Consider the following 51433-nt stretch of genomic DNA (forward strand, 5'->3'; position numbering starts at 1 on the left):
CTTGGAAAGCAAAGTTGATATCAGTTATTAGAAGAGATAAAAACATCTCCTATTTGTGCATGAGTGTGACTGCCCAAGGTGATATCAGAAGCTTCTTCCTTCTAGATGTGCATTTAGAAAAATGTGCACACAGACCGTCTCTGGAAGGACAAATCAGAAATGACTAAAAATGGTTAGGGGAACAGAGAGGATGCTTGGGGTCAGAGGGGCTTTCTCTAACTGTTAAGTCTTTGGGTTCTTTTCTGTTACCGTTTGTAGGTTGCACAGTGGCTCAGAGAGTAGACTTGGAGCCAGGCTGCCCGGTTTGTAGCCCTGCTTGACCTGTGTGATCCGAGGTGAGTTATTTCACCTCTCTACGCTTTTGTGTGCCTCTTTCCTCATTGGGTTGTTTGTGAGGTGCAAACAACTCACTATCTGTGCATATGTGAAGCATTTAGGACAATGCCTGGCACAAAGTAATGGCTATGTAAGTGACTGCTATTATTATTATTATTGCCATTAACTTAAAAATTAGATATAATCTTGAAAAAAGGCAGTCACCTGTGGATTTCTTTTCACAGAAGATGAGAAGGGATGGCAGGGACTGAAACCTGCTGGACCACTAAATAAAATTTCAGCTGTTGCTTGTAGCCCCTGTAACCTAATCTTTCATTAGAACTATTTGCAGTTAAGAAAATATGAATCTGTAATCATTTTTGGTCTTCCTCCTTGGCAGAGGTGAGGGTGGGTGAGGTTGGCAAGAAGAATATGGATAATCCAGCCTTGACTATTGAAGTCTGATTAACCAAAGCTAGGTGTGACCGAGATGATTGTTATCTCAGAGCTTTGGAACCAGAACGCTGGTGGAGAAAAGGCAGCTCTCCTGGTTCCTTGGGCCTGCATCTTGCATGCTCTGAAGGGAACTCAGCTTTTGTTTAGGTGAAGCCCTATAAACCTACACATGTACCATGCCGTGTTCCTGGGCCCATAATGCCTGTCCTGAAGTCCTTGTAGGAAGGTGCTTAGCTGTCCATAGAAAGAACAGAGCCCCTAATCAATGGAGTGAGCTGCGTTCCCAGAGCATTTGGCTTACTGGTCTCTCCTGTGAAGGTACTTGGTACTCATCAGGGGAACTCACAGTGTCCTAAATATTGTGCTATAAGCTACCTGAGGTTTATGTGGCTGTGTTAAGTCCCCAGTGATGGTATTTTGCTTTAGGAGCAAGAGCCAGGGCTTGGAGCCTTCAGCATTATGCCCACAGCCTACCAGACTCTCAACAGGAAGGCAAAGGTTGCAGGGCAGAGGACCCTAGAATCTGGATCTAGGCTGCAATGGGACAGCTAACTAGAGTTTTCTGAATCCATGAGGTTAAAGAAGAATCCAGCTTGAATCTAGTGAGACTGAATTATTTGGGGATGCAGAACTGGAGATGAGGTTCTTTCTAAAAGAGATGCTACAGAAAACAGGGTGGTTGCATTTATTCCTGTCACCAAGGAAAGATTTCACATGACATAGTTTAGGTAGAAAGATTTCACATGACGTAGTTTAGGTAGAGACTGACATGGATGTGTTTGGAAGTGTCAGCACCCAACAGGATAAGGTAATCAGCCCTGTCCAAGAGAGCTTTCTGATGACAATGATCCATATCTGCACTAGCTACATGTGGCTACCAAGTGCTTGAATTATGGCCAGTGCAGTCTAAGAACAGAATTTTTAATTGTATTTAATTTAAATAGATTTAAATATACATAGCCACATATATTTACATGGTGTCTGATGATAACTGTATCATACAGCACAGTTATAGACAACTGACTTTTCTCTATAGTACTTTGGGAAGAGAAAGAGCAAGTAATATTTTGTGGAGCTGTGTTTCAGACATGATGCTATATGCTTTCTCTCACAGAATAATCTTGTTTAATCTCCACAAGTCTGAGGACTAAACTGGGTGCCAGAGAGAATTAAGTAACTTGTCGAGGTTGCATCAGTAACAAGGGAGCAGGGAAGAGATTCAAGCTCAGGTATGGCCCACCCAAGTGCTGCTTGTACATTCCACAACTGGGGAGACTCTGATTTACTTAAGGGTTTCGATTACAGTGGCAAAGTGAATTAAGGGCCAGGAAATGTGGCTTTGTGGTTAGGTAAGTTGAGATTATTTCACTTCAAGAGAAGAATACTGAAGAAGTCACTCGATCTTTAGAACTATATTCAAAGATCATTTCCTTTTTTTTTTCTTTTTCTTGAGATGGAGTCTTACACTGTCGCCCGGGCTGGAGTGCAGTGGCGTGATCGTGGCTCACCTCCCAGGTTCAAGTGATTCTCCTGCCTCAGCCTCCCGAGTAGCTGGGATTCCAGGCACCCACAACCGCACCACTAATTTTTTGTATTTTCAGTAGAGATGGGGTTTCACTATGTTGGCCAGGCTGGTCTCGAACTCCTGACCTCAGGTAATCTGCCTGCCTCGGCCTCCCAAAGTGCCGGGATTACAGGCGTGAGCCATCACGCCTGGCCTCAAAGATCATTTCTTAGAGAAGAACAGCTGGCTGTCTCTGTCCCCATTAATGAAAGCTTCATTTTATTCTGGTTTACGTGGGGGCTATGGAAGAATGTGATAAAGTCTTGGTTCTGACATGGGCATTTCTCTTCACATCTCAGGGAGCCTGGTTGGACTTCAGGCCCCTGTGAGGCTGACTCTGTAGTCCTGGAGAAACTCAACAGCCAGGAACTTAGGACCATTTGTGTGTGGCATTTGGGCTAACCAGATTGGTGGCTTCTAAAGAAGATAGAAAGCATCACGTTTCCTGTATTTAAATTATTTGGTGATCTCAATACTGGTTGTTAGCCAAAGTACACAATGGAGACAGCCTATTTGCTCTACTACTTTTGATGTAGAAATATTACTAAGCTTGAGCTGATTAATAGAACTGTTACACATTTCTGTGCTCCCCTTACTGGTGGCATGAAACAATTCTTTTAAAACCTGCCATGTGTTCACATTTAAAACTAAAAGTAATTTAGATTACATGGATTTGAGAAGCCCATGTTGACACGTAATTGCCAACAGATGGGCTTTCAAATGTAATGAAGTGAAAATGGTCAGTACCCCATGTGTTGGATTTTGCAATTTTCCGAAGTAAGCCGTCATTTTTGGCATGTCATGCTAGTTAAGAACACAATGTATTTATAGCTCAATTATACATTTTCTAATGAATTTGGCATGGCATTTTGTTTTTCCATCAGTCACTTAAGACAGGACATTTGCCATTCCAAGAATGAATTAACACTCTTCTAAGTGATCTATAAACTGAGATGTAAAATAAATTACAAATTGGGACTGTTTTAGTTTTTCAAGCAAAGGGTATTTAAATAAAGCTTGAAATCATAAACCTTATTTCCTGTTTGAGAAGATGGTGTATTCATTACAGAGTGAAATAAAGGATTTTAATGTTGTTTTTTTTTTCCGGCAATAATAGTTAGAATCTTATGTTCTTCAAAGAAAATTTCAAAGAAAATTCGTAACACTTGTTAATATTTGTATGCCATGAACTTTCTGGAGTGATTGATTTATGCAATTCTGTTTATGACACTGGGATTCATCAGTGAAATTTGCATAGAGTATGTTATCAAGGCAAACCAAAACCAACTCTTCATACCACAGGGGAAGGCGTCTTCCCACATGTGGCAGCCTAGATAACAGGACAGTGTGTTAGAAAGCCCTCATTCTATTTTCCCCTCTTCACCATTATTTCTACAGGGTGCACAGCAGGTCATGTGTATAATAGAGAAAACAGAAGTACTGATAAATCACCTGGCTAATAAATAGACAACCCAATCACCTAGATGACTTAGAATACGTGAATACATACAGACAGAGGTTGGTTGATTCCTTGGAATGTTCTTATGACAGTGCTGATTTGTGTGTGTGGTTAGTTGTTAAAATTTGGTGCTCCTGCAGGGAGGATGATTGGTGCAGGCTTCTATTCAGCCATCCTGCCCCTAGTTCTTTGGAATGTAATGTGCAGTGGGTGGATCTTCAAGTCCAGAAGCAGAAAAGCTGGATTTGTGGGCGTTCAGAAGAGTCAGCAAGTTGTGAGAGCAGCAAGGGGCAGACTGGTCTGGGCAGAAGGTGTGGGCTGAGTGAATGAATTGTAGGGAAGGCCAAACAGAACAGCAGGGAACCTGACTGGAATCATGCCAGTGGCTACTTGGCAGTAAAGGAAAAAGGTGGAAAACCTTGAAGCCCAGCAATGGGCATTTGCTCTTAGAGGCTTCTCTAAAGTCCCTGCACACCTAGCTTTGGAAAGAGCCTACTGTGCACAGGGTGAGTTGGGTTGGATTATTTTTTTGAAACAAATGCCGCTGTAAACATGTTTTTCTCTTCACTGGTAAATATCAGAATTATGATGAGGCTTTAGGATAAGGAGATACTATTGTTGGCTAAAATGAAATTCTATCTTTTGATTCTTAAAGAACTAAGAAGGATGGTACAGGGCAAAGAGCTCTGGTCTGAGAGTCAGAAGGCATGGGGTCTAGTCCCAGCTCAACCACTCAAACTGGCTCAGTCTCTTCTGTGTAAAGTGCTGGGTGTGGGATGAATTACATGGCAATCAGAGGGAACTGCCAGTTTGAAACACTGTAGTTTTATTCTCTTTTACCTGTGCCTACCCGGTGCAGAGAACCTTGCTAAGTCGTCCTTTCTTTGGACACATCTCACTAACATCTTCCCACCTTCTGAAAGAAGACTTGTGCCTTCTTACTATCATGCAGATATCATGCCTGGCCTTATTACCAGATATTTTAAGTTAAAAAAAAATCCAAACCACCAAAGATCAGAGTTTAATTGATATGCTTATTGCTCTGAGCTAAATGAAACAAATGAATGTCTGGAATTTGGTAAATGAGATGACTCCTATTTTGAATTGTAAGTAAACTGATGTGGCAGTCAGGGTAGTCTAGGAGATGCTGCAATAACAAACAATGTCTACATCTCAGGACCTAAGATAAAAAAGGTTTATTTGTTGCTCTCATCACAAGTCCATTATGGCTTGGCTGGGGGTTTTACCATAGCATTGTCAGTGTTCTTATTCCACAGGGCAGGCTGGTGGAGCAGCTGCTTCTGGAACATTTCTTGTTGCTACAACTGAGGAAAAAGAGAACCGGGTGAATTATGCTTAGGCTCTTAGAGTTTCTGTTCAGGAGTGATACCTATTACTTCTGCTCACCTTTTATTGACAAAAGCATGTCGTAGGCGGTGCTTAACTTCTTCAGGGGGTGGGAAAGTACAATATCATCATGTTCTCCAGGAGGCGGAGAGCTGGAAGTATGTGGAACACCACAAATGCTTACCACAACAGTGAGTGCTGGGCGAGACCCAACCTCATCATGAGCAGAGTCTTTCATATATTGTGTTAGTTTGCTGAGCTGCCATAACTGAATACCACAGACTGGCAGATCAGACAGCATTTATTTTCTCCCAATTCTGGAGGCTACAAGTCCAGTGTCATGGTATAGGCAGGGCTGGTTTCTTCTGAGACCTCTCCCCTTGGCTTCCCCTTCTCTGTGTGTCTTCACATGATCTTCCCTCTGTGTGTGCCTGTGTCCTTGTCTCCTTATAAGGACACCAGTCATGTTGGACTACAGCCCACTCCAATGACCTTACTTTAACGAATTACCTCATTAAAGAGTCTGTTTCCAAATGCTGTAATATTCTGAGGTGCTGGGGGTTAGGGCTTCAATATATGTATGAATTTTGGGGGGACACAATTGAGCCCATAACAGATATCATGTTAACATTAGAACTGGGGCTGTAACAATGGTAATTGTTAATAGCAATTAGTAATTAGCAAAACTTTTTGATACATATTATCCCTGTCCCTATACTTGGTACGAAAAAGCTCAATAATTTTTTTTTTTTTGTTTTCTTTTATAGGGTCTTGCTCTGTCACCCAGACTGGAGTGCAGTGGTGCGATCTTGGCTCACTGCACCCTTCACCTCCTGGGCTCAGGTGATCTTCCCCATCAGCCTCCTGAGTAGCTGGGACTACAGGCATGTGCCACCATGCCTGGCTAATTTTTGTGTTTTTAGTAGAGATGGGGTTTCGCCATGTTGCCCAGGCTGATCTTGAACTCCTAGCTCAAGCAATCCACCTGCCTTAGCCTCCCAAAGTGCTGGGATTCCACACGTGAGCCAGCACGCCAGGCCACAAGATCTATTTGTGCAAATAAATTATTTCTTGCTACAACATTCATGACAGCTCTAAGATGCTGTGATTAGAGTTTAAAAATTGTAGATTTAATTGCAGACCTATAGAAAGTTTTCCTAATACACCTCATACCTTAAACTATCTTTAAACACATTAGATACTACAGAATCCAGAAGACTGACTTGACTTTTTACTGGTTTTAATATTTCTCCTGTGATATGTGTTAGAAAACCATAGACTTGTTATTTTTACTGAGTATTTCCCTGCTATTAGACATGATTGGCTGGGCATGGTGGTTCGTGCCTATAATCACAGCACTTTGGGAGGCGGAGGCAGGCGAATCACCTGAGGTCAGGAGTTTGAGACCAGCCTGGCCAACATGGTGAAACCCTGCCTCTACTAAAAATACAAAAGTTAGCCAGGCATGGTGGCAAATGCCTGTAATCCCAGCTACTTGGGAGATTGAGGCAGGAGAATCACTTGAACCCGGGAGGCGGAGGTTGCAGTGAGCCGAGATCATGCCAGTGCACTCCAGCCTGGGTGACAGAGTGAGACTCCATTTCAAAGTAAAAAAAAAAAAAAAAAAAAAAAGATATGATCTAGGCTGGTGGTTCTGAGACTTGAGCATGAATCAGCATCCCCAGGAGGGTTTGTTGAAACAGACTACTGTTCAACGACTGTTTCAACCCCCAGAGATTCTCATTCTGTACGTCTGGGATGGACCCAAGATTCTGCATTTCTGATATATACCCAGGTGGTGCTGATGCTGCCAGTCAGACCAGACTGCAAGAAGCACTGGTTTAGGAAGTTGCAGGTGAGGTGATGGAAAAACCATCTTTCTGTATTTCCTCATCTCTGGGGCTTCAGGTCCTGGAAGGCAGCCAGGCTAATGTGGGTACATCACTGATACCTTCCAGTCACAGGGAGACAGGGAGTCAGAATTATTAGAATAGTGAATGAGGCACTGTGTAACCAGGACCAGCTCTTTTGTATTTCTTAATCCTTACACAAACCATATAGTATTACCCACTCTGTGTAAGGCCTACTTCCTCTTGAACCATTCTTCAGTCATTTTGTTTCTGTTTTTAGAACAGAGGGGCTGGTACAATATGCTTTTTAACAGTTAGGCCAATTGCACCAAAGTCTTGAGAAAAAAACACTTACCCAGTCATTTTCTGTTTCCAACTGTGCTGCTTTTCATACACACAACTTTCTGGAGCCCAGTGCTAACTGTGACCACTTTTGCTTTGGGAGTCCCAGAGCTCCTTGTCAAGACTCAGCCCCGTGGCCTGCACTCACCTCTCTTCCTGATGGCCTTAGCCTCCTGATTGAGACTGCACACTCAGACCATGCTGTTAGGACTGAGGGATTTTTAGTCCCCCAAGTACCAATGAGAGCTGGAGAAGTGACAAGTGGATGTGTCCAGAGAAGGAGGCCAAGGCAGACCGTGCTCTCTGTTTCCACAATATCCCTTCTCCATTTCTCCCTTACTGTGATGGTCTGAGTTTTGTGTTCCCCCCAAATTAACATATTTCAGTCCTAACACTCAAAGTGATGGATTAGGAGGTAGGGCCTTTGAGGGGTGATTAGTGGCTGTATGAAAGAGGCCCGAGAGTGGTACCTCATCTTTTCCATCACACAAGGACACAGCAAAAAGGCACTGTGAACCATGAAGTGGGTCCTCACCAGAACTTGAATCTGCTGGCACCTTGATCTTGGATTTCCAGCCACCAGAACCGTGAGTGATAAATTTCTGTTGTATAAGCCACCCAAGTCTATGGTATTCTGTTACAGCAGCCCAGATGGACTAAGACACTTACTGATCAGACCCAAGGGTCGTGTAGGGTGGTGATGTGCTCAGCTAAATACTGTGCCAGTGCCACTGTAGCTAGGGGCAGCTGTGTGACCTGCTACTGGCTCATGCATGCAAGAGTTCTGTGTGGAGCTTCTGAGAAAACCTTTAAAAGGAGGTCTGGCTCAGCTGGGGTGCTCTTACTGTCCTCTGCCCTTCACCCTTCCCCTTATTCCTTCCTGGAATGCAGATGCTAGGCTTGGAGGTGCAGCAGCCAGGGTGCTACAATGCAGGCTCCATACTGAGCAAGTTGGAGCAGGAGGAGAGCAGGAGCCTGCCTCTCCAGTGGCAACCCCAGCAGCTGCTGAACTCCAGACTTCCTCTCATGTGAGAAAAACCCCCTACTAGACTCTGCCTGTTAGATTTTCTGTTACTTGCAAGGGCTCTGCCTCCATCAGCACAGAGTCTGAGAAAGAAGAGAAGTGACTGGGAAGTGACATGTGAGTGTCCCACCACTGATGACAGTGATGAGAATCAGCAGACTAGCAGCCACGCGAACAAACATTTCCTGAGCACTGACTCCAGATCAGGCACGATGCCAAGCCCTCGACGTGGCATTTTACAGATGAGGAATCTAAGGTTCAGAGGGTTTTAGTAACATGCCCAAGTCGCACAGCCAGGAAGGGTAGAGCTGGGATTCACACCCAGGCCCGTCCAACCTCCCTGGCCCTCATCAGGTCTCTTGACCTCTCTAGCTCTGGTCCCCAGGCCTCTGTCTTTGGTGTCTAGAGTCAGGCCTTAGGCACCTGTCCACTTTCAAGGCCCTGGCTCTCATGGCTTGTATCCCCACCAACCTCCCCAATCCCTTCCCTGCAAACACAGCTGCTTCTCCAGCGCTGGGCTGGGGTTGGAGCCCCCTCTTCTCCTGCTGTGCCCACCCTCTCCTGTCTGGTGACTCCTGCAGGATGGGGCTCCTCTGCCTTCTATTCCCTGTGTTCTCCTCCTTTGCCTTCCTTATCAGAATGAGAACAGGCATGGCGCCTCTTCTTAGAGTTTTGATTTTTCAGAGTTGCAAATACATCTGCTCTTCACATTGTATCTTTATCATTTTGATTGATGTCAGTTTCTAGAACACCTGAGCACTGGAAACAAGTACCAGAGGAAAACAACATACATTATAAAGAAAAATATGTATAGTATTGATAAATGATAGAATCTCAGAGTTGAAAGGAATCTTGGGGCACCATTCAGCCTCACCCTTTCCCCTGAGGCCAAAAACTCAAAAGGTGAACTGGGTGGGTAGCGGGGTCAGAGTGCTTGCATGGGAACTGAGGCCTGAGCATTTTGTACAGAAAGAATAAATCCCACATCTCCCACACCACGTGTTCAAGCACTTTCAAATGTATCAAGACACTGTTGTGATAGATAGAATATGGATTCCTTTAAAAGCATCCCTGAATGTAGAGGTTTTGATCATGATGCATTTTCTGGTGTACGTGTGTGTTTAAGATGTCTTCATACTCAGAGTTATGAGCTCCTTCTCAGGAAGACCTGGTACGTGCTGCTCACTCATCCACGAAAGCTCCTTGGGAGCCTCAGAACCGGCCTTATCTTGCATCCAGCTCTGCCTCTAGGTCACTTCTACAGTTGCCCTGGTCCTGGGTAGTGTGACTGAGAATAAGCCCCTCCAATCTTTGGAAATCAGAGTCTGTGTCCTGGTCCAAATGTGTCCTGGCACCTCTTTCTCATTCTCATCTTGACCTATGGTGATCAGCTTCTCCTGGTCTGCCAGAGAGTATCCTGGATTTAAAACTAAAAGTTCTGGGTCTGGAAACTCCCTCAGTCCCAGGAAAACTGGAATGGTTGGCCACCACTGTCTACTCTCTTTCAGGCTGAACAATGCTATTTCCTAAAATGTTTATAGTAGACAAGGTTTCTACATCCCACCATCCTGGTACCCCTCTGGGCTCATGCTCCAGTTTGACAGCGTCACTCTGAACATGCTGCATCTTAAGCTGAAGGAGATCCTCCGTATTGAGGTTGTGGGTCTGTCGATCAAGGTATTCAACTTTTAACTAACTGCTCCACAACACTGGCTTATAATGCATGTGTGACCAGTTAAAACCACAGGGCGTCTCCATTAACTTCTGTCAGGTCAGGTTTCCCACCTCCACCCTGTACTTGGCAGTTGGTCTTTTGACCTAATGGCAGTTTATTTTAAATTTAGTTTAATTTATTGGCTTGGGCCTAGTCAATGTCCCTTTTCAGGTGATGTGAAATGTGAGCCCCTGGCCCATCTTGGTCATCTTGCCCAGGTTTGTGGCTTCTGCTCATTTGGTAAACACACCTTCTGTGCCCCCATCCAAAGTGTCAGTACAAATGTTTGGCACAGATCCCTGGGGCACATCACCTGAGACATCCATTGAGATTCACATCAAGCTGTCAGTTGATAATCTCTATTTTCTTGTTCAGCTACCAGGGAGAATAGATCTAATTGTATTTTGGCCCTTAGGGGTAACCCCAGAGGCTTTGGGCACATGCTGATGAAAAATCAAAATCCCTTAGGAGCTGAAGCATATTCCAGAAAGGCTAGGATGCCACCAGGTCAACACCACTCTGAATAAGCACAGGTAATTGAGGCATTGACCCTATAATTATGTGGGTGGTTTACTCCCAGCAAAGGCCTAATCCTCAGTTGGCTCCTCTTTGCCACTCACAGGTCTCCGAGTCACTTCCTTTCACCAGCCATTTTTAGTAAACTCCGGGGGAGTTCGGATCAATTTGCTTAATATTTCAAGATTTTATTCCATCACATAAAGAAATAGATTAGTGGAATGTACCTTCAAGTATAATCTCTTAGAATTTGTGTATTAACTTTTTTGTCCCTGCACCTGTGACCTTTTTAAAAAATTGAGTTAATACCTACAGAGAAATGCCCAGATCTTAAATATGCAGTTCCATGAGTTTAAGCAATTGTATAATCCATGCCATCAGCACCCTAGTCAAGATACAGGTCCCATCCATCACCCCAGAAATGCTTCAGTGCCTCCTTCCAGTCGGTTTCCCCCTCACTTTTCATGTGGCCTAAGACTGTACCACTCTAACAGGTCTTAGACCCATGCAAATATAACTAAAGGTGATTAGAAAGAAATATCCCATAAAAATAAAATAAGAACAATATACATGTTTTGAAAATAACTGCAGTTTAGCATTTTCCATCTCTGTCTATGGCACAGGTAACCAAGTGTTTACTACATTGTTTTCTCACATTTTCTATTGCATAATTTTCTTTGAATAGTTCAGTGTCATACCAATTAAAATGTTTACTCTGTGTTGCAACTTGTAGTATCTTGAAAAACGTATATGTAAAACTGAACTTAAAAGGAGGGACACTCTGCTGGAATGTGAGAGTCATTAGGTGTATAACAACCAATGTCATCATTCCTGGCTGGTAGAATTGTCTGATGAGGCCTGCAGCCAGCAGAGGTGCTCACAGGTGCAGGAGTGCATACTGGCTGGCCTTTACCTGGTGGTTTGTGTTGGCTGCTGTTTGTGGAGACCTGCATTTGTAAGAGCATCCCTGACTGCTGTGGCTGACACACCTGCAAGTGTCTGTGGAATGTAATTAGTGCAGCCCAGCCTTGCAAAAAAGAAAGTCTTCTCTTGTTGCAGGAGATGAACTGGACTGACCCATTCATGATTGGTGGATAGAAGATATCCACCTATATTTTTGTAGTTTGCAAAGAGCGTTCAACATTCACTAATATGATGGTGACCTTCTGGGAAGGATGGAAAATTCTGGGAAATTCTTTAAGTCTGATAGCAAATTATGTTTTAGCTGTCCTGTCTTAAGTTCAGCTTTGGTGTTTGTGATGGTTAATTTTATGTGTCAACTTGATGGAGCTAAGGGATGCCCAGCTCACTGGTAAAATATACTTCTGGGTGTGCCTATGAGGGTGTTTCTGAAGGAGATTAGCATTTGAGTTGGTGGGCTGACTGGAGAAGAGTGCCCTCAACAATGTGAGTGGGCATCATCCAATCTGTTGGGGGCCCAAGTAAAACAGAAAGACAGAGGGAGGGCAAATTTGCTGTCTGAGCTGGGACATCCACCTTCTGCTGTCAAACACCAGCTCTCCTGGTTCTTGGGGAACTTGGACTGGAAGAAACCACACTGGGTTTCCTGGATCTCCAGCTTGCAGATGGCAGATCTGGAGACTTCTCAGCCTCTGTAATCCATGAGCCAATCCCTCATAATAAATCTCTTTCTATATATCTCTATATATCCTCTTGGCCTGTTTCTCTGGAGAATCCTAACTAATATGACATTTTGCCTAACTATGGTAAGGTGCTACTCAGAGCCCTGCAAAGCAATGAAGAAATAGTAGTAGTAACAGCAATAATAAAAACCACCATGACAATAATAGCAACCATTTGCTATTGCTCACCATGCTGGCAGCTGTGCTGAGGAGCTTGTATAGATCATCACAATTAATTCCCACAGCAGTACCATTTATAGATCAAGTAATTGAAGTAGAACAGGTGAAGTAACTTTCCTAAAGGGGTAAACCACATTAAAAGTAGAATTTGTACCAGCTGTACCTGTCAGTGTCCCAGGAGAAAATGGCTGGTATATTTAAATTGAGCGATTGGAGGCAAGTATGATAAATAAATAATGGAGTTTTCACATGTATGAGGAACTGCACCTAGATGTGTTCCTTGGTCTGTCTGTCTTTCTGGATCATTCCGTGCTATGATGTCCTTCTAATATCTCTAGCTTTCATAATAAGTTATATTATCTGGAAGAGTGAGTCCCTGACTCTCCCCGCTCCTCCTCCTCCTCTTTCCTCTTCAATTTTTGTTTCTTAGCTGTTCTTTTCTGTTTATTCCTTGCATTAATTTGAGGATGTACTTGAAAAGTTTCATGAAAAAAAAATCTGGGTGGGGTGCATTGGCTCACACCTGTAATCCCAGCACTTTGGGAGGCTGAGGCTGTCAGAGCACTTGAGGCCAGGACTTTGAGAACAGCTTAGGCACCATAAGTGCCATCCTATCTCTACAAAAAAAAAAAAGAAAATTAGCTGGGCATGGTGGCTTGTGCCTGTAGTCCCAGCTACTCGGGAGGCTGAGGTGGGAGGATCACTTAAACCCGGGGGGTTGAGTCTGCAGTGAGCTGTGATTGCACCACTGCACACCAGCTTCAGGGTCTACAAGGCTTCACTCTGTCACACAGGCTGGAGTGCAGTGACATGATCACAGCTCACTGTAGCCTTGACCTCCCAGGCTCAAGCAATCCTCCCACCTCAGCCTCCCAAGTAGCTGGGACTATGGGCACGAGCCACCACACCCGGTTAATTTTTTATTTTTTGTAGAGATGGGGGTCTCACTATATTGCTCAGGCTGATCTCAAACTCCTGGGATAAGGCAGTCCTCCCACCTCGGCTTTCCAAAGTGTTGGGGTTACAGGCATGAGCCACCGCACCTGGTCAAACTATCATCTTACTTATAATAGATTATAAAACTCTCTTGGATTTTCTATACTAAGGTAGTCAAAATTTTAAGGAGGCCTCCAAGATTTTCACCTCTTGATGTACATACCCCATATAATTCCCTTCCCTTGAGTGTCAGTAGAACCTGTTAATATGATGGGATAGTCACTCCCATTATTATGCTGTACCATTTAAGACAGTTCTAGGTGACTGAAGGGAGAGATTCTCCTGGTGGCTTTGAATAAGTAAGCTGTGACAGTGTAGGCCAAGTGGCAAGGGACTGCAGGCGGCTTCCGGGGGCCGAGAGCAGGCCCCAGGCAACAACCATCAGAAAACGGAAGCCTCACTCCTATCATCCCAGGGAACTGAATTCTGCCACCACATGAGTTTGGAAGAGGATCATGAGCTCCAGCTGAGAGAAGTAGGCCCCCCGCCTTGATTTCAGCCCCACCTTGATTTCAGCCTACTGACACCCTGTATAGAGATACTGACTTCTGACCTACAAAACTGTGACATAATAAATGTGGGTTTTTTAAACTGCTAAATTTGCGATTATTTGTTACCCAACAACAGAAAGCATTGTAAACATTCTTGGTGTTTGCAATTAATGGCAAGATTGTTTCTTCCTTTCCAAACCTTATACATTTTATATTTATTCCTGGCCTTATTTTCCTGGCTAAAACCTTGAGTTAAATAGAAGGGACGATATTGAAAATCCTTAAATTTTTCTTGATTGTAAGGTAATTATTTTTTATTTTTATTTTTTTTGAGACAGAGTTTCGCTCTTGTTGCCCAGGCTGGAGTGCAATGGCTCAATCTCGGCTCACGGCAACCTCTGCCTCCTGGGTTCAAGCGATTTTCCTGCCTCAGCCTCCTGAATAGCTGGGATTACAGGCATGAGCCACCATGCCTGGCTAATTTTGTATTTTTAGTAGAGACAGGGTTTCTCCATGTTGGTCAGGCTGGTCTCGAACTCCTGACCTCAGGTGATCCGCCCGCCTCGGCCTCCCTAAGTGCTAGGATTACAGGTGTAAGACCACTACAGGTGTTTACCCGGCCGATTATAAGGTAATTCTTCTAATATGTCATCATTAAATGTTTTTGTAATCTTTTAGAGAACATCTTTGATGAAATCATGAGCTTTAACTTCTCTTCCTACTTTGCTAAGAGTTTATTTTCCAATTACGAATGGGCTTTAAAGTTGTTATGTGTGTTTTCTACAGCTATTGAAATAATTATATGTTTTTTCTTTTTTAACTGTTAAGCTAGTTTCTACGTTGATAGATTTTCTGAAGTTAAGCCATTATTTCATTCTTGGAATAAATCTTAAATTTAAAAATGTAGTACATTGCCAGTTTTAGATTGTAAATGTTTTATTTAAGATCTTTGTTATCTTTCTTCAAAGGATTAGTAAAACAATTGTAAAGCCTTCAAAGATTGTTGATCTTTTCTTTCCCTCTTAAATAGACTTTATTTTTTAGATCAGTTTTAGGTTCATAGCAAAACTGAGCTGAAGGTACAGAAATTCTCATATTTCCTCAGCCTCTCCCACTATCAACATCCTGCACCAGAGTGGAACACTTATTACAACTGATGAGCCCACATTGGCACATCATTATCAATCAAAGTATATAGTTTACATTAGAGTTCACCCTTGGCGTTGTATATACTATGGGTTTGGACAAATGTGTAATGACATATATTCATATATTCACCATTGTAGTATCACACATAATAGTTACCCTGTCCCAAAAAGTCTTTGTGCTGTTGAAAATGATTTCTTCTTTAACATCTTTCATCCCTTCCTACCAATCCGTGGCAGCCACTGATCCTTTTACTGCCTCCATAATTATGCCTTTTCCAGAATGTTGCATAGTTGGAATGATGTAGTATGTAGACTTTTAAGAGTGGCTTCTTTCACTGAGTAATATGAATTTGTTTTCTCCATGTCTTTTCATGGCTTGGTAGCTCATTTCTTTTTAGCACTGAATAACATTTCATCGTCTGGATGTGCCACAATTTCTTTATTCATTGACCTACTGAAGGTCATCTTGGTTGCTTCCAAGTTTTGGCAATTATGATAAATAAATCTGCTATGAACATTCATCTATGGGTTTTTGTGTGGCCATAAGTTTTCAGCTCATATGGGTGAATACCAAGAAGCACAATTGCTGAATCATATAAGAATATTTTTAGTTTTGTAAGAAGCTGCCAAACTGTCTTCTAAAGTGGGTATATCATTTTGAAAGATTGTTGTTTTTGTTGTTGATTTTTTTTTGTAACTTTTATTTAGCTGAATAGTCTATTTTCGTTATGGAACCATGTATTTTAGTCATTTATAATAATTATTGTGTGGATTTAATATAGTTATAATGTGGGTTAACATTTGGCAGTGCAAACCCATCACTCATCCCAATGTATGCATTATTTTCTTCTTCAAAATTTGTGATGCTGAAGTGTTATTCTATAAACCCCTCTCACCCCTTTGCCCCCCAGTTGTTGATTTTTAAAAAATTGATTAAATTTTTAAATTATTGTCTCTAAATGCTTAACAGATCTTTTCAGGTTTTTTATTCTTCTTGAGTTTTTAAAATATTTCTCTAGAAAATTGTGTACTTCATCTACATTTTTATTATAATACTGTTGTTCATAGTATTCTTTCATGAAGTTCTAAAATTTCCTATACCAGTATTTATATTGAATTTTTATTTTTTATTATTGTTGATATGTACCTTTTCTTATTTATTATTTGCCAGGTTTGTGAAGTTTTTATTTGTTTTATAAGTCTTTGTCAAGAGCCAGCATTTGGTTTTATTAACTCTATTTAGTTATCTTTGTTTTCTTATTTCATTCATTTCTGTTCCTGCATTTATTAGCTCTTTTCTTCTACTTTGTTTTGTTTATTAGTTATATAGCTTCCTTTTTTTTTTTGTTTTGTTTTTGTTTTTGGAGACTGTGTCTCACTCTGTCACTCAGGCTGGAGTACAGTGGCGTGATCATGGCTCACTGCAGCCTTTGACCTCCCAGGCTCAAGCAATCCTCCAACCTCTCAGCCTCCTGACTAGCTGGGGCCACAGGCACATTGCCACCATGCCCAGCTAACTTTTATATTTTTGGTAAAAATGGGGTTTTGCCATGTTGCCCAAGCAGGTCTCAAATGATCCTCCTGCCTTTGCCTCCCAAAGTGCTAGGATTACAGGCATGAACTACTGTGTCTGTCTATTAAATCTATTTAGTTATCTTTGTTTTTTATTTCATTCATTTCAGTTCTTACATTTATTCTTTCATTTTATTTATTAGTTATATGACTTCTTTTTTTAATTTTATTTTTATTATTATTATACTTTAAGTTTTAGGGTACATGTGCACAATGTGCAGGTTTGTTACATATGTATACCTGTGCCATGTTGGTGTGCTGCACCCATTAACTCGTCATTTAGCATTAGGTATATCTCCTAATGCTATCCCTCCCCCCTCCCCCCACCCCACAACAGTCCCCAGAGTGTGATGTTCCCCTTCCTGTGTCCATGTGTTCTTATTGTTCAATTCCCACCTATGAGTGAGAACATGTGGTGTTTGGTTTTTTGTCCTTGGCGATAGTTTGCTGAGAATGATGGTTTCCAGTTTCATCCATGTCCCTACAAAGCACATGAACTCTTCATATTTTATGGCTGCATAGTATTCCATGGTGTATATGTGCCACATTTTCTTAATCCAGTCTATCATTGTTGGACATTTGGGTTGGTTCCAAGTCTTTGCTATTGTGAATAGTGCCACAATAAACATACGTGTGCATGTGTCTTTATAGCAGCATGATTTATAATCCTTTGGGTATATACCCAGTAATGGGATGGCTGGGTCAAATGGTATATCTAGTTCTAGATCCCTGAGGAATCGCCACACTGACTTCCACGATGGTTGAACTAGTTTACAGTCCCACCAACAGTGTAAAAGTGTTCCTGTTTCCTCACATCCTCTCCAGCACCTGTTGTTTCCTGACTTTTTAATGATTGCCATTCTAACTGGTGTGAGATGGTATCTCATTGTGGTTTTGATTTGCATTTCTCTGATGGCCAGTGATGATGAGCATTTTTTCATGTGTTTTTTGGCTGCATAAATGTCTTCTTTTGAGAAGTGTCTGTTCCTATTCTTTGCCCACTTTTTGATGGGGTCGTTTGTTTTTTTCTTGTAAATTTGTTTGAGTTCATTGTAGATTCTGGATATTAGCCCTTTGTCAGATGAGTAGGTTGTGAAAATTTTCTCCCATTTTGTAGGTTGCCTGTTCACTCTGATGGTGGTTTCTTTTGCTGTGGAGAAGCTCTTTAGTTTAATTAGATCCCATTTGTCAATTGTGGCTTTCTCTTGAACTGACTGTGAAGTCATTAGTTTTTAAATTTTTCTTCGTTTTTGAATATATCTGAATTTTTCCCTCTAGGTTCTGCATTACCTGCATTCCATATGATATGTAGCGTTTTCTTTGGTATCCATTTCTAAATACAGTATTTTGTTATTTTTAAAATGATTTATTCTTTAACTCATGAAATATTTAGACATGTATTTCTTATTTTCCAAATATGTTGGTTCATTTTTTATTTGTTTTGGATTTTTAATTGTATTTTATTATGGTTTGGGAACTTGATCTGAATGATATTGAGTTTTTATTTACTGAGATTCCTTTTGATGTTCATTCAGTGGTCAAGTTTTATGAATGTTCAGTTTTTTCAAAAATACTTCAAATGTGACAAAAATATGTCTGTAATGTCGGGTGCATGATTCCATTATCTCACATTTTTGAGGTCTCTCTTTATGGCGCTCTTACAAGGTTGGTTGTCTTTCATTAGATCACAGGGCTTTCTGATTCCCTGCCTAGCTCTCAGTTTAATTTTCTGAGTAAGGATTCCTATAATCTGGGGAAAATGTAAATATGAATACCATTCCCTTAAGTGGAATAGGTTTGGGGGTTTGATTTTATGTGAAAAACTTACTCTTTTTTATCCGTAGAAGCAGGCAGATTACAAACTCCCTTGACACCCACGGTGTTGAGGGAAAATGTATGTTTATGTGTATAATTTTTCTAGCCTCCTTTTCTTAGAGGGGCTTCACAGGGAGTTTCAAAACTTGTATTGCATTTATTAGAAATTTCAGAGGCTAATCCCTACATGAACACGTGGGTGGATGATAGAGATGTACCAATTATAATTACATATACATACAGCTATATGTATATATTATATATGCAAACAGATACATATGCAACACTATAACTTAGATTTTCACTGTAATGTATGAACTAGCACCTATTTCAAACACTGCTTTTGAACTTGATAGAAAGACATTGGTTATATATATTTTTAAATTATATTTAAAAAATTCTATCAAATTGTCTGCAGTCATTAATTAGGTTATTCAGAGCTGCCTCAGCAAACTTATTCTGCATTTGAGAAAATGGGAACTGAATGGACTTGTTTATCATCAATTTGTGCCATTGTCTACAGAAACTTAGATCAGCTTTGACTAGCTTTTTCCTTCTGCTTTTTTTCAAAGAAGATTTTTATAATATGTGGGACAGGGACTGTTAATTTTCTCTACTACAACATTACCACATTCTACTGAGCTGATTGCAATTTTATTTAATCTTCCATCTTTATAGATGGAAGGCCTCCAAAGGCTTTAGTAGGCCCCAATTTGGGAATATAATCACTCTGAATGAAGAAACCAAAGTAAGTAAACTGTGTGGTATTGGGGGGAATTAGGATTGGGGTGAGGTAAAGTCTTTTTTTAAAATGTACTAAAAACAAGATCTCCCTTGACTTTTGATAAAGGCAAGTTATCCTAAATGCTTAAACCATTTGACTTAATTCTTGGTAAGGATGCCCATTAAATTTGATTTCATCCACTATAGCTCTGAGCTCAATTGCTTTTTGCCTCATTTATTTTTCTTAGGTCCTGAGAGGGGATGGGTAGGAGCTCTCCACAAAGGAGGCCCAAAGTGGTCCGTTCCTCCACGCTGGCACTCTCCTCACTAGGCCAGCTCATCTTCTTCTAACTCAAAACAACACATTGTTTCTCTCAAGAAAAGTGGTTTTTGAAACCATTATTTTTGCTATTTGACAGGCAGGATTGTTTGTTTATACTAACTCCAACTCCAACCATAATACTGTACACATGGTACTCAAGAAGCTGGGTGGTTCAGAAAGAAGTAATACTTCCAATGATGGTGGGCATTTTCCAAGTATTTGATCTGTGCCAGATGCTGGGCTAAGAGCTATTGGGCTCTTATTTGATCCACAGGCCAATTCTGCAAGGAAGGAGCAGGTCATTTATTCTGATATTCAGAGCTTGTCAGGATTTGGATCCTCATTTACTGTTGCTCTACTGGTATACACTGCCTAGATGATATCCATTGTTATTATCCTCTACTCCTCATCCTGATCTTGACCTTGAAATGTGAGCCAATGTGATTACCTGAGAGAATAATTCTTTAATGCATAAAAATAATTTATAAAAGTGCTTTTTCTTGAAAAGATTCCTTGAATGCCATTCTAGGAACATTTTCTTCTCATCATTGGCAGTGTGGGCTGGGCACGGTGGCTCATGCCTATAATCCCAACAATTTGGGAGGCAGAGACAGGAGGATTGCTTGAGTCCAGAAGTTCGAGACCAGCCTGGCCAACGTAGTGAGACCCTGTCTCTATTCACATATTTAAAAATTAAAAGAAGTTTGGCAGCATGTTCAGGAAGGACAGGACCTACTTCGATCATCTTACGACCATGAGACAGGATGGAGAAGGGAAGAAGGTGAGTCGTAAGCTATAAAGAAAGATTGATTTATGGGATAAATAAATGAATGACCAGAACTGTAGCTTCTGTTTCACAAAATGGTTTGTAATAGAGAGGACATGAGCTTTGTGATTAGACCAGGTTTGAAATAGCATCCCACTGCTTGCTGGTGGCATCCTGGACATGTCATACAGGCTCTCTCAGCCTCAGTTTCCCTGAGGAAAGAAAGAGCAGAAAAGAAAAAATCTTATGGTCAGTGAAATCTCATCCTATCAGAAAATTAGGTTACAACAACATGGTCTGTTAAATCAGAGCATTATTGAGAATGCAAGTCCTCAAAGATGTACCTTCACTCTAGCACTGCTAACGATACAGGAGAGTAGTGGGGGTGCTTGGCCGTTGCTCACTCTCTTGTGTGTCCCCCTCTGCTCAGAATTTGGTCTCTATAAGGAGCCAGGGCCCCTTGCAGGGAAGCTGATTTCCTGTCTTAGTCAGAGAAAACCTCAGGATTGATCTGGAGCAAAATAATGATTTCAAGTGGTTTAGGAGCCGTGATGAAAGGACATAGGCATTGACCTAGAGAGCTCCTGCCTGCCTTTGGAAATGTGAACGTGGCCCTGAAAATGATAATTATAGTTCATTGGAAGAGTTGAATTTGTAAAAAGTTCATAATATTTATAACAGAAAAACTAAAAGTTCAATAAAAAAGGAAGTCATAACAAGAGTGTGGATGCACTGCTGTGTTTAATTTTGTGTTGATTGTGGTAAGATGAGATGAGTAATCCATGTGGGGTTTCTCCTTCTGTTGGGCTATGTCTACTTGCCAACGTTGGGTGTGGATGCGCACGTGTTTCTGTCTATGTGGAGAGAAGGAGAGCATGGCTGTGTTTGGCTCTGGCCGCGTCGGGTGGGCTCTGTGTGTTGGTAGGAAGGTAGGCTTTGGGCTTCCTGCAAGGCAGTGGTGGCACTGGCTGGTCCCTTTGCCTTGTTTCACACTTCTGCTTTAGGTCTCAGCTTAACGGTCTGTTTCTCAGTAAGCTTCCCACCCAGACTAGTTTACCTCTCTCAGAACCTTTCCCTTGAGAATTTATCACAATAGGCAGTTGTGCAGTTATGTGTATGATTATTTGATTAACGTCTTCCTCTCCCACTGAGCTGTGATCTCCATAAGGGCAAGGCCCATGTCTGTTTTGCTCACTATGTTATTTCCTAATACCTGGCACAGGTACATCACAGGCTCTCAATAAACGCTTGACACATGAATCAATGGCATAGTGCTGTACCATCCTTTATAAATGTAACATTTGGCTTCATTCCCCACCAGTACAGCATATAATTAACATGCAAATTTCTACCCCTAACACAGTAAAGGTTTACTCTTGAATTTTATTCTCTATAACTTAACAGTAGTTTGATTACTTTAACTTTTGCATCTCTGTCCTCCAGAAAAAGAGAATAATCATAGACTCATGGCACTAAAGGGGACCCTGTTATCTCAACTGGACAATTTAAACATTAGACTAACATTAAGCAATCCAGTCAAGATAAATGAGCTTCCTAAAGTTTCGGCAAGGCAAGGAGGTGGGGAAGGGAGAGTGCCCTGGGTTGGGGGCAGCATGTACAGAACTCTGCGGTGGGACGATGCCCATCTGGAATGCTTGAGGAGCTCATAAAAGGACAGAGTGGCAGGAGCAGGATGGGGAAGGTGAAGTGGGAAAGTGGGCAGAAGTCAGATACCCCTCTGATGGGAATGTTCCCTTGCCTCCAGTCATATGTTGAAACCTAATCCAAACGAGTATTAAGAGAAGCTCACATGAATGGAATTAGTGCCTATAAAAGGCACCCAGGGAACTCATTTTTCTCTTCTGCCATGTGAGCTTACAGTGAAAAGACTCCTGTATATGAGGAAATGGCCCTCACCAGACACCAAATCTGCCAGTGCCTTGATCTTGGACTTCTCAGCTTCCAGAACTGTGACCAATAATTTTTTTTTTTTTTTTGGTAGTTACACAGTCTAAGATACTTTGTTACTGCAGCTCAAATGGACTAAGACAGATACCAAGTTACAAAGACCATATTAGGTATTCGGCCTTTGTTCTAAAAGTGATGTGGGGCCATTCAAATGTTCAGGTAGAGGTGTGTGTGTTCAGACTGTGTCTTCAGAGGCTCACTGACTGCCCTGCTGTCAATTGTGGACAGGCAGAGTGGACGCACAGTACCCTCAGTGAGGAGGGTATGACTGCAACACTTAGCACTCAGTTAGGATGGAGCTCCTCCTCCCCCATGCTGTCCACCACCTCAGAGCACATCAGGTTACGTGATATTTGTAAAAATGACCTTTCTCAGCAACGCAGTGCACTGGACCCATGGTGGGGCTTTGAGGGGCTTCTAAGGTTTCAAAAGTACCCCAGGAGTGTTCAGTATTATAATTATTACTGACTCAAGGGGGGTGAGGCCTCCTAAATCGCAACGACCACATCCTGCTACACCCCTCATATCCTTTTTGAGTTCTCTCCAACCCTAACTCTACTTTTCCTGAGAACATGATCCTCCAGAGCCCAAGGGAGTATGGCCTTTGGCCGTATCTTGAGCAATCTTAATACTTTATAAAATTCAATTCTGTTTCCTCCTACTGACCTGCAGAACTTTTACTTACATCATTTGAGGATTAATTATGAAATTTAGGAAGATGTCCAGGTAAACAGATACGCAGTCTTTCAAAATCTCAATAGTGAGAAGTGAAGTAATTTTTCTCTGGTGGAATTATTAGTGGAGCTATTTTTTTTGTAGTGTTAATTTTTCATCACAAATAGTAGGGCACCAACCTTCTGGAAATTCAAGCTAGTTTTAAGGAATTGGAGTAAGATTTAGGACTACATGTATCACTACGTCTTAGATTCAGCAATTAAAACAGTTTATTTTGGGATACATTGTATAAGATAGTACTTTGTTCTTCTCTAATGAAAGAGAGATTCTTATTCTATCAAAAGATATCAAATTCATTATTTTTGCCCTCTTGGAGCCTGGAGAGGCCCATGGGAACAGGGCTTCTGAAACAGCAAACATGTCTGCAGGGCTGTGCCCTGAGGCCACTTTTGCTAGAAGTGACATTTCTGGAACCAGAGGGAGCACACAACTGTTCTTGAAATTGAAGGTGTTTATGCCCGAGATGAAACTGAATTTTATTTGGGAAACAGATGTACTTATGTGTGCAAAGAACAACACAGTGGCCCTGGCAGCAAATCAAACAAAACCAGAGTCATCTGGGGAAAGGTAACTTGTGCCCAAGGAAAGAACAGCGTGGTTTGTGCCAAGTTCCAAAGCCACCCTCCTGCTAAGGCCATTGGGCACAGAATCCATGTGATGCTGTACCACTGGAGGATTCAAATTCATTGAAAAGTAAATAAATAAAATTTTAGGTTTGTTAATTTGAAAAAACATGTGGGTATCTAATTTCTATGTGTTGGCAGGGCCAAACAGTGAAACACGGAGCTTCAAGGCGAAGGCAGCTTGTTAGGGTCCCTCCTTCTGACCTGCCCTTGGCAGCACATAGGCAACCTGTCTACGAGGTCCTTCCCCCGCTGCTGCACTGTCGCAGGGGGTCATTGATAGGTGTCTTATTTTTTAATTTATTTTTTAGACAAGGTCTCACTCTGTAGCCCAGGTTGGAGTGCAGCGGCACCATCAGAGTTAGTACGGGATGAACTGTTGGGGAGAGGGCTGGACAATAGGACTAGACTAAGGGATCTTAGTCCTTACTAAGGAATATAGGCTGCAGTGGGCATCTGTTGTGTACCTCAGCAAGAAGCAAGGACCAACTCTTAGTTCTCTGAGGTGAATTTTCAGGAGTGATGGGGGAGATGTTTTGAGGACATCCTGAAACCACACCATAGGTGCCTCTGTAACCAAGTGGAGAGAGGCCCTTGGTTATAGAGTTAGGAGAACCTGGATGCCTCTGGCACACAAAAAACCCTGCAGTGGGGGCTTAACTTCCATGCTTGGGAAGGTCCCCACTTGCCTTCCTGGTCTTGAGGGATTCTCAGATGGTGGCCTGCCTACAAGTGGCTCCTCCACTGTGTTCTGTTAGGAGGGAGGGATGTATTGATGGAGACTGAGTGGAAGTGTTGTTGAAAACTTGTGTTTGGCTAAAAATAAATGATCAGACTTAAATGCTGCTTGGAAATCATTCTTTGTTTTACCAGTCAACTTTCCCTCCTATTCTTCATGGTGGTTACCTTAATATTTATTCTGTATCAACCTCCCAACCTAATTCCTCCACCATCACTTTAAGCAACCACTCATGCCTTTTACCTTTCAGAAAAAATAAAAGCCTCTTCCTGCCACCAAACTTACAAACTGACTAGCTCCACCCCATTCTCCTCTTTTTGTTGTGATGGAAGGAGAGTCCCTCTCCTCTCCAGGGTGAATCCCTGTACCTGCACTCTGTGCTCTTTCTCCTCTAGCTTCTCCCTTTCTATAATCTTCTCTTTCTCTATTTCTCCTGCCCCTTTCTTTCATTTCATTGTTTTAAGCATGCTTAAGTGTTGCCCATCTTCAACCAGCAAACTAAGCAACCAACCAACCACTTCTTCCATGGAAAAACAGGCATTCTTATTCCTGGTTAGTAGCATGTAAATTGGTGCAACTTTTTGGAAAGCAAATTGGCAACACCTAATGAAATTTAAATGTCCATGCCCTTTGATCCAGCAACTCCACTTCTACAATGCATTTTAAAAGTGCATTTGCACACACTGAGACATGACTGAGAATGTTCACTGTGGCACTGTAACAAACAGCGCAAATATCCATCAACAGGGATTTGGATTGCCATGTAGCTATTAAATAGAATGTGGTTGAACTGGATATTATCTGTATATTATTCAATGTTCTTCAGAGAAACAGAACCAGTAGAGAGTCTCTCTCTCTCTCTTTCTCTGTCTCTCTCTCTCGCACACACACACACACACACACACGCACTCACGCACGCACACACACATCTATCTATCTAAATTATAAATCCTCCACTGGGGAGGTCACTGGAGGACCATCAGCAGAGGAAGGGTCATCTCTCCCAGCTGTATCAGGAGAAAACCAGATGACTTCCAATGTCCTGTGAGTCTAACTTTTTATATCATTAATATAACATTGTCAATAAACGTTTAAAGCTTAATTTAGAAAAGAAGCATAGAATGTGCTTTATCATTGAGGAGGCCCTGGTAGTACTGTCCCCCTAATGACCTGAATCTCTCTGGGTTCCTGGCAACAAGCCACTGGGCACAGGGCTTCTATCCTGCCTAAGGAATTTCCATGGCTCACTTCCTCTAGAACCCTGGAAGGGGGACCCTTGATCGGCTGGCAGGAGATTCATCTCCACTAAGAGGCTTCCTTCCCACAAAAGCCTCCAGTCACATCCTTGGTTAGGTTTTGCCGCCTGCTGTCAGTCTCAAAGTCTATAGCAAAAGGTAGAGCTGCAGGGGCTCCTTCTCCTGGAGCACAAGACAGGCTGCATCTGGGGTGCCTGGTTTAAGTATATTTTTCTTGGGTGATGAGTGGCTTGGAAAGGACATGCATCATCTTGCTGCCCTCCTCTGCTAATTTAAGCTGCACCATGCTTGTGGTGTTTGCGTCAGCTCTTAATTTTGACAATGCAAATAACTAGGGCAACACTGTCCAATGGACCTATCTGTGATGTTGGAAATGTTCCATAATATCTGTGCTGCCAAATATGGTAGTCACTAGTCACATGTGGCTATCGAGCATGGGAAAGGTGGCAAGTATGACTGAGGAAGTGAGTTTTAAATTAAATTTAAATTCATTTAAATTTAAGAAAGCACATGCAGCTAGTGGCTGCCGTGTTGGGCAGTGCGGCTCTAGGCCCTTGAACAGAGTTAGCGTGGTCTTGGTTAAGCTCTAGCCTTGGAATGTTAAACTGAGCTTCTTGAAATGTGCTCTGATCCTTCAGCTGGAGAGCTAGTATTAACTGTCTGTATTACCTTTAAACCAACCAATTAATCCATCAACTAACCAGTTTACACCCCCTGCCCACCCCCTGACTTTCATGGCTTTCACAGCCATCTCTATGCTGATGCCTTCCAAATCCCAGATTCTCTGCCGAGCTCCAGACCCAAATGCACAACCATGTGATGGACATCTATCTACACTTGGATGTCCTACAGGTGACTTGGATTCAACCAGCTCAAACAAAATCATTGTCTTCCCACTTTCTCCAAACCTGTTTTTCTTCTACGTGCTCTAGCTCAGGAATGGCACCTCCATTCTCCCACTTGCTTGTACTAGAAACCTGCAGCTTGATTTTGACATCCCCCCCTCTCTCATCCATCTCATTCATTCAGTTTCCATGATCTATAAATTCTGCCTCCTAAATGATTCTTAAATTCTGCTGCTTCTCATCATCTCCACTACCACTCCCCTGGTTTAAATCACTATTTGATATTTCTAAAATGCAAATCTGATCATGTCCCTTCCCTGCTTAAATTACTTCAGTGACTCCCGATTTCTCCCAGGATAAAGACAAACCTTCTAACACGATCCCTATGTGATCTTCCCCTGGCATCTCTTACCTCCCCTTTGGCTACTTCTTCCCCTTGCATTCTCTGTTCTAGGTTTACTCCAAATAAATCACAGCATCTCTCGCCCACCTGCTTTGGCTTAATGATTGCTACTTATCTTTTAGGTGTCAGCATTTAGAGGTTACTTTCTCTGTGGCCATCTGGGCCACATGTTCCTCTCTGTGCCCCCACAGGACCCTGCAATTTCCAGCTCCTCCATGTGACTATAGGTTCCTTGAAAGCAGAGCTTTGTCTGTCTTATTTACCACTGACACATAGTTGGTGTTAAGCCTCCATAACAGAATCCTTAAATGGAGCATGTTTGGGGCAGGGCTTATGGGGATCTTCCTCCTGTGACTTCTTCAGCTGCTTTCTGCACTCATGGAGATTTTCCTACACGCCAAATCCATGCTAGAGGCCCTGCGTGGTTCAAGGAAAATGGCAGCTGGAGCCCTGTCCTCCTGGTGCTGATCTCAAGAAGTAGTTCGTTTGGAAAGAGCAAGAAGAGAGGCCTTTCTCCCTACACCTGGATATAGAGCCACTAGGTTAATCAGCATAAGTTCTCAGGGCAGCCTCAAACAAATTGGTGGAGTCTATGTAAGTTCACAGGATGGACAAATGCATGTGAACAGAACACAAAATAGAAATTGCCAACAGTTTCTCATATTGTGGTATGATAAGCTTACAGCCATCAGGTGCAAGGTTTTAATTTTTTGTTCTTATTTATTTATTTTGAGACAGAGCCTTGCCCTGTCACCCAGGCTGGAGTGCAGTGGCACGATCTCTGCTCACTGCAACCTCCGCCTCCTGGGTTCAAGCGATTCTTCTGCCTCAGCCTCCCAAGTAGCTGGGACTACGGGTGCGCGTTGGGATTACAGGCATAAGCCACCACACCCGAACTAATTTTTTATTGTTTTAAAAATATTTTTTGAGGGTCTCCTGTGTGCGTCTGTTCTAGATGCATGTAGTTAGAGCTGAGCTCTCCAAAATGCACACAAGCAGCCCAGTCTCCGGAATTAACTGTCCCAGAGAGTGCAAGAGCCTTTTAAAGACTGTGCTCCTCTTGTCATCTGATTTCCCAAAGTCAGAGAGGTTGAAATGCAAAGAGTATGCATTTTGCTAAAAAGGAATATTTATAAAACTGAAAGTGTATTGCACCTCCTGATATTTTTATGAGTAAATAAAAGCAAAGTAGCCAGAGCTAAAGAAATGCCTTTAGTAAAGACTCTACACTTGGAAGTCTGAGCAAATGCAGAGTGAGACCAAGAGTTCTCCTCCATTAGGATACTCCTCCTACAACTAGGAAGGGGCTGCTCTGATATTGACTAATGGGGCTGACATTGGACCTGCTGGTTTCCTGAGGACACAGGAGAGGAGACACAGAATTCCAGCACTAGAAAACACCAAAAAAAGGGGTCCAGATCAGGGAGCAGTTTCTCAGTTACTGATGGACAATGGTTTAATCATTATTCCAATGGGAAGAAGTACCCAAGGTTGGTGGTGGGGGTGGGAGTTGGGAAAGTAGGGAATCAATTGACTTCTGCAGTCACTGTGAGTGAGCGGGACAGGCAGCTGGCCAGTGCCCCTCCCACTTCCCTGCTGGCAGAGAAGGAAAGAGAATGGCTATTTCTCTGCCTTAGAGTTAAAGCACCAAGGGAAACATGAGAATGCTTGCGGGAAGCCAACCACATTTGCTCTTTGCTGACTTTTGTTAACAAGTGTCAGTTGGTGTGACACTGTCTTCCCATATTCCCATCCTCAGCATGAACACATATGTGGGAAATACTCTAGGATTTGCAGCCAGTGTTGGGAAAGCCTGTCCACTCCACACCAGGCCCACATTCCGGGGGTGGGTTCCAGGCCCACAGTAGCTCCTTCCTCTGCACCCACAACTCGGCTGTCTGTGGTCACTGGTTTAAATTTTCCTTTATTCACGTTTTGCCTCCCCAAATGGATTGTAATATTTTTGAAGATGGGGAGTATCCCTGGCACATCAGTGGTGCCCACTTCATACATAACAATACACACAGAGGTCGTTAAAACTCTGAGTGAATCGGATAGAAGTGCTGGAGCCAAACAGTGTAGTACCTAATGTGTTAGGCACTCACAATGCATGAAGAATAATGGGCTTGTCTATTGTTCGTTCGTTTACTCTTTCATTCATTTGAATGTGTGGGAAATGCTCAGTCCATTGGTTCAGTAGAGAAGCCACTCGCAGTTCTTCGTGTTGGTAAGAAGGGCTCAAGGGATAGACCCTCTGCACTAATACCCCCACATATCTGCATCTACTTTGTCTCCTTTCTATTTGTTATGACATTTTTGGCTTAAAAAAGAAAAGATGAAACAGAGTTCAAATGAAGTTCATTGTGTGTTTCCTCACAGCTTACACTTGGCAATCTTCTAGGGAGGACTTTGGCTGAACCCAGTGAACCAGGAGGAAAAGAATCACAAACGTCTGGAGTTTGTTGACTAGAAAAATTCCTTGTGGTCTGACAGATTTACCATTTCCTACCCAGCCATTCTCATCAGAGAAACCAGTTCCATTTTCAACTGGCGCGGCTAGTTGAAAGTTCCACATGTTTCCCCAGGTATCTAAATTATACGCTTCTGTGTTGATTTTTCAGATTAGGCAGAAACTTTGACTTCTTCCTATGAAAGATGAAGATTGAGCACTTTTGTTCCCCTATTCTTCCAATGTAATTATATTGTATTTTTTAATTAAGTAACTACTCAAAGTTAACTGTTGTGATTATTATAAATGTTTTCCCTGGTAAGGCACACAGTGTACACTGATAATACTTCCGTTGTTATACAACTTCTTTTTCTCCCTGGAGTTCAAAATTATCTTGTTTTGATATTTTTCTGTCCCTAATTCTCCTCCAACGCATTGCCAGCAGTGTTAATCTCCTCTTAATAGTTCAAACACATCAGGTAATCAACTGATTTTTTATTTTTCACACATCCCCTCTGGAGCCCATTGGCCTCCTGCTCTGATGTGTCGTTCAGTTCTCCTTAGTTGGACCCCTCTCTCTTGAATCCTTTGCATGCCTTTTTCCTGGTTTGCTCCTTCATTTTGTGGAATATATCCTCCAGTACCTTCCCAGTAAAGCCTGTTTGGATTCTATTGGATTTTTTTTTTCCTGTTTTTATATTTTTTTAGAACTGAGAGCTCATTTTTGTTTTATGAATAGTTTGTTCGTTTTTGTAGATGCAGTTATATTCTTTCTCTGAAGATATTAATTACAGTTTTCCTTAAAGTTTATTCTGCTTTTTATGCTGTGTTGGCTTTCTCTGAATATGTATATTTGATTATAATCCCCAGTAGTCATTGTTTATAAGTCTTTTCTTTGAGGAGCTCAGTTTCTCCAGAGAAGAAGTTTGTAGCCTGTCGCCCCATGTGTCTAAGCTGAGTCACCAGGATTCTCAGATGCAGTGGCGAAAGGCTGCAGGCTGTTCTCACCATTCAGCATGCTGACTTGCCCCTTATCCCCTTCTCTGGTATGTCTTCTGTCGGATGAGAGAGGTGGCTTGTCTGATGGGAGTGGAGAAGCGATCAAAGGATCAAGCTGTGTTTAGTATAGCCTTTTAACCAACACCCCACAACCAGAGAGGTTCCTGGGGCCTCCAATTCTGTGCCTACCAGGGGCTCCGGGGCCAGTCTGTTGTCTTCCTGCCTCCTCTCTGCAACCTGTGCCTGGTCTCTAAGTTACTCATCATTTACCACCTGCTTTCCAATTTCCCGACATCGTGTTTACCTCTCTCTCTCCACACTTGCTCCTTTCTCTTTTAGCCTTGTCCTTGAGATGGTTTGTTTATTTGTTTTTTGCCTTTAACAAAATCTCGATACTGTAGTGAATTTTGGGGGTGGGAACATAGGCAAAAGACAATGTTCAGCCCACCATTGTTATGGTTTAAATGTGTCCCTCAAGTTTCATGTGTTGGAAACTTAATCCTCAATGCAGCAGTGTGGACAGGTGGGACCTTTAAGAGGTGATGAGGTCATCAGGACAGTCTTAATGCCATTATCTTGGGAGTGGGTTAGTTACTGTGGGAGTGGGTTCCTGATAAAAGGATGAGTTTGGCCCTGTTTTCTCTCTCTTTCGCTTCCACCAGAAAATGGCATAGCCAGAAGGCCCTCACCAGATTCCAGCACCAGCCTCCAGAACATGAGCCAAATAAATCATTGTTTATAAATTACCCAGTCTCAGGTATTCTGTTTTAGTAACACAAAACAGACAAAAACAACCATGTTTACTTGGCTGGTTGCCCCATCTTTCTTGAATGGAAAAAAAAAAAGCACTTGAAATAGTCTGTGGAAATTCTACCCAGTTTGGAAATGTTGCTGAATTCTCATGTCTCTAGGCCCAGTTCACAACCCTCACTGAGCTGATGCTGCCAGGTAAAAGGCGAGTAATTACGGTGTGCTGACCATTTGAGTGAATAAATTAGTCAGGTGTTCACTGGTAGCACTGTTGACTCCTCTGAAAGCTAATGGACTCCAAAAACTCAGAAGAGGGGAGAGTACAGCAGCCTTAGTAAACTTGGGAGAAGTGGCTTCCATATCTGATTGCAAATTAGAATCACCTAGGAAGTTTTCAGAATTATAGATTCCTCAGGATGATTCCAGAACTAGTTGAATCCTAAGCTCATGAACTAGGTCCTGGATAAACTGCATTTTTACCAACAAACTACCCACTTACAGCCTTCTTGTTGTGTGAAAAAATACACCTGTAGTGTTTAAGGCACTGTTAATCATATCTTTTGTTGCTTAGAGCTGAAAGTGTTCCTAACAGATCTGCAGGGCTCATGAGAGTCCTTAGACACTGGAGTGGGGAGGGCGTGTTCATTCAGGGGAGTGTGGATATGTAATCCGGGCTCGGCAAACATCTCTGGGAATATGCAACCAGCTGAGGGGCTCCTGGGGCTCCCACAACTTCCAATGTGGACCTGCTCCTCACCATGTGCTCCTCCCCTCCCTCGGCCCAGCACACCTTACTCTGGTCTCCCTGGAGGCACTGGGATGGGGCTGTCTGTCTATCCCTGTCCCTGGTCCACATGTCTCTGTGCTTTGTGCCCCAAGCCTTGCTTTTTTGATTCTCAGATGCTGTTTTAGAGTCACAAATATGAAGGTTGACATTTTTGGCTCTTTTCAGTCCCTCTTTACCAACTGTACTCTTGCGTGAGGCTGTTTGGTCACTGTACAAGGAAGTGAGCAAAGAAAAACCCACAGATTAATATCTCAGGATAATATCTTGCCATACATATTGATAACAATCAGCCCATTGTTGCATCCACCCCTACCCTACCTTCAGCAAGATAGCCGGGTTCACTCCCAGAAACTGCTGGAGGCAGATTATGCGGATCCCACAGAGATGGCAGAAAACAGAAATCTGGGGAGAGGGCAGTGGCTGGAGCCCAGGGACTAAAGAGTGCAGTGGGGGTTTTTTATGGCCTTGGAGGAGGGAGTGAACTCCAGAGCCAAAGTCCCAAGTCAGGGAGGCAATGGGAGACAGTATAGTCCCAGAGGGGTGTGCTCATGGACGCAGGGGAGGTAAGGGCTGTGGGTGGGGGTTCCAAGCAGCTCTTTTTATTGAAGAAGTCACAAAGGCAGCCCAATTTCAAGGGGAAGGAAAATAGATTCTATCTCTTAATGAGGGAGTAGAAAGTTTCTGGATGAGCATGTGGACTCAGAAACATTTTGTGGCCATTTTTGGAAGATACAATCTACTACAGCAAGCATCCCACTAAAAGGCTGTGCCTTGGGAACAGTAGGATAATCAGACTTTCACATGGCAGTGGGAATTTGTTTCAATTCTAATGGCTAGCTGAAGGGAAGGGGTAGTTTTTGACTAGGGTTAGAAGATACTGGTTTGGGAGCATTCGGGGGGCAGGCCAGGACACTGGGGAGATAACCTAGTTTAAGACTTGGAGTCTGGGGTGCAGGAAAGAGTGAAGAGGAGGGGATGGTTGTAGCACCCTGACATGAGCCTGCTCATCCCTTGGGGTCAGCATTTCTTACCTGCCCCTATTGGTTTCTGCACAGCAAGCCTCGCACCCCCTGTGAACACTCTTCAGAGAGTCCTGTAGTGCTTCTCTCTCTTCCTGTTACCTGTCACCCCTCGTTCATTCCTATCCTTCTACCTCTGCACAAGGTGCTCCCTTTCGGGGTCCCACAGTGTCCTGTATATCCCTCTCTTGTTGGGCTTATTAGTCTGAACTGTCACATACTGGTTCTTTGTCCATCACTAGTACAGGGCTGTGAGCTCATTGAGAGTAGGAACTATGATTTTGACCCCTGTCTTCCAAAATGTCTAGCAAAGTGAGAGGCCTCAGTCATGTTCACTGAATGAATGAATGAATTCTCCAGCACTCATTAGGCCCTGAGACCACTTATCTCTCCCATCAGAGGCCAGTGATATTTCTGAGGCTGAAAATGTTCTCCTCTACTCTTTTCCAGCAGTCAGCTCTCCTGGGCTCACCAAGAACCATGTCAACAGCCAGACTTGCCGCACTGCTGATATATGCAGCTCCCTTATCACAGCCTCCCAGTTCTTGTCTTTCCTTTCTTCTGTTATAGGCTTGGTTTTCACCATCAGGGTGACAAGGTCCCTCAGATAGAAAGTGGCAAGACCACAATTTGCACCCAGGTCCAAAAACCCCTGGTCTCTGCCTTTTATTAGCAGTGTGACTCCCACAGCCGACTCTTCCCAGCCCGTGTTCTAAACTTGCACCCTCACCCACATCAGTTCTTCCCTCTCTTCCTTACATTTTCAATTGCTCTCTCTATTGCTTCCTTCCCCTTAGAATATAATTACGTGCAAACGGCTCCTATTTTAACCCATTTCCACCCATTGACTAAAAGTTCCTTTCTAAATATTGCCTGTTTTGCTTTCACACCCAAGTTTCTTAAAAAGCATCCTGTGTCTCTTTCTTATGAACACTGTGCCCTGCTGTCTTCCTTTTCCTCTTTTCCATGTTTCTGCGATGGGCCAATTACTCCCTGGATGACACATTCTTTCTAGGGGGTTTCATACATTCAAGTTTTCTTGGCTTGAAAATCGCTCATCTTTTCAAGGTGGACTTTTCAGCCTTCTGTTCCATTCTGGCAGGTGTTATTTTTATGAATTGGCAGTAGGGGGAGATAATTTTGCTTATATAGATGTGGGTTTTTGGGCTCTCATAGTATATATTCACATTCTACCTAAGTGGAGTTGACCTGTACAAGGAAAAGATGTGAAGCTGAGTTACCTGGGAGCTCAAGAAACAGAACATTTAGATGGAACACTTGGTTGCTATTGTGCCAATAACTTTTCTCTTTTCCACTCTCCTGAGCAGCAGTGCTGCAGCTTGAACTCTGTGTCATGCTCTTTGCATCAATGCTGGGCAAAGTCAACTTGCTTTCCCGTAAGTAGTAGAATTATGGGAAAGTAAAAAGATTTCTTTCCACCTCATAAGGGAGTGGCTGAAGGCCAGCTTTAATAGAAATGATGCTTTGTTACTCAATATTAACATTTGCAACATTAGGAAATGCAGTTTGAGTGTCTTTGTTTGTACTCTATTATCCGTTCATTATTGTCATGTTCTTCCTTAAAAGAAGGTGGGGCATCTGCTTGTTGGATTCAGGCAGAGCATGATTTTTAATATGTATATTCTTGGTCTTAAGCCACAAAAGTGTTGTAAATCACCAGCAAACAGCACTAAGTATTATCATCCTCTAGGCACTGAAAATTTGAAATGAGCTGCTGACCCAGATTCTTTGAAGAGAATACTTAGTCATAAAATGATATTTCCTGTATTTAAAAATTACTTTTTTTCACTTCAAAGAAAATGAAGTGAAAAAAAATTCAGTCAAAGAAAATTACCTGGTATTTGTTACCCAGTTATGTGTTTTGGTTGAAAGTTCTTCTAATTAACTGTGAAGGAGTAATGTGATCCTCCTCCACCTTCTTTTTTTTCCAGTGTATTTGCTTCCCCTTTTCATTTTCTAGGTCATGTAAGAAATCTTAAATTAATTGTACAATTTTTTTCCAAGATGCTCAAAATCCTCTAGTTTTTATCATCTGAGTTCAGACATCCATGCATATGCCAGCAAATATTATTGTTTATAATAAAATTTCCTCCCGTAATCATCAAAGAGATAAATCAGATTTCAAATCCCAACATCAATGCATTCATTTCTCAGAAATACTTCATGCTCATAAACAACTTCCACTTCTGCCCACCCACATGCATCTCTCCTGTGGCTCTGAAACTGCATGGATGAGGAGTAATCAGGGTCCCTCAAACATGGTGCTGGAAATTTTGCATGAAATGAGTTTAAGGAGCACAACAGTATGACAAGAACCAGATGGCATACTTTTCCAAGAGGAAGTCTTTACTCTCCCTGATGTACTTACTGCAAGAGAAAAAGTACTATTTAAACTAAAAATTACTGCTTTTGTCTTCTGAGCATCATTTTTCTGGGGTCTTGTAATATAGCCTTAACATTTTTTTCTTAAGTTTTTGGAGTATCTTGAAAGGCCTATATTGACTTTTTTTGTTTTTGTTTTTGGTTCTTTCTTCAAAAGGTGAGGATGAGTGGGAGACAGTAACACTCAGATTGCTGAAACACACAGTACAATAAAAGAAGATGAAACTGAAATGTCAGGGTAGCTCTGGAGAGGGATGAAGAGCCTGGGAAAGGAGAAGCAGTGGAGATAAGAGCAGAAGGATGGGGAGGACCCAGGGACTGGTGGTGGGATGAGTGTGAGATCAGGGCTGCCAGTAGAAAACCCCCAGGGCTTGGATGGCCAAGGACCTTTTAAGAACAATGATTAGCGGTTTTCAATTTCAGGTTGCTATTGGTGAAGGATGTCCAGGTTCTTGGCATCTTGAACAAAGAATTGGGCAATACACACAAACAAAGTAAGGGAAGAGTGAGGCAACAAAAGCAGAGATTTATTGAAAATGAAAGTACTCTCCACAGTGTGGGGGTGGGCCCGAGCATAGGGACACAAGGGTCCTGATACAGAATCTTCTTGGGTCCAAATACCTCCTAGAGGTTTCCCACTGGCCACCTGGTGTTCACCCCATGTAAATGAAGTGGTGGCCTGCAATCAATCTGGTTGCTTTCCACTCAGAGGCTGAAGTGGTTACAAGGGTCACACTCCTATGCAAACTGCTAAGATTCACTTTAGCATGAGAGGCTAAAGTGAAGTTACAAAGTTGCACTTTTATGCAAAGGAATACTTGGTCCGCAATCAGTCTGATTGGCTGTGGACAGCAACCAGTCAGAGGCTGAAGTGAAGTTATGAAGTTACACTCCTATGCAAACATCTGATTGGTTGCTTGGCACCAATCAGAGATACTTTCAGTTTCCCATCTGCCCTGTAGAAAAGGTGGGGGTTTGCAAAGGGAGTAGCCTCTGGTCCTTTTGTTACTTAGGCATGGAAAGTTAGGGTTTTCCTTTCAATTTAGTTCTATGAAGTCAATGTGAAACAGCCTTAGGTTCCCTGCCTTCAGACCCTATTCTACCTCAAGGTTGTTCTGTTTGGTGGGTACGCTGTGCTCCCTCTGTGTTATCCCAAAACCTTCATGGAGAGCCTGCCATATCTGGCAAATTTGTACAGGTGGATTTGGGGACTGAAGGCAAAAAAGGACCATGTTCACCTGGGAAAGAAGTGACATGAGGGACAAGAAGCAGGGGCATGACTGGGACCACAGGCCACAACTACCCTCATGCATCCCAGTACCCTGCAGGGTGGCATTGGGAAGGGCCTTGGGATCTTCCCACACAACTCCGGTGGGGTTTGTGTCTGTGCCCGAGAGAAGCTGCACAAGAGGAACGCAGGAGGCCAGGGTTGGGGAGAGTGGCCTGGGGAAGGGTGGGAAGGCTGCAGGGCAGGCCTGGGGGCTGGAGGGGCAGTTGTGACTGTTAGGAGGGAGTGTGGATCGTGTCACCTCCTGGGTTCCCTTGAGATATTTGGCGGGCTGGACGTGAGGGGGAAGAATCTGATAAAATACTAAGTTCTTTTGACCAACTAAGTTGGAGCATTACAGGCTGGGGCTGTGTAACAGACTGGAAGTGGGGCCTGATTTGGGTCTCTGGAGCTTCTGAGGTCTGGGACATTTGGTTTGCACAAGCCACTGAATCCATTTTTTATGAGAGACAGAAGCTGGATTAAATGATAGCTATATTTCTTTAATTTTTCCTATTCAATAATTGAAAGATATAAATTTCTAGGTCCTCTGTCTCTCCCAATTTGGCCAACACCGGTAGAGAAGCCACTAACTATTTGGTTAGTTTCATTTTACTTTTAGACTTCTAAAGGTACCTGGCTATTTACATTTAAGGGGACCCATCAAGTGCTAAATTTGTTGACTCTTTAATAAAAGAAAATTTTAAGAAAAGAAAAAGGAACTGATATATTTCACAACTGGTAAATTACAGTAAGCTAAAGTCCCATGACATTCCAGAGTCCCTCAACCACCCACAGCACTCTTAGAGATAATTAGGAAATTTCAGACTAACCAAACTTGTCCTGTGTATTTTCTTCCTGTGGTACATATTAGACTACAAAGCTTGCAGTAGAAGAAGAAAAGACAATCACTGCGTATTGCTGGGTTGTGGGTTCTGAAGCAAACTTGAAATTGAAGGTTAAAGCTGGGCAAATGTAGCAGAATGATCTGTTTCTGGAGAAAGTGATTCTAATGCAGAGATTATGGCCTGAGATTTTGAGAGGGGGCAGTGAGTGTTGTGGGGGCAGGCAATGGCCTGCTACGCAGACAGGATGGAGAGAGATAAATGGTCCTCCTGAAATAGTAGCTTTTGGGGTAGATATTACTGGTGACACAGCAGAACTGAGTGATGTACTCCTTGCTGGGGAGGAAACCAGCATTTTAAAATTCACTACATATTTATGACCCTTTGGACCATAATCCTGGAGCTCTTTGCTGTTCTAAGTGTCTGATGAGGACTCCTGAGCTGCCGGGTTCCAAGATGCAGCTGCCAGATTATGTTTATTTTTTGACAAAAACAGGAGCTGGTGGATCTCAAGTCTGGGACAGGGCCCTGGTGTCCTGCTGACCCTGATTGGAATTCATTTAGAAAAATGCAGATGGGCTGCACCGTTTCTTACTTAAGGATATAATATACCCATAGTACTTTAAATGAAGTGCTGGAGATGTTTTCTAGAGGGCTCACTGAGCAAGAGATCTAGTGGGCTAGATGAAGCTAACCATCAAACTGCTGCCCCCGTTTGAGTCCCTGAGACAACTTCATGCCAATCAGGACTCATACAAGTCAGGAGCTTTGTGATAATGAGTTCAGAATTAGTAGTGTTTCACTCTTCAGACTTGTCTTGGATTCTATCAATGACTTCCCTCAGTGGAATTTGTTTATTTATTTTTGAGATGGAGTGTCTCTCTGTTGCCCAGGCTGGAGTGCAGTGGCATGATCTCGGCTCACTGCAACCTCCGCCTCCCAGATTCAAGTGATTCTCCTGCTTCATCCTCTTGAGAAGCTGGGATTATAGGCATGCACCACCAAGCCCAGTTCATTTTTTGTAATTTTGGTTGAGATGGGGTTTCACCATGTTGGCCAGGCTGCCCTGAAACTCCTGACCTCAAGTGATACACCTGCTTTGGCCTCCCAATCTCAGTGGAATTTAGATCTGTCAATTTCTTACTTTTTGTATTTTGAAGCTATGTTATTGAGTGTGTTTGGATTTAGGACTGTGATATCTTTCTGTTGGATTCAGTCCTGATCACATAAAGTGCCCCTCTTTATGTTTGGTAACACTTCTTGCATTACAATCTCCTTTGTCTGATATTAGGATAGCTACCTCAGCTCCCTTGTGGTGAATATTTACATGGTGACTCTTTTTCTATCCTCTCGCATTCGATCTATTTCTTATACTTAAAATGTGGTTGTTGTAAGCAACATATATTTTTATCCAGTATTACAGTCTTGGCTTTTTACTTGGGTTATTTAGTTAGTTTATACTAAAACTGATACAGTTAAGTTTATTTCTACTGTCTACCATTGGTTTCTATATGTAGACCTGTCTGTTTTATGTTTCCTTTTTTTCTTACCTTTTTTGATTAATAAAATATTTTTTATTATTCTGTTTTACACCTTCACTAACTTGCCATAGACTTCATTACTGTCTGCTTCCATTTCTTCATTGCTAATCTCTGGCTACCTTCAGTTCTGGATTCCATCAGTTGAAGAGGAAAAGTAACATTCTCCAAGTGCTCAGGGTGAGCAATAGATAGTTTAAGCTTAGAAATGAATGGGCTGGAAGGATAAACAGAGATAAATAGAGATGGAAAATCACATTCTTTGAAGGGATCCATGAGATACATGGTTTTATAATGGAAGGGGCTGCATTTTCAACAACAGAAAAGAGAAATAATGTCAGTTATTCTAAATATTGTATAGTAAAACTTCCTTGGCTCCAAATGTAGCCACGTTTCCCAATTTTCTTACACTTACAGATACGTCTGTCCTTTGAGAAGAAGTCATGCTATTGACATTCTGAAGTCAAAATTAAGCATCATTCATTATTTAATTGCTTAATTTACTGTAATCCTTGGATGAGTTTAGTAAAAGAAACTGGTATTATCTGATACCTGTTCTATCATCTTTCCTCTTCCTGGCTTTCTTTTTGATTTTATTTATTTATTTATTGAGATAGGGTCTCACTCTGTCACCCGGACTGGAGTGTAGTGGCGCCATCTTGGCTTATTGCAACCTCCATCTCCCAGGTTCAAGTGATTCTTGTGCCTCAGCCTCCCAAGTAGCTGGGGTTACAGGCAAGCACCACCATGCTCGGCTAATTTTTGTATTTTTAGTACAGACGGAGTTTCACCATGTTGGCCAGGCTGGTCTGAAACTCCTGACCTCAAATGATCCACCCACCTTGGCCTCCCAAAGTGCTGGGATTACAAGTGTGAGCCACCACGCCCGGCCTCTTTTTGATTTTAAAGGAGGAGTTTTTACTTCTGTGTTTCTAAAGCTAATACTCCCAGCTCCTAGCTACCCTTACCCACCTCCTGTGGAATATCACCTTCACATGTTTTGGCATGTTTGCTATCACTCTTTCTGTTTCTCCTCAGAATATATCTTTTGTCTCTCCTGACATTGCTAGTTACATGCAGTCTCTTGGGTCTCTTTTCCAAGAGGTTTGTATCCTCTACTTCCATTTTCTATTTACTCCTTTCTTTTTTTTTTTTTTTTGAGATGGGGTCTCGCTGTGTCGTCCAGGCTGGAGTGCAGTGGCGTGATCTCAGCTCACTGCAAGCTCTGCCTCCCAGGTTCACGCCATTCTCCTGCCTCAGCCTCCCAAGTAGCTGGTACTACAGGCACCTGCCACCACGCCTGGTTAATTTTTTGTATTTTTAGTAGAGACGGGGCTTCACCATATTAATCAGGTTGGTCTCGATCTCCTGATCTCATGATCCATCCGCCTCTGCCTCCCAAAGTGCTGGGATTACAGGCATAAGCCACCACGCCCGGCCTACTCATTTCTTTTTTTTTTTTTTTTAAATTTTTCTCAACAGGTTTAATTTCATCAGGTCATTTAAAAAACGGATGCATATAAACACAAAAAGAGTTCAGATTTTGACTTCCTGCTGGCAGAAACATAAAGAGAAAAAAAAAGTTCAAATTTGTATGTTTAAAAAATGGATCCATAATAGTTGAACATATTTATAGAGTACAAGTGATATTTTGATACATGCATACAATATGTATAGAGCTCAATTTTTCTTTTTAATTAAAATTTTTATTATTTACTCATTTATTTGTTGATGTGTTAGCTAGGATATTTTCAGCTACATGTGACAAGAAATCCAACTACTAATGTAGCTTAAATAATGAGGACATTAGTAATCTCACATGACAAGAGTTCAGAGATAGGGCTGTTTGAAAACTGGTGAAGTGTTCAGTGATGATATTCAAGACCCAAGCTCTTTTCATCTTTTAACACAACCATTCTTGGTATATTGGTTTTCATCCACAGCCTTATCTTCTCATGGTTGCAAGATGGCTGTCATAACTCCAGGCATCACACTTCACACAACTATGTCCAAGATGGAAAAAAAAAAGTAGTTTTCTTCTCACATAGTTCTTTTCATCGGGAAGGAAAGCATTTCAAAACCTCCTTATCAAACTTCTATGAGGCCATTTCTCAGAATCAGGTCACATGTCCTGGCCGCAAGGACTGAGAAAATGAGTAGATGGTATTTTAATCCTCTATAGTAAGAGATGGTTTTGGTAGCAAGAAAGTGATATTTTGGAATGTTATACTTTGTGGTAAGAAACCAGTGGTGTTTACCACAATTAACTCTTTAAATTTACCTTCTGATCTTGAGCTCCAGACTCATATAACCAGTTGCTACTGGAAATTTCCACTAGGAAGACCCACTGATACCTTAAATTCAATGTATCTGCCCTTTCTCCCTGCCCCTGGCTCTTCTCCATACTCCATTTCAGGGAACAGCACCACCATCTATGCAGTGGTCAAGCCAAGAACCTCGGTGTCATCTTTGCCTGCTCTCTTTCTTATCCTTTTTCATCACCTTATATGATTGCCTCCATCACCTAAAGGCCCCTCACATCCGCCCATTTCTCTCCATCTTTATGTCCTCATTGTCTCTATCCTGTGTTGTCCATTTCTGAACCACAAAACAGTGCTTAACTCAGAGCAGTAAGTCAGTTTGTGGGATGAATGTTTCCAAATGGGAAACAAACATTTTAAGATAAACAATGACTACCATCTTGCCTTATCAATTAGCCTTTTTTCACCCATTTTTTGTTGGGTGGGTGGAAGGCCAGATGCAGCAGGATGGGTTATTGACAGAAGAGAATTATAAAGGATATAAAGTATTTTAACTCTCTGTCTGTCCTATACTAGCCTATGCCTCTCTCCTTGTGCTCTCCTCATATTAAGAAACAGAGGATGTTGTCCGGGAGGTCATAATAACCTAAGTGAGTAAAATTCTGAAAGCCAATTTTCGATTCCCAAGTGTATTGGCTATCTAGAATTTCCAAGGAACTTGATGGATCAGAGTAATGCAAAAAAGCAGGACCTCAAGCCCCAGGGTTTTATAGCACCTATAAAACATGTTTTACAGTTTCTGTTCAATTTTATGCTGTTAAGCTAAATATTTGACATCATATGGCACTTTAAGCACATTGATTTATGGTAAGTCAGCAACTGCATCTGTAATAAAAAGTCCAAAGTATGGGTTTTAAAAGTAATCTACTGTATTTATTATTGACATAAACAGTTACCTGCAGTCCATTTGAACATCATCTTAGATTTAACTCATGTATTAAAGATATTATGTTTTCCACTCAGCAAGGTCACCTTCAAGGTGAAAACTGTATGTGGTTGAAAATGAAAAAGATCAAGTGTATAAAGATAAATATTTTAAAAATAAATGATATATAGGATTTCATTTTTGTACACTCCCGATTAATAATCATATTCTGTTTATTTTTTACACCCACCTTCTTCTCCCAATCTCCAACTCCAGAAACCACTAATCTGTTTTCCATCTGTATAATTTTGTTATTTCAAGAATGCAATGTAAATGGAATCACATAGTCTGTAACCTTTTGAGATTGACTCTTTTTTTTTTCACTCAGCATAATTCCCTTGAAGTCTGTTTACTTTTATGTGGATTGTCTGTCTCATGCTTGTTTCACCAGGGTAGTTACAACTAGGGTGGCATAATTTGACTAATTCAAGAACTACTTCAATATAAATCAAAATAAGAGAGTCTAAATTCTAAGTAATTTTTTAACAGGACAAAATTATTTATAATTATGAGTCCATGGTAATGAGTGAGGAATATTTATTTTTAGACAGTGTTAGAGCAAATATGGACAAAAATGCACCTAGTTCAACTATGACATAGTTGGCAGCATGATTAAAAGAACCACCAAATTTCCCTAATGCCAATTTGAGTGTTTTAGTAAACATTTGAGAAGAAAATGCCAAAAATGTTGGAAAATACATAATATTTATTTTGCACGTGCCAAATGTGTACTAATTTATGAGCATTTATTGTGTTTACCTTGTGTGTGCATGGTAAGCCCAGAAGTCATGGAAAAACAAAATCTGCATGGGCCAAAGGTATAAATTTGTATTGCCTTTCTTTGACTAGCTAATGTGTTTCTTGCTACTGTTCTTAAGATATTGTATGTGGGTTTATATTTGTTTTCAAAAATAAATGGAAAGTTTGACAAGAGCAATTTCTTTTTAAATACCTCAACAGAAGGAGGTCTGCTGTTTGGGGTTGGTTTATTTTAGGGAGTGTGTTACCAGGCTGTGACACAAGGTCTCCAAGGCCACTCCCAGGTTCAGTGATTCTCTAGGAGGACTCACAGGACTCCGCATAAATCATACTCATGATTACGATTTATTACTGAGAAAGGGTACACAGCCAAATCAGCAAAGGGAAAAGGCACATGGACTGAAGTCTGGAGGAAACAAGGTACAAGCTTCTAAGGGTCTTTTCCCAGTTGAGTCACACAGGACACCCTTAACTCCCCAAGCAACAAGCTGCGACAACATGTATGAAATGCTACCAACCAGTGAAGCTCATTAGAGACTCGTGCCCAGGGTTTTCATTGGGGGTGATGACATAGTACTTTCTATCTAGCACATACCCAAATTCCTGGCTCCCAGAAGGAAAGCAGGTGGTCAGCATAAACCATATTATTTGTACAAATAGTTCAGGCACAATGAGCCACTCTTATCTACTAATGGAGGGAATCCTCCCAAAATCTAAGTTCCCAGATGCCAGACAAGAGCCAGCCTTGGAAGCTGGTCTTTTCAAGGATAGCAGCTTAGGCCTGCTGTGTAAGTCTTTTCTGTACATAAGCATATTTAGTGTAATGCCTTAGCCTATCAATTTGATCTCCATCTCTCTGACTCCTTTGTCTTTGAACTCAAGTGAATAAGGGAAAACTGTTATTTATTTATTTATTTTGTTGCCTAGGCTGGAGTGCAATGGTGTGATCTCAGCTCACTGTAATCTCCATTCCCCCGGGTTCAAAAGATTTTCCTGCCTCTACTTGCCAAGAAGCTGGGATTCCAGGCATGCACCACGATGCCTGGCTAATTTTTGTACTTTTAGTAGAAATGGGTTCTTGCCATGTTGACCAGGCTGGTCTTGAACTCCTGACCTCCAGTGATCTGCTTGCCTTGGCCTCCCAAAGTGCTGGGATTACAGGTATCAGCCACTGCACCCAACCAAATGTTACTTATTGACCCTCAGCTAAATATTATGGCAGGGACAAATGAATAAGAGAGTGGTTAGGCAAGTAGGCCTCTTTCTCCAAGCATGAGAATAAAAGAAAACAGCAACAACCCAACAACAAACACCAACAAATTAAAACTTTATTATTAAGGATAGTGTCTGAAAAATGGATTTGCTTCACTATCCTTATTGACAAAGTCTATGTTGTGGCTTGAGATATTGATATTGCTGTATGGAATATCTCAATTAAGAAATGTATAATATTGTTTATTTCATTTAAGACTGTCATCTTTTATAATTTTCACATGTGTGTGAATGGGTGTGTATGTCTGCATGCCTGATCATTACTATAAGATACTGGTACTGTGGTAGATGTATACCTTTTGAAACTAAGTAAATATACATGTTTTAGAGCTGTGTGCTCAAAACTGCTTTACTAATAGGGGTTTAGCAACCATTGTCTTTGCATCATGTAATTTCAAAACTGGAGGGAATCTAGAGACCTAGTTAAACTCCGTCATTTTACAAATAAAGAAATTGATACCTAGGAAGGTGAAGCTGATTTGTACAAGATGACACAGAAGTTAGTGATAGGGCCAGGCTAGAACTTGGATAATCCTTGAGCCAGGCAGGAATGTTTAACAAAATCTGGTAGGCCTTGGGAGCCACAGTTCTTTTGGGAGAAGAAATGAATGAGTCACCTTTCTCCTTGCCTCTGTTCCTCCTGTGTCATCTTGCTTCTGAAGTCTTCCTCCTCCTTTTCTTCTCTAGGAGGACTGGGCTCCCACAGTTTGCCTCACCTGGAGAGGGATGAGGGAGATTTATGCCCCATTCTGTCTCTGTGGGAGAATTTCACCTTGGAGTGTGCCTGAGACATTGCTAATTGAATATTGGCTGGGACAATGATTGCTCAAAACTGTGCTATGAGTGCATTCATTGTTACACATTTTACTCTTTTTCAAGTATGTAGGCTGAAATTGGAGAGAGCTTAAATTAGTTTGGAGTCTCAGTGTTATAATAATCCCTCATGTTTTCACAGGGCTCACCCAGTTGTACAGTTCTTTTCCTTTACATAGTTTCAATTGGTATTGTTTACAAGCACTCAATTTTGGGATCATTTGTAACCAGAAAACAATGAATAAAATAATGAATTATATTTTACAGCGGCAGAAATCAAGACTCAGGGACATTAAATGATGGCATGTCAGAACCAAGTGCCAAGCAAAGGCTTCAGATTTTTTCCCTCCACTATACCACAATACTATGATTCTGCATTGTTACTCAGGCCACATACCGTACAGAACCTTATGTAAATTATGGAGGCTTGATTCCATGTTAATTATTTCAACTACCCCATCTGTAATTTTAGTTTGAATTTACACATGATATTAATATACTATAAACCTCCTCTGTAGAATTTAAAGAGTGTATTCTAAAAAAATTATATGACATGTCAAAGGACATAGAATAGTCAAAACAGTTTTTGAAGAAGGAGAACCAAGTGGGAGAATTTATATACCTAATTTTAAGATGGTCAAAAAAGCTACATTAATCAAAACATGCGGAATTGGCATAAGGATAGACACAAAGACCAATGGAATACAATAGAGAGTCTAGAAGTAGACCCATAAATATAGTTTCAATTAATTTTTTACATAAGGTAATTCAGAGGGGGAAAAGATTGTATCTCTAACAAATGATATAGGAGCAACTGGATGTCTAAAAAAGAAATTAAAGGACCTTGACCTTTAGTCACACCATATACAGAAGTTAACTGGATCATGTAATTAAATATAGAAGCTAAAATCGTAAAACTTACAAAGCACAAGGGAAAAGTTTTGTGACCTTAAGTTAGGGAAGACTGTCTTAGATAAGACACAAGAACACAGAAATAATAAGAAAAAGGTTAATTGGACTTCATTGAAATTATAAACATAAAATCTCAAGAATAGAAGATGAGGTTTCTGGAATGGTAGTATGAGTCACTAACAGAAACGAAGGGAGAGATAAATAATTCAGCAATGTAATTGGACACTTCAATACCCTACTTGCAATAATGGATAGAAGAGCTAGGCATAAAATCAAGAAGGATAGGAAGACATGAAAACCTTGGAAAACTATAAATCAAAGACACCTAACAGATATCTATTCAATACTTTACCCAACAACAGCAGAATACCCATTCTTCTCAAGCACACACGGAACATTCTGTAGGACAGACCATATGGTAGGCCACAAGGAACGCTTCAGTGAATTGAAAAGGATTTAAATAATATAAAGTATGTCTTCTGATCAGAAATAACAGAAGAAAATTTAGGAAATTCATAAATATATGGAAATTAAAGAACACATTTCTAAATAACTAATGGGTCAAATAATAAATCACAAGGGAAATTAGGAAATGTTTTGAAATGAATAAACACAAAATACAGAATACTAACGTTTATATGATACAACTAAAGTAATGTTTACAGGAAAATTTATAACTAAATGCCTATGTTTAAAAAGAAAAAAATACTATATCAATAACCTAATGTTATACCTCAGGAAATTAGAAAAAAGAAAAAGAAACTAGACACAAAGCAAGCAAGAAGGAGAGAAGTAATAAAAGTTAGCATGAAAATAAATGGAATAGGGAACAGAAAAACCATAGAGAAAATCTACAAAACCAAAAGTTGGTTCTTGAATCAACAAAATTGACAAAGTTTTATCCAGATTGACCACCACCACCAACAACAAAGAGAAGACTCAAATGGCCAAAACTCAAGAATAAAAGAGGGGTTATAACTACCAATATTATTAGTCACTGGAGAAATACAAAGTAAAACTACCATGAGATACTACTATACGTCTATCAGAATGGCTAAAATCAAAATGTAAAAAACCTGACAATACAATGTTGATGAGGTTATAGAGCAACTGGTGGGAATGCAAAAAGCCAAAGCCAGTTTTCATGGCAGTTGGCAGTTTCTTAAAAAGTTAAACATGCACTTACAGAAATGGACAAGTTGATCCTGAAGTTCATATGGAAATGTAAGGGACCTCAAATAGCTAAAACAATCCTGAGAAATAATCACACAACTCAGTAATCCTACTCACAGGTATTCACTCAAGAAAAATAAAAACATAAGTTCTCAAGAAGACTGTACATGAATGTCCTAGCAGCTGCGATAGTCTGAATGTTTGTATCCCTCCTCAGATTCATATGCTGAAACCTATTCCCCAATGCAATAGTACTAAGAAGTGTAGCTTTTAGGAGGTCATTAGGTCATGAGGGTGGAGCACTCACGAATGGGATTAGTGCCTTTATAAAAGAGGATGGAAGGAGCCTGTTCACCCTTTTGTCATGTGAGGACACAAGAAGGTGCCATCTATGAGGCAGACAAGGAGCCCCCACTAGATGTTGAATCTGCTGGTGCTTTGATTTTGAACTTCACAGTCCCCAGAACTCTGAGCAATAAGTTGCTGTTTATAAATTACACAGTCTAAGGTATTTTATTATAGTAGCCTGAAAGGACTAAGACAGCAGTTTTATTCATAGTAGCCCAAACTGGAAGGGGACTCAAGTGTTCATCAACAGGTGAATGGACAAATTGCTCTATACCCATTGAGTGGAATCCTACTCAACAATAAAAACAAACTACGGATGTACACAAGATTCATTATGAAATTCATTGATAAATTTCAAATGATTTATGCTAAGCGAAAGAAGACAAACACAAAAGACTACATACTCTGTGAATCCACTTATATGAAAATCTAGAGAGAGCAAAACTATAATGAAGAAAACCAGATCAGTAGATGACAATAGTGTTCACTACTACTACCTATGTGCAATTAGTATACAATTATATATATGAAATATATAAAAATATATGGAATATATATAATAATTGCAATGTGGCAGCAGACTATAATGGCAATGGGCCCTTAGGAAATCTTAACTGATTTTCCATTTCAGCTTTTGAAAAATTTTCAAAATTCTACGCAAAATACTATTCCTCTCAAATAACTATGAGTGATTTATCTGGGCAACTCCTACATTCAAGGTTGCTAGGAAGACTCAGTGAAATGGAAGGAAATGATGTGGTAACTCTTCCAAGCCTCTAGTATCCATACAATTTATTCTTCCCTTTAAAAAAATAGTCTAATATTCACAGAGAAAACTTCAAAATCCCTCTCTCTATAACAGCAAAGACAAGGCCAGAAAATTTAAGATGCTCAAGTTAGAAACACACAATAGCCACAGGGCCTCACAAACACAATGCCAAGGCCAGTCCTATGGTTATAAGTGATTAGAAACAAACATTTAGCAATCACAGTTGAAGGAAGAGGGCACTTCCAGGAACTCCCTTGTGAGGACTGCCCTTCGGGTGACCTTGGAAGAAGAGCATAACCAAGAACTCAGGGCCATCTTGCAACTGGAATAAGGGCTGTACAACCCAAGCAGGCCTGTGCCAATGGGTGGTAACATGTGGCAGAACTTCCACAGCGCAGAGAGAAAAATATAGAATGGATATAATTTCTTAGCCACCCCTGGCTAAGGGTAACATAAGGATAAATTTAACTGTTGATATAATGACTCTATGTGTATCTTTTGTCATCAGTTTTATTAGTCATACTCATGTTTAATAAATATTGAACTTATTCCAGAATGGGGAGTTTGGTTATTTGCAATTAAACTTTTGTGGTTTTTGTTAAGACTCTTAAAACTTTTTTTTGATGTATCCTAATGTTTTTCTGCTGAGACTCTACTGTTAAAACATCTATTTAAAAATATTATCTATACGATATTTAATTAATTTTAATAACAAATGAGTGATATTGATGACAAATAACACAGCTGTAATCTGTGAACTTAACCTTTTCTTTCTTTTTTATTTGAAAATTACCTGCTTTTTGAAACAAACTAATGAAAATTAAAGATGTACAGTTTAATACCTTAGATTTTCTGTCCTTTAATCCATGAAGTAATTAATTAAAGGATTCTCTGGCCCTCACATTTTTTCTCTTAATGCATCAGTGCTTTCAGAATTCTTTTAAAGATCATTTTTTGGAAGGTAGTATTAGGAGAAGGACTGCAAGACCTTAGCTAAGACATTTGCATTTTGTGATTGGAGACTGTTCTAAGTGAAAAAGTCATTGCCCTCAGCTAGAGAGGGGTCTGTAGGAGCATAGGTAGAGCCTCTCTCTTGTTCTCTGGACCTGTGTAGGGCGTTTCATCAAAGCGTAAAAATGACAAGCTGTTAATATTTACATATATCAAAGAGCCACATGGTTATGGCTAGTTCTTATTGCCATGAATTTTGTTCCTAACTTAGATAATTTTAGTTATCAGATCAAAACCACCATACACTTTGTTTAAATCAGAACATGCTGAATTGGTTTTCTTTACCCCTTCAAAAAGCTCCCTCCTGTTAAGCATATTATTGATGGGCTTTCGAAAAATGACTTTTAGCTTTACAAAGTCATTTTTAGCAAAAAAATAAAAAAGGACTCAACCCCAGGAATCTCCTGCCTCATTTATCTAATGAGCACATGGAGTGGATTTTAAAAGAGAGTTATTGTCCTAAAATATAGGAACAGAGATGTACTAGAATTTATCTCTTAAAGTAGCACTTGAGTGACATCCACTGGCCAGACAGCTTTATTGGCTGTGTGAGAGAGATGTTACCTCTGATAAGTGTCAAATAAGAGAACATTTGAAGACAGATACTCTTAATAGTTGTACATAAATGTCCAAAAAGCAAATGATTTCTACCTTTAAAAATTTATATCCACCACTGTAGACAGATCTTCATGCTATTTCTGGAAATCTATGCCACATGTCTCAGTTTAAATGGCAAAAAAATTCAAAAGCTTAACAATACAATTTCTTGGTCAGACTGGGGAAAATAGTTGTCTTTTTGTTGTTGTTGTTTTTTTTTTTTTTTTGGCAGGGTGTCACTTTGTCATCCAGGCTAGAGTGAAGTGGTGTGATCATGGTTCACTGTAGCTCCAACCTCCCAGGCTCAAGTGATCCTCCTGCCTCAGCCTCCCAAGTAGTTGGGACTACAGGCTTGTACCACTATGCCTGGCTAATTTTAAAATTTTATGTAGAGAAGGGGGTCTCACTATGTTGCTCAGGCTGGTCTCCAACTCCTGGGCTCAAGTGATCCTTCAGCCTTGGCCTCCCAAAGTGCTGGAACTACAGGCATGCGCCACTGTGCCTGGCCAAAAATAGGTATTTTCATAATGTGAAATGCTACAACCCTTTAAAAGGAAATTTGGCAATACCTAACAAAACCATATATGCATTTATCCTTTGGTTCAGCAATTCCACTTTAGCCTGAAGACACACTTCCACCAACATAAAAATATATATTTACAAGATTGCTTATTGCAACATGAATTGGCAATCACAAAATATTGGTAACCTACTAAATACACAAATATAGAAGGGTGGTTGAAGAAACTATAGTATTAATACATACACACAATGCAGTACCATGCAGGTGTAAGAAAGAGAACAAGGAAAACCTGTATGAACTGATATGGTGAAATTCTCAGGACATATTGTTGGGCAGACAGAGAGATAACTTTTAACAGCTGACATCCATATCAGTGCTGTTTTTTGACCTAATCCAGTCATCATTTAAGTTTTTAGTACTAGAAATTTCAGGTGAATCAGGAATGGTAGAGGTGGGTGGGGAAGGTATTTTGAGCCAGGTACAACATCTATCTTTGGCTTCCACATGCCAGCCGTTCCTACATATTAATGTAGTCTATTTGGGGACTCGGGGGTCAGGTCACTTATCTGATGTGTATATAGATAGATGGATAGATAAGAGACCCAAAGCAGATAATAAATACATGTGTTTGGGTTTAAGGTATATGAATTGAACCAGACACGGACTCTGCCATCTTGCAATATTCACAGACAAGTCATGCTTGAGTCTGGTAATTTCATTCACTCCAAGATTTCACACTGATCTGTTCACATGGGTGTGTGTTGATTTACATTTCTGCCTTATTTTCAGTAGTCCCTCATTGGCCTGAAAGGCTGAGTTGGTATCATGTGGGAAAACCCTACTACTTTCCAAATTGTAAAATTTGTCCTGCTTCTGTAGAGTAATGCTCACGTTTCCCTTACCATTGCTTTTATCCCAGTGGGCTTATTTTTATTTTTTATTTTTCTTATCTTGTTCTCTTTCCTCTTCTCACTTTGAATTTCAAAGTTATCTTTGTTGCATTTATTTATTCTATTAAGATGTGGGGGCTCGTAAAAATTTCCATTAAAAAAACAAAAAGCAAAAAACAGTAGACTGGCACAGAAGAAGCCACGTGTGCTGCATAACTGGAGGAAAAACTGTTTTTTCCTGAGATGTCTCT

The 51433-nt window shown here is 41.1% G+C and overlaps 1 long non-coding RNA gene across 1 annotated transcript; it reads left to right on the forward strand.

Annotated features, from left to right (window-relative positions):
- Window positions 1-252: 252 nt before the first annotated feature.
- On the forward strand, window positions 253-49007 carry LOC130541373 (uncharacterized). Its single transcript, XR_008955419.1, has 2 exons — window positions 253-335; window positions 43802-49007. It is a non-coding gene; the product is annotated as an uncharacterized LOC130541373 (long non-coding RNA).
- Window positions 49008-51433: the final 2426 nt, after the last annotated feature.

The sequence above is a fragment of the Pan paniscus genome, chromosome 2 (genome assembly GCF_029289425.2).
Source record: "Pan paniscus chromosome 2, NHGRI_mPanPan1-v2.0_pri, whole genome shotgun sequence".
Taxonomy (NCBI): domain Eukaryota; kingdom Metazoa; phylum Chordata; class Mammalia; order Primates; family Hominidae; genus Pan; species Pan paniscus.